The following is a 72,089-nucleotide window of genomic DNA, read 5'->3' on the forward strand; positions in this document are numbered from 1 at the left end:
TTTCCTATGCAAATGAATATCAATCATACGTGTAATGCTTCCGTAAATGCTAATGAATGTCACTTACTCTTAATCATAAAAATTAATGAAATGCATGAGTATAACGATATGATATTCAAATGTGGGTGTTACACTAAGATTACTAGATACCACATTGGACTAGCATTTCAAACATAACCAAGGTACAAACAAAGTACAACAAAAGTATCCATACAATCAACATAAGAAATTAAGACAAATTAAGCTTAGGTGAGTTCCCACTTTTAAAACCAAAACCGAAGTTCTAAAATGTTTAAATAGTTCTTTTAAAACAATTGGAGTTCCCAAGGTAGTGTATTGGCTTAAATACTATATGGCTCAACACAACTTGTCAGCGACATAAGTCTGACCCGATCTAAAGTATGCCCAAGCAAAACCCAAAGTAGTCATGCTTTAATTCAAAATCAAAGTTTATTGAAATAGGAACTCAACTTAAAGCTTAACAAAAATCAAGGCAACAACAATCCAAGTGATTTGCCAACACTTGGCAAATCTCACCCAATGTATACATTACTCAAAAAAATCACCTTAAATGGAATCAACAAGATTAACACCTTTCAAGACTTAAACTAAAATCTGAATATACACTTGAATAGCCTTTAAAACAATTGTAAAACGTTACTACTTTAAATGCCATACAACAACTTGTTATCCAAATATACCAAGATAATCTAACATCCTTTGCATTTACAAACACAGTCAAAAATCACAATTTCCAGCCCCTTACATATTTGATTTAAATCATCCTAAGTAGGCATACAATCACAAGCCAAAAGCATTGGTTAGCCACTAACCAATCACACCCAAAGTAACCTCTTAGCTATTTAAAATAAATTTGAAAATCTTTCCAGCAATGTTTAAGCAACTCAAAACAGCGAATTAAACTCATTAAAATCTTCTTAACTTCTAAATTAAGCATTAACCAAAAATCACAAGCCACCCAACGTATTGTTAACATCTAGCAACCAATTAGCCAACTCAATAAGAATTTCCAGCCTTTTCGTTTAACACAAAACAGAAATTCAAATCAAAACATTAACAATTTGATACACTATTCGATTAATTCAACAAATCCAATCCACCCAAGGTATAGACAATATAAAGAAGTCAATTACAAAGCCAATTAACTATTTCCAGCTTTTAAATCAATCCAAAACAGTAATCAACAAGCCAAATCTCCTAAAGTGTTCAGCCAAACTAATATTTAACAATCTCTACAATATAAAACAAAGAATTAGAGCTACATACCTCTAGGAGTAGATTAAGAACAATCAAATAAGGAAAACCTATAATTTAGAATACCCAAATTAGCCAATAACAAGATATAAGCAAGAACAATGAATAGAAAATCGATAGACAAATAATCCATGGATTAACAGTGGAAGAAAATGATTAAAAATACTTACAATGGACACAAATAGACTAAGGAATCAATAGGAATTTATAATCTGATAGTTCTGGCCGACCTAGGGTTTTTAGAAAAGTTTGGAAACTGATTTAGGTTGAAATAAGGGAGTTTAAATAGAAAAACGTGATCTGCACAGTGCCTACGTCGCGCTCGCTACCACAAGTATCGCGCCCGCGATACATGTCGCGCCTACGACACTCCTCCCGTCGCGCGCGCGAAATGCTATTGTATCCAAAAAATAATTAAATTTTCAAACTGAAATCGAGACCGCTCCAAACCCTGAGGCAACACCCAAGACATTCAAAACACATATTAAAAGATTTGTAACCTTCGAACCGCAATTCCAAGTGATCGAACCACTCAATCGGACCCTCTAAATATACGATAGGCTTAACGAAACTAGTTGGAAAATACAGGTGTTACATAAACCAAAACATATATAATCAAATTCAAATCAACAATTATTGACTCGTATACATCCGGTTATCAAAGAAATCGGATTCTGAACGAGAAATTAAGGTTAGAGACGGAGGTTTAGGATTTCTAGAGCCTCAAAAACAAAGGGGAAATGATTTTCCCCTTTTTCGCACATACAGGGCCTATTTATAGGCGTAGTGGCCGACTTAGTAAGTGTGTGTTCGCACACTTGGACTGTGTGTTTGTACACCCTTCTTTTTCAAGGTGCGCGTTCGCACACTACTCAGATTTTGGTAGATTCAAAACCACAATGCTCAGTTTATAGATTTACCTCTTAGGAAGGCCTCCGTTAAGCTTCATCTTGATCCAACGGTTCAATTGGGAGAGATTTTCATTTTACTAAACAGTGTCAGTGTGCAGGCAACATTTGCGCGATGTCCTGAAAACATCTCAAAAATGAATCGAAACGATCTCAGATTAATCCCAATTTGAACACTCACTAGGACACTTCATATATGATTCATATATAGTATTTTCACCTTAGGAATTATTAGAGTTCAATCCCGTCAATGATCAAATTGTTTAGCAAAACGTAATCACATTACGTTAAATGTCTCACTTGTCATGTGACCTTTTAATTTTAATAAAATTTCTTAACCCATGGTCTATATCGCTTTGATTCTAATTAATTTTCATTACATATAATACGTATCATGTCGAGATTCCGACAATTGACATGTCATACGTCAATAATTGACATCACAAAAGTATGGGGTATTACATCAGGAAATAGAGAAAGAATTTCTACAAGTAAAAAGCCGTCCTAAAAGTGCAACATCCAACATCTCAGAAGACTTTTATTTTAGCAATCCGTAGTAGACTAGAGATTATTGACCATGTATTATCTTAAGTGTTTTAACTCTGATGTTTATTTCAAATGGGGTCATATGTACTTTTGATATATGAAACACGTTTTATAAAGCGGAAAATTTATAGTATTTTTAGGCTTGCTACGGGTTTCAGAACTCCAACTCCCATTCCCTAGCGTTTATCTCGGCTCATGAATTTGGTTCGTGACATCGAAGGTAAATTTTGGGATTCAAAGAGTCGTACAGTTTTACTCTAGAGGATCTGCAGTAGTAGCAGTATTTAGTATCGAGATTGTCATACCAGAGTTGAGTCTAATCATACAATGTTTGAATATTAAGATCTTATATGTATAAATACATGTTGCAAGCTTATATTTTTATTATGTGATCGTAGTTGATCGATATGTTATTAAGGATCGTATGAACTGAATTGCCATGTTAATATATGACGATGTAAGCATGAATCGGGTAAAGGCATGCTAATCGATTTTAAAGGAAACATAATTGCATGACATACACGACATAATGAATACTAGAGAAACGAAATTGAATTGAAAATTCATGCATGATATGACCAACATGATTTGCGAAAAATAAGTAGTGAATTTTACAAACAAGATAAAAAAATATTGCATGTTATGTTTTAAATGTAAAAATTGTTAGATTGTTAAGACTTGTTACGGGTTCCAGGGAAATTAGTCATGTTCCCCAGCGCTGGTCGCGAGTCATTGATTTGGGTCGTGACAATTTTATCTATTAATAAATAATTCCTGTATATACTTGACCTTTGAGGTGTTTCGGTAAATAATTGTTCTATGGTTTAGGCTCTTCTTGAGTTTGATCAATTTTTATTGAATCATTTTATTGATCACTTGATGACTCTTCATCTAATTTTAACAAGTTTAAAATTTGATTCTTTCTTTTTCCATATATCGTAAGAAACCTTAGGTCCAACTTTAGTTGGAACTCAATTTAGAATATAGCAAACTTTTTGAAGTGCATAGCCCCGTAATGTATGATTTCTTATCACGTAAGTGCATAGCCCTGTATAAATTATCACTACTTCGTACTATATCAAATAATGTATGATTTCTTCTTTCTCACGCACCACTTAAATGTGGTATTCCAGATGTGTTAGTTGTGAATTAATACCATGTTCTTTTAAGAACTCACTAAACTCGGTACTCAAGTATTTACATCCTCGATCGAATTGTAAGGTCTTAATACTTTATCTCATTTGATTTACTACTTCGTTCTTAAGCTCTTTGAACTTTTCAATGGCTTTACTTTATTCTTTTTAAGATAAACATAACCATGTCGTGTCAAATCATTGGTAAAGGTAATGAAGTAGTTGAAACCACCTTTTACCATTTTTCTTAAATGGTCCACATACATTTTTGTGTATGATTCCTAAAACCTTTTTAATTCCTTAACTTTTTTCAAAAAACAATCATCTAGTCATTTTTTCTTTAAAGCATGACTCACAAGTTGCAAGAGATAAAAAAATCTAGATTGCTCATGATTCACATCATTTCTAACTTTAGGAGTGTATCTTTCGCAATATGATCTAATCATAAGTGCCAAACTTGTTTTAGATTGGTGTTTTCATAAGTGATTATATTAACTTCTACAACCTTCCTTGTTTTATTATTGTCATAATTCAATTATTAAAGACCATTATTTATTTAACCATAACAAATTAATTTATCACAATAAAATATCTTACAAGCATCTTTTATAAGTATGTCATGACCCGATTTTCACCCCGACAATTGATTTCTAAGTATATCACATTGATTTCTAAAACCTCTATAAATTTTTCGCATATATAATACTAGATCATATCTCACATACGATCTGTTTTCAGAAAAATAACGTTAAAACATTTTTCCATTTAGCGTAAAGACAATTCTGAATATTCATATAAGCGAAATACGTTTTCAGAAATACTGGTTAAATAAATGTGTTATTTTAACCCACACTTCTTTCTGAGAACCGATGTAGTAATATTGAAACCAGGGACTTAACTTATATATCTTTTTTCAAAGATAGCCCTGTTTCAAACTACACAAACCAAATAATATGTTTAATAAAATATCTCAACCATCTTTCATTTCAAAAGCGTTATATCAAACATATTAAGTAATCACACAGCATACCAGATATATAAGGCCAACAAACCTATACACAGTGTTTTTGCAAACCAAAAATATAGGGCTTGGCCTATACATAAAGGGACATAAACTAAATATCAAATGCCAAGTAGGTAGCCACCTAGTATGTGTAAACAGGTTCCTATCAGAGTATATAAACAGAGGAACACTGACATCGCAGCAAAAAATACAAAGTTATATGTACATGTCAAAAGACAAGCTTGCCTGAAACAGAAGAGTGGAAGCTCAACCAGACCCAAAACTAATCACCTGAAAATGATTAACAACAATAAAAATATAAATATTTCTGAGTGAGTAAACAAGTTTACAATTAAATTCCAAAATCGCATATATGTAAAATATCATTATATAAAAATACTACCAGCTTATTGATCCAGATGAAACCCTAATCCTGTCACACTCTAATGTTATCATAATCATTTGAACTACAATGCATATGCTCATATCTTGTTTAATACAGGATGAACTGTATACTTATACGTCACAACCATCTTAACTCTTTACAGGGTTGCTAGGCCGTAGATTAAATTACTGCTGCCTCAGGACTACCCGTTAGGTATAAGCCGCTTTGCAAGCATCAGGATACACAACCTAACCTCAATATGTATATGCTCATGATATTTACCTCTCATTCTAGTTCATTAACACCGGTGATCACACAGTCCTATTGTTTCCCAATAGATAGCTTGTTTCAATGGATCTTCCTTCGCTAAGTTTAATACTTAGTGCCATTTTTGGATTTAAAAACAATTGAATGCTAATATTCAAAAGTAAACATATAAACTCACAACACCGCTATGTCTGATACTTAATCCTGAGGTATGTGTGTCAGACTCCATGTGGTCGTGGTCTGACTGCTGGCTAGCTGTTCGGACTAAACACACAAAGTAAACAGGATAAAAGATCAATATATGTTTCCTATATAATTTTCTAGGTTTAGAAATCGAGTTCCAGGTAAAGCATATAATCATTTAAACACATAACACTTATGGTCTCTTTTCTTCTAAAAACAAATTAATTAATTCTCATTTTAGGCATAGCAATACCTAAATAAAACTATTTATAATATAGACTTAATTGCCAAAACAATTATTAGTCATATGCTAGGTAATTAGCAAAACCGGTTGCTAAATCTTTAAAACCGTTTAAACGTTGACTTTAACTCTTTTAAAGTCTGTTATAAACATTTAACTTTACTTTTAAAATCTCATTTTAAAAGTTTTAGGTTTAGGTTTAAAACTCTTTTCATTTTTCTTTAAAAACATTATCGTTTTTAAAAGTTTTAGTTCGACGAAACTACGTCAAACGGATAGGGAAAAAACCCCACGAAAGAACTTCCACTTCGACTAGTCGGCCTGGTGCACGATCATGTATCTTAGGTGCACGTTCGTGCACTCCTGGCTGGTGCACGTTCGTGCACTATTTGTGCACGTTCATGCACCCCAGATGGTGCACGTTCGTGCACAAAACGTGAACGTTCGTGCACAAAACATGAACGTTCATGCACATAATACTTCAACCTCGTTTTTCCGCTCCTAACACTTAAACACAATCCAATCTATCCAATTTCACATTCGGAACGTAAAAACAATACATATACGTTCAGTTCGATACGGTAACCGTTATAATTCAATATATATTCGAAATATATCAAAATAAACGTTTAATACGGATATAATACCTCGATTACTTGAGTAATCATCGAAGAAACGGAGTTAGAATCGAGAAACGGACGATCGAAATTTGAAACCCCAACTTGTAAGCTTCAGAGAGCTTAAGCAGCTCAATTCCTTTTGAAAAAGGAAAGAAATGAGGCTCTGTGCCCATTTCATTTCATAATATAACATATATATAAGTTTGGCAAACTGCGATTTAGTACTAATTCAATCATGCACTTTAAACCAACTTCTTAATTAGTCGTCCATAACTCAAACGGAAACGACTTTTGAATTTCGTGAAAATTTATCCAAAAATCTAATAAAATATAAAATGAATGAAAATATAATTTGTATTCACATCCGACTTATATTTTATTTTTAATAAATTATTTTCTATTTATTAGGTCCGTATTAACCACGCTTGATAAAATTTCTACTTTTAAATTTTATCAAATTTTCACGAAAACCTTTTAAAATATTTCGTAAATATTGACACAAAAAATATTCGCACGGGACTTATAAATAATTATGTACCCGATTCATAAGTTTATTTTATTCCCGTTAACTATATAAATATCCAAAATTAAATTTTCAAAATTTATATTTGAAATCCTATAGTCACAATATAATTTTAGGGACACTTGTAAATTAAATTTATCTTTAAATTTAATTTACATACTCCGCCTAATAAAAATATTAGACATGTGGTAATATTTTGTTCTTCAAATTCCCAGATTATTACAAAGTAGGAAATCATTTTTCATTCTAGTCATACTAGACATCGATATAATACGCCTATAGGCATTCAGTAAGTACAAAATATGATTTAAAATAAAACATGTCCATTAGTTAGAACTAGTGAGGATCTTATAGCTTTAGGTGCAACACTTGCTTTATTCCAACTTTGAGGGAATCCTCATTCGATTTTAATGTTCTCTTATTTTTCATATCTTTCAAAGATGCATAAATATAAGAACTTGCTCTTCTATCTAGTACCCAATTCATGGATGAGTTATTAAATTTATAGGAATTAAAAGTATATGAGACAGACTTAGCTTCACAAGATTCATAATTGCCTAACGTCACCATTCAACCTACTCATCTACTGAGTTTTCACATGTTTATTTTTATCTTCATCAAGTAGCATAAGATGTACTACCTCCACCCATTAGTATCTCATACTAATCTAGAGGACAAACCAAAATAACTCAAGTAGACGTCTGTACCTAATACGCCTTCACGATCTAGAATATATGATGTCTTATTAATATACCAATTGACAAAGAACTTGTTAAGATCACTTATATAAAAGAATATGTCACCCATATTCTTAAAATTTAAGAATAGAGTTTCTCAAAACGAGATCAAGGACAATATGTAATAAATGAAAACTTATACTTTATTCAAATAAATCATATATATCATTGTCATGGGTGTTAAGGTATACAAGTATACATGAACTGATAAACCTAGGATACGTACTACTAACATAAGTAACGATGCCTTTTAGGCTAAAAAATGTGAGGGCAACGTACCAAAGGTCGTGATATTTATGTTTGAGGAACAAATACGCAACACAGTGGAAGTCTATATGGTACATAATTGTGAAGAGCAAGAAGAAAAAATTCACCCCGAAGACCTTAAAGCGGTGAAGAAGGTACTTGGCAGATTCGGTATGAAGATGAACTCGTAAAAATGCACCTTTTGAGTAGAAGTAGGCAAGTTCTTAGGATACATGGAGTCCCAAAGAGGCATTGAAGCAAACCCGAAAAAGATAAATGTAATTATAGACATGCTCCCACCAAGGAACTAGGAAGGTAAACAAATTCTTAATGGGAGGATCACAGGTCTAGGAGGTTCATCTCATCGTTTACTAAAAGATGCCTCTCATTGTACCGAACATTAAAAATAAAAATATTCAAATAGGGAAAGGACTGCAAACAAGCGTTCAAAGCACCAAAAGGTTTTGTGGTAAAGCCACCACTGATGAGCAGACCACCTGTATTTGTACATATTGATTTACAAAGACACGGTTGCATCAATGCTCATCCAAGGAGAATCCAAACAACAATTATCATTTTACTACACCAGCCAAACCTTTAAGGACACATAAAACAGATATGTAATACCCCAACATAATTAAATTAGCTAATTGGACCACGTGTCTAGTTTGGACTCGCCAGAGTGGCGTTATCAGAAAGTTTTCCGATAAGATTAAGATAAATAAGTTTTAGTAGGACGGTTTTGGAAAAGATTATTGTGGAGAATTTAATATTATATTTTCAATTCTAAAATTAGAATTGGAATTAAAAGAAAAAATGTCAAGAAAAGTCCAAAATAAAATACAGGGACCAAAGTGGTAATTTAGCCACTATGTGTAAATGAAAATTGTAGGTTTTGACAGGAAAATATTAATATCGAGCTTTGTATTATTTATTGGGCATAAATAATACGTATAAGTTATAATGAAAGAAATTATCGATTTAGTTATGGACTAAATCGTACGAAAGAAAAGTTTAAAAGATAAATAATAACAAATAAAAAGAACAAGGACCAAAGTGAGATTTTAACCTTAATATATAAGGTTTTGAAATATGAATCAATGAGCAGAAGAAGGATCAAGAGAAATTTAGAGAAATCGTTCGATATCGTCGTTTCGCCGCCGTTTCGCCGTTCGGAGTCCGATTCAAGTGATTTTCGCGGCAATCTCTTCAGAATCCCATCCTCTATCAATCTCAAGCTCCGTTTTAAGGTAATTCTTTGATATTGTATGTTAAATTTGGGTAATAAAGGGCTGTTTTGAGTTAGGATTTCGTTTGGATTGAATTTGACGTTTTTTATAGTTATTATAGCATTTTAATAAAAACAGAGGAACGGGTTTTGTGTGTAGGGGTGTTTTTAGCAGGTCGGGATGGACGGAAAGCCCCGAAAATTGATTTTCCGGGGGCTGCACTCGGTGTGAGATCGCACACCGAAGTGTGCGGACGCACACTTGAGCAAGTGTGCGGACGCACACTTGAGCAAGTGTGCGGACGCACACTTGAGCAAGTGTGCGAACGCACACTTCTAAGTGTGCGGACGCACACTGAAGTACGCGGACGCACACAGTGGGTCTGCAGGGACCTAATTTGGCTTTTAACCCTAGTTAAACGGGATTTCAATAATTTTGAATATTAGACCCTAAAAACAATTTAAGGACCCCGATAAATCAAAAAATAAAGTTTTAACTCGACGTTTTACGTGAGCAGCGATAATGAAAAACGCTAAGGATATTATACGTTTCTCGAATACGAGAAACAGAGTTCAATATATCGTGAATACGATAAAGGAATATCGAGTTCACGAATAGCATTAAGAATGAAATATAACCCTAGAATTTAAAGTATTATATGTATTAGAGTACGAGGTTCGTGTCTAATTATTAAACGTTAATTATCATGTATCAGACGTGTTAGCGAGCAGAGAGGTCAGTAGACGTGGGATAGCGAGAGCATATCATTTCATCGACCACGTCATTGATTGGTTTGCGGTCACTGTGAGTTGCACTTTACTTTCGTGTATTATATATTAAAGTTATTTTATATAGATATTTATATTGTTTATCGCATCGCATGTTATATCGTTTGATTATACGTTAGATATTTTTATTAAGTTATATACGGAACTAGTATGCGATCCGAAGAAACTAGCTACCTATTGGGTGTCAATAGGCTATGTGATCACCAGTATCGAGCCAGTCTAGTGTGTTTGCATTTGAGAAATGATTTGATATGTATGGCATGATTTGAATGTACATATTACTTGCTGTCCTGTTTATATGTCTTTTTGATAGGCTATGTGTTTTATATTTTACTCTCGGCCCCAGATGTCGATGATATGTTGTGTTTGACTAACTGATGTATATAGTACCGCGAGGCCAGTTCGTACAGGGTACGGTAACTAGAACCCGCGAGGTTAACAGAACAGTTAGTGTAAATATTTGTGTATATATGATATGTATATTTGCTTCTGTTGTGTTGTGATATTTATTTATTATTTGTGAAAAATTAATAGTGATTAAAGGCTTGCTACGGGTTCCGGAGCTACCACTCCCGTTCCCTAGCACCGGTTGCGGCTCAACATTTTGGGTCGTGACAATGTTGGTATCAGAGCAGTTGGTCCAGTTACCACTGCAAACTGTTTTAGTGTTTGTTTGAGAGCAGTTGGTCTAGTTACCACTGCCAGTTATGTCTGAATGTCTGTTAGACGTTGAATACTCTGTCACTCAGTAAACCTAGGAACTATTGCAATAGAGAGTCGGACCTTAGGTGTCTGCATTTGTGTGATATGTGCATTAGTAACATGTGGTACAGCGCGCGAGTCAGGGCTTTTAAGCTATTAAGTGATTAGCATCTGTATATACGAATGATTGAGGCAACTAAGTGTTTGATGATTACACAAGAAGTGTTAAGTGGTTAAGTGATTGTGGTTAACTTATGCGAACAACTAAAGTGACTAAGTATTTGAAACTCGTGTAAGAGATGTTAAATGGTTATCTTCTTGCGAATTGCGTGAGGTTGGATTAAATGCTAAATGTTACAGCATTTTATAAGTTGATATTGTAATTGCATGTGGAAATTGGCTCAGATGGTAGCTTATGTTTGAAATTGTTTCTTTTCAGCATGTCTGGGCAGAACGGCGCCCAGTCACATGCTGCTGAAGAACGGGAGGAAGCGCCTCCTATATTTTAAAATGGATTTCACAACGAAATAGGCGAACTATCTGGGGTCCATCGGAACGGATTCCACGCAGATAATAGGAGATCGCCAGAAATTTATCAGAATGGTTACATGTTTGTGTCAGAAATTGGCAGTTCATCTGGAAATAGGGGTAGAGTACACTCGCCAGAAATAGAGTATAGTGAGGAAGAGGATCCGGAAGAGGACCCGGAGGAAGATCCGGAGGAAGATCCTGAAGAAGATCCGGAGGAAGATCCTGAAGAAGATCCGGAGGAAGATCCTAAAGAAGATCCGGAGGAGGATCCAGAAGAGGATATAGAAGAAGAGGCAGAAGAAGATCCTCAGGAGGAAGAGTATGAAGAAGAGGAACTGTTAAAAGAATCAGACGTTGAACAGTATAGAAGTGAGCATTTCTGGTCTAGGGTGCAGAAATACCGTGACTTGAGAGAAGATGCGGATATATCAAATGGTCAGGCACAGATAGCTCTAGACCAAGTTAGGAGGCAGATGCGTTCTTTCTCTCGAGGGATGCTAACAGTAGGAATGTATTCTGCTGATTTTCTGCGAATGGTTGAGGGAGTCCCTGATCTGAACTAGGGTAATAGAACTATCAACCGTAGGTATGTCAGAGGCTTAGGACCTGAGTTTAGTGAGTTATATGAACACGTAGGTGAACATTTTGGAACGCTCACTACGATGGCCCGTAGGATCGAAACTGAGCGTGAGTGGGAGGGCGATCCTGTACGACCCTTCTATTTTAGACGTGAGTATCATCCGGATTACGTCAGTACATCCTCCAGAGTTAGGACTAACCCCTACTTTGTGCAAAGAGGCGGAAGTAACTCCGGTAGAACAGTTAGGGGTCGACACACCGGCATAGTCATTAGGGAACCTAGCGTTCCGCATCAGGCACCTCCAGGTATTAGCGATTTATATGCTTTGAGTATTGTGTTTATGTGTTTGCATTACTTTGTATATATGTTTGCTGCATTGCATAATAGAACATTGGTACTAGGATACGCCTATAGGATAATACCTCAGAAAATGAGAACCTATAGGAAGCGATGTTAATAAACACGCGACCAATAAAAGAATATATAAACATAATTTATAAAAGTTGTAATATAATAAACACCACATAATATACATTTGTAGCGAACGTAATTCCTATATTACGTTCTAGAAGCTGTAAAGAAGAAGATAGATAACTGAAAAGGGGAATCGATGTGGAACATCGATACCTGCGTTTGTATATGACACGATACAGTGTGTCGAAGAAGTGAATGTGATGATTACAACAGTAAAGAATTTTGAATTGAATTGAGTTATTGGAGATATGGAGAAAGAAGTGATGTGACAGTAGAATAGTCAGGAAAATGGCAGAAGGTGACATCAATACAAAAAAATTTATAATGTACCTAATAACAATAAAGAAAGCCGTTAATAGTCGCAGAGCGTATAATCTAGAGTAAACTTACGATTTTATGAAAATTTTGAAAGTTTTTAAGATTTTTCAAAGTAAAATTGTGCTCAGTCATTGCATATGACATCGCATAATCACGATAGGAATGCATAAAAGAATGATTTTCAAAGCATAGACCATGCATCATATTTTTGCAATGATGAAGAAAATGCGATTTCGAGCAACTCTTTGGTGATGAGAGGCGTCATCACTCTGAGCTACAATTGCACTAACGATTTCAAACGATTTATGAAAAGTGATTTAAAGGAGCTGGCCAGCAAAAGAACATTTTGAAATCTTTTGTTTGATAAGTGAACTCAGATGTGAAACTCTGCGACGGATAATAAAAGATTCTTAATAAATAAGAATAAGACATATAAAATAAACCCCAATAATAGAATAAAGCCATGTTAATGATTAATTGCAACGAAGCTAGTGAAGCTAAAGGAGAATGTGAATAAGGAGTTGTCGCCGGAGAGCATACGCAGATAAGATGCGATGCACTGACAATATTTAAGGATACAGTATTTATCCTTATGATAGAACAAAGGATGAAATGACAGAGAGTCATGCTAGACGAAAGAAACGTAACGAATACATAAGGATGATGAATGTAATAATTATTCTTATGTTGAGATAAGCGATGTAGTGATCGAGGGTCATATCGGAGGAGAGAAATTAAAAGTATAAGGAACCATGAAGACAATAATGTGAATAATGAATATCAAGTGATATTTAAAGGATATATAACTTTATCAATATCAGTATTTGAAGATACAGAAATAGAAAGAAAAAGGATACGGTCGATAAAGAAGATAATCCGGTAAGATGTGAAGGTTCGAAGTTTGATAGATCAAGAAACGAATGATGTTGTATGACTGATATTAAGTAAGGTTACTAATATCAGCATTAAGAATTATAAGTAGCATTAACAGAAAGGAGAAAAGTTAAGTTGTCGGATTCTAGCATAAAGAGAAAGTTCACACGTATAGACGTGTGTATTAGTAAATGTGAAAAGGATGTAAAACATGGAAGAAAGAGTAATGGGAAAACTCATACACCCTCGAGATTTAATAAGATGATTGGAGAAATAGAAAGTTCTAGAAATACGTAGAAGGAATATCAGAATGGAACAGCAATAATAAAGCTATTATAAACGAAGGAAAGACATAATGAATACAATAGGTAAAGGATAAGATGATATTTCATTGCTATTGAACAGATAGGAGTGAACTGCATCTAAGAAGCCACGATATCATAAGTACAAGAGATGATATTAATACAGAGAAAACAAGTTAATTAAGAGGCGATTAGAACCATGTTGTAAGTGCTAAGGAAGCATAAGGAACATAGGACGGAAAAATTTAAAACTATTCCCTAAATTAGGAGTTATAAAGTTAAGTACAATTTAAATGTAAAAAAAAAATAGTCGGAAAACACTTCAAGAAGAAGATAAGGGATAAAATAAGGATAAGTTAAGAAACGATCATGACCAGTACTAAGACAATACCTTGAGAAGCAAGAATAAGGTTGTGGAATTACTCGAAAGTAAGAAGTAGAAGTGTAAGATGAAGAAGAAAAATTGTTTATACAGTAAGAAGGAACCACGATAAAGAGAGTGATGGAAACCTATAGAATTGTCAGATTTAGGATAATTTAAGTACAAAAGTAGACAAGATATTAGAGATCTAATCAGTCGAAGATTAAAGTGATGTAAAGGAAGAACAACGTTGACTGAAAAGTCAATAAAAGATTCGAGACGAATCTCAAAGGAGCAACTAGAGAAAAGTGGAAAGGATAAAAATATGGGTGATACTAGTAAACTAGGGCAACTGTATAAGCCATACGATCAAAGGTAATGTGAAATGAAACGTTTAAGATAATGATAAAAAATGAAGGATCAGGACTAACAGAGCAACGTGAAGTTCACGATAGCTTAAATGAGTAAAGGAAAGAGAAATTGTAGATAATAAAGAATGTATCAGGCTTAGCTATGTTAAGAGAAAGTGAAGGTGATAGACGAGGTACAAGTTGAAAAAGATTGGTTAATAAGGAACGAAGTGTTAGGTAATGGTAGAGAGAAGGAAGAGACGACAATAACCAGTTAAGGAAGAAAAGTGACGACGACATATGATAGTAAAGGCTGTGACCGTATATTATGATTATAAGAGAAACTATTCATAGAAGTATGAACAAAGTAAGTACGTTATTAAGGATGTAGCCGACACGTTGTGATTATTCACGTATATAGAAGATGAGTAGCAACCCGATAGCTACTAAGAATGAAATAATAGATTGAGAGAACAATAGACAATGAATAATAACGATCAGGTAGTAATGACGCAAGGACTACGACATCAAGGATACATCCAAGGCTGTTCTATTTCGAGAAAGACAACAGAGGAGACGAAAGTACCAGTAAGAGGATTCTCAACGACATAACAGTAGGCAGCTATTATGAGTTGGATAGACAATCGGTTAGCGACAAGTATGGAAAGCTACGAATTAAGTAAGAGAAAAAGCTGCGACCAAAACGTACTAATGGATGTCAAGGAAATTATAAGGACAATTTTAAGATCCCAACGAGATTTATGAAAATTTGAGGACGAATTTTTATAAGGGAGGAAGAATGTAATACCCCAAATTAATTAAATTAGCTAATTGGACCACGTGTCCAGTTTGGACTCGCCAGAGTGGCGTTATCAGAAAGTTTTCCGAAAAGATTAAGATAAATAAGTTTTAGTAGGACGGTTTTGGAAAAGATTATTACGGAAAATTTAATATTATATTTTCAATTCTAAAATTAGAATTGGAATTAAAAGGAAAAATGTCAAGAAAAGTCCAAAATAAAGTACAGGGACAAAAATGGTAATTTAGCCACTATGTGTCGAAAATGGAAATTATAGGTTTTGACGGGAAAATATTAATATCGAGATTCGTATTATTTATTGGGTATAAATACTACGTATAAGTTATAATGAAAGAAATTTTCGATTTAGTTATGGACTAAATCGTACGAAAGAAAAGTTTAAAAGATAAATAATAACAAATAAAAAGAACAAGGACCAAAGTGAGATTTTAACCTTAATATATAAGGTTTTGAAATATGAATCAGAGAGCAGAAGAAGGATCGAGAGTAATTTAGAGAAATCGATCGATATCGTCATTTCGCCGCCGTTTCGCCGTTCGGAGTCCGATTCAAGTGATTTGCGCGGCAATCTCTTCAGAATCCCGTCCTCTATCAATCTCAAGCTCCGTTTTAAGGTAATTATTTGATATTGGATGTTAAATTTGGGTAATAAAGGGCTGCTTTGAGTTAGGATTTCGTTTGGATTGAATTTGACGTTTTTTTAGTTATTATAGCGTTTTAATGAAAACAGAGGAACGGGTTTTGTGTTTGGAGGTGTTTTTAGCAGGTCGGGATGGACGGAAAGCCCCGAAAATTGATTTTCCGGGGGCTGCACTCGGTGTGCGATCGCACACCGAAGTGTGCGAACGCACACTTAAGCAAGTGTGTGAACGCACACTTGTGGTGTGCGAACGAACACTTCTAAGTGTGCGGACGCACACTGAAGTGCGCGAACGCACACAGTTGGTCCACAGGGATCTAATTGAGCTTTTAGCCCTAGTTGAACGGGATTTCAATAATTTTGAATATTAGACCCTAAAAACGATTAAGGACCCCGATAATTCGAAAAATAAAATTTTAGCTCGACGTTTTACGCGAGCAGCGATAATGAAAAACGCTAAGGACATTATACGTTTCTCGAATACGAAAAACAGAGTTCAATATATCTTGAATACGATAAAGGAATATCGAGTTCACGAATAGCATTAAGAATGAAATATAACCCTAGAATTTAAAGTATTATATGTATTAGAGTACGAGGTTCCCGTCTAATTATTAAACGTTAATTATCATGTATCAGACGTGTTAGCGAGCAGAGAGGTCAGTAGACGTGGGATAACGAGAGCATATCATTTCATCGACCACGTCATTGATTGGTTTGCGGTCACTGTGATTTGCACTTTACTTTCGTGTATTATATATATGTTTCTCGAATACGAAAAACAGAGTTCAATATATCGTGAATACGATAAAGGAATATCGAGTTCACGAATAGCATTAAGAATGAAATATAACCCTAGAATTTAAAGTATTATATGTATTAGAGTACGAGGTTCGCGTCTAATTGTTAAACGTTAATTATCATGTATCAGACGTGTTAGCGAGCAGAGAGGTCAGTAGACGTGGGATAGCGAGAGCATATCATTTTATCGACCACGTCATTGATTGGTTTGCGGTCACTGTGAGTTGCACTTTACTTTCGTGTATTATATATTAAAGTTATTTTATATAGATATTTATACTGTTTATCGCATCGCATGTTATATCGTTTGATTATATGTTATATATTTTTATTAAGTTATATACGGAACTAGTATGCGATCCGAAAAAACTAGCTACCTATTGGGTGTAAATAGGCTGTGTGATCACCAGTATCAAGTCAGTCTAGTGTGTTTGCATTTGAGAAATGATTTGATATGTATGGCATGATTTGAATATGAATTTTGAAGTTGGATAATGAATTCGATACGAGTGAGCACTCGGATACGGTGTAGTCTGGAGTCCCCGTATCTATTGAGTCGGACTCACATTTTGGGATTAAGAGATAGGTCGCGATCGACGGGTAGAGTGTGAGCACTCCCGGATTGGACTATCTGGACTAGTATGATTTGATTATTTGAAAGTTATGTCGCATGCTAGGATATTAGTTTCGTACGGATCAAATACCTTCTTATATGTTTTATTTTTATATTATTGTTTTCTTGAAATGCGATGCTATGTTTTTATAATAATACCGTCAGTAAATGTCAACTCACTCAGTATTTTCCCAAATACTGACCCCTCACCTTTGATGTCTTTCAGGTGCTTAGTTTGTGGACTTAGCTAAAAGCCAATTTTGAAGTCCAGAAGTCAGCTGTGTATGTATAGTTTCTGAATTCTATGAATGCTGCAGTAGTGGTCCCGCGTTGACAGAGTCGTAGCCTAGACAGCAGTACATTTTGAATGTACATATTACTTGCTGTCCTGTTTATATGTCTTTTTGATATGCTATGTGTTTTATATTTTACTCTCGGCCCCAGATGCCGATGATATGTTGTGTTTCACTAACTGATGTATATAGTACCGCGAGGCCAGTTCGTACAGGGTACGGTAACTAGAGCCCGCGAGATTAACAGAACAGTTAGTGTAAATATTTGTGTATATATGATATGTATATTTGCTTCTGTTGTGTTGTGATATTTATTTATTATTTGCAAAAAATTAATAGTGATTAAAGGCTTGCTACGGGTTCCGGAGCTACCACTCCCGTTCCCTAGCGCCGGTTGCGGCTCAACATTTTAGGTCGTGACAATATATCTGATGATAGAAAACATGGCGATGGCGCCGGTGTCAACATCTAAATAGTTGAAACTATATTTCCAAATATTTTCAGTGGTGGTCTAGTAATTAACCCAATTCAGATAGGCGCTGCAAAGACGAGAACTATATGCCATGAAAGCACATGTCCTGTTTGATTTCGCGGAAGAATTCACTAGTTATACGACAAAAGAAGGGCGTCCAAAAACTCAGTGGGAACTCTTCACATACGCGTCAAATGATAAATTCCACAAGTGACTGAAGGTCGGATAGAGCCCGAGATTCTGCTGTCAAGGGGGCGGATCTCTGAGTTGGGACATATAAATGCAGAAGGTAGATAAACTGTGATTTTTTGAACACCAAGTCCACTCTAATATTTAAGTGAATAAGGATAAAATGTAATACTAATAGAGAGTAATTATTTTATGTAAGAGAGAGGGTACTTTAATTTTTTAAGGCCTAATATTTCAAAAAAACACCCGACCTTTTAGCCATTTTCAATACCCTGACGTTAAAAACTGGTTAATTTTATTCTATTATTTATTTTCTCGTTTCAATTATACCCTAATTTTATAATTTTTTATAATTTTTTTATAGGATAATGTCATAAAAATTCACCAACTTTACATGTTTTCTCAATTTAATCACGTTCTTTAAAACTTCTCAAAAATATACACCAACTTTCATTTTTTTTCCAAATTCATACACGGTGCTGACGTGTCACTCATTCATTGGTGCAATTTGCTGAGGTATAAGTTATTTTTTACCAATAAATGAGTGACATGTCAACACCATGTATGAATTTGGGAAAAATGAAAGTTGGTGTATGTTTATGAGAAGTTTGAAAGAACATGATTAAATTGAGAAAACGTGTAAAGTTAGTGAATTTTTATGACATGAACCCTTTTTTTTATTTAAATGATGAAATCATTTAATTAACTAAGTTTAAAGCAAAAATTAAATTTATTTTTATTCAAAAAAGTACAAATAAGTCGTTTATTTTTAAAAACTAACTAAAACCATAATCAATTTAAAACTAATTCAATTTTTTTTATTAATTTAACTAAATTTAAATAACTTTTCAACATATATAATTAATATATGCTAGATATGGAGTATGTTTTTTAATTTTTTCAAACGAGAAAAACATCAATTTAATTTTTTAGGGTACAATTGAAACACAAAAATATAAAATAAGGTAAAATTGACCAATTTTCAACGTCAGGGTAAGATTGAAAAGGGGCTAAAAGGTTGGAGTTTTTTAAGGCATTAGGTCTTCTTTTTAGGGTTAATTACATATAAAATCACCACCTTTACATGAAATTGCAAAAATAACACGACCTTTAAAACGTGATAATTTAGGGCACCACCTTTCATTTCTTTTCAAAAACAACATGAACACATTTTTAGTGTCGTTTTTGCTGACGTGGCATGACATGTGGCACTCCTATTGGGTGTTCAAGTCAGCAAAATTTTATCTAAAAACGTGCCCATATTGTTTTTGAAAAGAAATGAAAGGTGATATCCTGAATTGACACGTTTTAAAGATCGTGTTATTTTTAAAAATTCGTATAAAGATGGTGATTTTATATGTAATTAACCCTTTTTTTTTACAAACAAAGTGTTTTAGCCTTTGTTTTTTTTATCAGTGTGGACTTTTGTGAATATTACGATGGGAAAGTAATTTTCCAGAAATGTTCTATTTTATTAAAGTATTAATAATATCTTATTTTGTGTTTTAGTTTTAAATATCTTTGACATTTTTTTGATATATGTGTGGTGAAAAGAAACCTATTGCATATGTATCATCCGTATCCAAATAAATATGTTAAATAGTTTAATTTTAGAATTGATTATTTAATATCCATTTGGTTATTTGACCTCTCTATAATAATAATAATAATAATAATAATAATAATAATAATTATTATTATTATTATTATAAATGCCCACTTGGGTATTTGACCTATCTATTATACGAGGAATATTTAACTATTTGACTATCAATTAACAAACAAAATTAAATTCTTAAACATGAACTGAGCTTTCAATACTGTCATCAACCACTGAAAGTTATACAACTTTTAATCTCATACTATATATGCTCAAAGATATATTTGTTAAATACAAAACTCACAATTATATATATGAGCATGACGATGCAAGCAACACACTTTAATTAGTATTATCTATGTGCAAATTCTTTTTCGCCCCTTATCTTTTAGGGCATCTAATCACATCAAAATATGTTTTTTTAATTAAAATTTGGGTATTTCATGTTTAAAAACAATTGAACATATTTATGAGTGTTTTTCAAAAAAGAAATGTGCGTCAAACTTATTTACACGAATACAACTGAAATATTTCAATTTCTAAAAATAGTACATGCAATATATGTATTTATAAAATTAATATTTTAAAAATTATATATTAATCCAAAATATTAAAAAAAAAAGCACAGTCAAATATAGTCGAACTAAAAAAAGTAGAAATAATCTTTGATCAGAAGTGAGTGCTACTATTTCCAAATCGCATGTCAATTGATAAAATATTTTTTTGACTTAAATAAGGTCACAAGTTCAAACTATACTCATATATATAGCCGTTTAAAATTTAGGGTAGTAGAACTTTACAGTCCACAAAAAAATTAGTATGGATAAAATAGAGTTTAAGGTATCATCTTATAATTTGTATCTATCCAAAACATCTCATGTATCATGTATTAAAAAAATGTACATGCTCCGTACCTTCTATAGTCTATATCCAAAGCAGTATAAAATTTCACATAAAATAATTATATGGATATCTCGTGAATATTTTGTAGATATCATGATAAAGTTTTATTGGTATATTGTTGATAGTTAATATTTTAAGGAACTAAAATTTATATACATATTTTAAAAATATGTATATACATACCGAATTAAAATTTATATACATTACCGAATTCTATCTTATAGATTCGGCCACCAGTTTCGTCTGTCTTAACCCTTTGGACAAGAGTCCGGTATCATCTAAGAGTGGATCTCCTGCGACTCGACTCCATAGTATTTAAAGTAGGATTCGATATCCATCATTAGCCCCCCGCAAGTGAGCTGAAGTCTTGGTATTTATACATTGGTAAATTTTAGCTCTAATTGAGCCGAGTTGATTCGTGTTCTGGCGCTTCGTTTTGCTTATTTAGCAAAATTCCTATCTTTTCATCTTTCTACCATGTGTCGTTCGATGACTCTTCATTATTTTTTGATTTTAAGACAAGTGTCTGTTCATGTCTTCTCTAACTCATACTTAAACCATTCAGTTGTGTATTATTCCCATTTTTTGCTATCTTCAATATTGCATTACTCTGAACATCGATTTGCCTTATTCTTTATTCTTCACGCTTGAATTCTCAGGTAATCCTTATAATTAATATAAGGGTTTTTAATTGTGTTTGATTTATTGTCTGAGTAGCTCTTTTGTATCTTTTCCTTCTGAGTTTTATCGTATTTCCATTTTTTGGGTAGTTTGTTCTTGGTGTTCTTCATTTTCTTGGTAATTTTCCTTCTTTAGTCCTCTTCCTTTTTCAGTCTTTTGTAATAAATATTCCTAGTTTATCATTATAAAATGGCGGCTATGAGGGCGAAGATGGAGTTTTCCTCAATGGCTATTACCGATTCCTGTCTTAGTGAAGATGAAGTTTGAGATATTTACTTCAAATATAATTTCCCGCTTGAATATAGAGTCAAGCTACCTGGTTACGGGAGACCTGCTTTAGGATCTCTTGATTCGCCTTATAGAGCGACTATCTTCGAAGAACAGATTGTTGCTGGTCTTCGGTTTCCCTTAAACCCTTTTTTTGATAGAGTTGTGTAGGGATTTAAGAATCGCCATATGAGAGCTTCATCCTGGGACTATTAGAGTCCTTCTTGCATTTGTCGAAGCGTGTAGGCTTCGGGGTCAATCCCCTTCACTTAACGTCTTTTATTATTTTGTAGAGTTAAGAAAATGTGATAGTTGTTTCGTTTTTGCTATCGGCCGAAAGGGTCGTTCCTCCATTTATTTTCCATATTTAGACAACGGTTGGCGAAAACGTTTTTTCATAGTTACTCACAATTTCGCCTTTCTCCATTTTCCGGATGGTTTTTTCGTTTATCGCCTTTCGAATTATCCATCTCCTTTGAATTTATCTGAGTCGATCCTTGCCTTTGATTTGTCGTTCCATAGTATATTCCAGCGTCCTATTTTAGAGGTTTTGATGAATAGTCATGTTCGATGTCGATGGCTTCCTTTGGAAGATCCTTCGCGGGGTTTGGCAGATCTTCACTATGAGTATATTGGAGGTATTTATTTCTGACTTTGTTTTCTTTTTCCGTTTCCTTATAGGATGTCTTCTTCTTCTGACGATATGCTTTCCGATTTCAAAACAGATTTGGACGTTCCGATGGACGAGCCAATAATAGATGCTGATGCTCCAATTCCGGAGGCTGAAGCTCTAGTCGCCTTAGTTCCTGCTACGGCGATCCTGTTAGCGGCGACGGGATTGTCATGATCCATTTTCATGAATCGCGACTGGCGCTAGGGTATGGGTAATGCAGTATCAAAACCCGTAGCTAGCCTTATAGATAACATACAATTATAATACACCTGCAAGAAAACTAATGCTCGGGGCAGCCGAGACTTCAGCCTGGTTCTAGCAGTTCATAATATTCAACATAATATAAAAATGCTCGGCCAAATCCGAGTCTCCAACATGGCATTAATCCCGAAATAATAATAATAATATAACATGCCAAAGCAAATATATCGAGTCGGACCAATCTGACAAACAACTAGAATAATAATAAAGACTTCTAGTTCACTACTGCGGTCTAAGAATAGAACAGTTTGACAACTTTATTAAAATAGACGGAACCTCCGAGGAAAGTAAAGAAACGGAGATCAACTGACTTGCTCAAAATCATAACCCTGGAAAAATTGGGAAAATAACGGCGTCGCATATACTGAGATGAGTTCATAACACTATTTACATTTATTAAGTGGAAAACTTTTAAAACCGTTTAAAATATTTTATATAAACATTACGAGTAATAGTTGGAACCTTAATCCATAATATTCTAAAATTTACTTAATCCAATAGGCCTGGTATCGAGAGCTGAGCTACACTGAGTTACTACCGACCGCACTTAATCCATTTCCAGATTCCCGAGAGCTGAGCTACACCGAGTTACTCTACCTGGTTCCGAGAACTATGCTCACACCGAGTTACCCTAATTCACAATATACCTTTCCTAGCTTATTACTGGTGCGCACGCAGTCCTAATGAACCCATTAGGTAGCATGTTCCAACTAAGAGCCATAATGGAAAAACAGTTCGAAATGTAGGTGTACGGTATATATATATATATATATATATATATATATATATAAAATAAAATAATAATTTACTTAATAAAGCGATAAATAGTAAGTACAAACGCATAGCTTGCTAATCCACGTGAAAATTCCTGGCAAGCAACCTAACTAGGTTCGCCTCAAAAGTACGAACGGTCGACGAGTCTAAATAAATATAAATAATTATTAAAACGGACCCTAATTCTAGAGAGTACTAGACACCACATATGACTAGCACAAACAACAAGTTAAGGTAAGCTAATCAGAGTAACACAATACTCAACAAATTTTAAAGTCAACAACAAGTCAAGCCTATTGAGTTCCCGTTTTAAAATTTGTTTCGAAAAATATTATTTAAATAAGCATTAAATAATAAAGCCAATCAATTTCCAAATATTGGGTTATCCGAGTTACCGATAACTACCAAGCTAACCTCACATGTTGGGTCACCCAAGTCAAGCCCGACCAAAATATTTATCAAATTTAAACCAAAGTTTATAATTCCAAAAATAACTTTGATAAAATAAATATATTTATATCCAATTATAAAGCAATAGTTTATAATTATAAAACAACTTGATAAAATAATAATCAAAATCAAAACGGAACTCAATAACTTAAAATTTAAGTAACCCAAGTTACACCCAAATACTTAACTAATATAAGTTCAAAAAACGTTTTAAAATTAGAAGGTAACTTTAGCCAAATTGGCACACTAAACCAATATTTTTAAAAACGATAATTACCCAAATAATTATCTTAATAAAAGGTTATAAAACAATCGACAATTTATAATACTCAAAACAATTTATTATTCTCAAAATAATAAATAGTCGTCAAATAAAATCAATTTGATATTTGAAGGTTTGGTTTTTAAATCGATAACAACCATAACCATAATCTTTATGAAAAACATGATTTAAACCAACCAATACCATACACAGACAATACCCAATATTCATAACCATGGCATTATGAGATTTCAAGAAGGTGAAGAACATGAACAGTCATAAGATTGTTCATGCAACCAAAAGCTTAAAATAATATCAAATCACAACATTTAATGAACTCAATTCAATTCCATCAATGATTCTCAACCCATCATTGAACCACTCAACTCAAGCAACCCAAAGTAACATGAAATCATAACAAAGCTAATGTGAACTAGGAACAAACAAAACATACAAAGATGGCAGCCACAATATGTTGATTCGAAACGGCGAATCCGAGTTTCCACAAGAACTGAACATGGAACTCAACCATACTTGGCAACAATTTAGTAAAACATCAGATTATACAAAGCAACAATGTCAGCAAACAAAGGAAACGGCAGCCACAAAGTTACACAAGTTCAGCACAGATGAAAAGGTAGGTTCGACATATCGCTCATAATAGATGGTTTCCAGAGGTAGAATGATTCGAATAAGACGCGATAACCAAGCCTAAACACATCACGAAACAACCCACAAGTGAATAAGAAATCGGCAGCCACAACACATTCACAGTGAAGAACCGTACGGCGTAGGAATAGAAAGATTAAACGTACCGATAGAGAATACAACACTTATGGATTGATGGGAGCGATATGAACTGAAGTAACGCAAGGAAAGCCTCAGACCAAAGCTAGAACAAGGAATGTAAGTTATTACGCCGTGTTGTGATATCGAACTGAAATATGTAGAAACCAACATGAAATATTTACCGGATTCGAGAACGATTGGGAAAGATTTAGGTTATGATCTTATAGTGTTTTTGAGTGTATGACGGCTAAGGTTTGAGAAAAGAAACGGAGGAACAAAATAAAAGAAAGATGCGTCACTGAACAGGTCTGCTTATAGACCTGTTAGTGTGTAAGCTGAACCAAGTGTGCGGGCGCACATATCACCATTGATGTGTGCGGGCGCACACTACTTGTGTGAAGGCGCACGCCTGATGTGAGCGGTTGCACACATCAGAACACGGTCAAACCGAACCCAAAAACGGCCCAAACCGAGAGAAAACGAGCCCGAAACCAAACGGGATATTACAGGGATAGTCGTCGTAGCAGAAGTTGATGTCGCAGTTGGCGATGGCGAGCCCGCGGATGACGAGGCTACTATCCCTATTCCCTCCTTAGCTCCGGCGATGCCAACGGAAGTGGTGGAGGTAGTAAATCTTGATAAAGCAATAGTTTTGGATTCAAAGGAAGTTTCTCCGAGCTCCGATCCTGCTACTCTGCCATCTCGGAAGAGACGTCGAGTTGACGAGGGGTCCCCCTCGGGGGAAAACCCTTGCAGTAGTTCATCCCCTGCTCCAAAATTGGTGGAGTGGGTCGAGGGCCACGACCCAGCGAGTTTACTAAACCCCTGAGTTCTGACCGAGTATATTAGGAGCTTGGCGAAATCCTGAGGACATTACCTGGTTCGCCTCCAAGCTTGGACATGAGCTGTCGGATATTTCTTGTTTTCTTGGCTTCTCGGTGAGTTACGTCGATCTTGGTTTATTTATCCGATTTTCTTCGTTAATTTATTTATCTTGTTTTTTTCTTTGACGGGACCTTCCGGCCGTATTGGCATTGAACGTTCGCCGGCAATGCACCGAGCAGGAAGCTGAACGTCTTGCGGCTCTCTTGGCGACGTCTGAGTCTGAAAAGGCGAAGCTAAAAGCTTCATTAGAGGAGAATGATTTTCTCCTTTTGAGGTTGAAGGCGCAGGACGCCATTAACGATCGCCAGGTCAAGGTTATCGAGAAGAAAACCGTTGATTTGACTCGGGAGATTGAGGAGCTAATAACGGTTAATACCTATATTGGGGAAGAGAGGAATAAATTGAGGGCCGAAGTAGAGAAACTTCATATTCGTCTTCTTGACACGAAGGCCTTTTATTCCGCCTTGATAAGGGAGTATCGTCTCGCCATAGGGGAAAAACTCTTGGAGCAGAACCCGAATATAGATTTATCTGCTGTGGATGGGTTAGATCCTCAGGCCATCGCTCAGGGATTGCTGGATAAGATGGTGAAAGATCGCTCGCTAGGAAATAGACTTTTATTTTAGCCTTTAGTTGTATTTCCTTAGTGCTTATTTGTAGTTCGTACTATTTTGAATATATGATTCCTTTTTCCCTTTAATGTTGATTTCTTTTCAAAGGTGTATTTTATTTTTGTTTTTCCGTTTGAATCTAGTTTCACTTAATCGCCTCTGCTTCGTTTTGTTTATCTGTAGTTGACGATGCTTTTGTTTTTCCAAGAGTTAATCTAAACTCTTAGTATTTTAATGTTTTCCTTCCCCCTTTTTTCTGAGTTAATTTAAACTCTGCTTGTTTTTGGCATTTTGCTTTATTTTAGAGTTAATCTAAACTTTGTTTATTTTTGCCTTATTTTAGAGTTAATTTAAACTTTGCTTTTGGCGTTTCGCCTTGTTTTAGAGTTAATCTAAACTCCGATTTTCGGCGTTTCTCCTTGCTTGAGTTAATCTAAACTCTATTTTTTTATCGTTTTGTCTTTTGTTTCCAATTCCGTTTTTGCATTTGATGAATCATATGTTACTTGAAAACTGAAGTTTTACTAATATAAATGGCTTCGCTCACAAAATTTTAAAGATTGTTATAACACCATCGGGTATGAAACAAAGTCTTTACTAGCGATGGGTTATCCAGTTCCTACTACTGTCCTTTCTTCTTCTGCTTGCTCTCTTGAAGATCTATGACGGACACGTCGTAGCACTTTTGGCGATATTCTGATCTCCTCATAATGTCACTACGCCCTTTTCTGTCGGCATTTTCATGGTTAGTGCTCTTATGCTGGTGACTGCAGTTGAATCATGGAGGAAGGGTCTTCCGAGAATTGCATTGTATGTCAGTTCCATATCTACTATATTGAACAGGGACATGACCTTTTAATTGATTCCTCTTTCTGGCCGATTATGACCTCCAGAGTCACAGCGCCTAGTGGATTGATAAAAGGCCCTCCGAGTCCGGATAATGGAATCGGGACTCGGCGTAATTTTTCCGCGGTCCCTCCTAGCATTTTGTATGCAGCATTTGTCATGAGGTTCATAGTGCTTCCCTCATCTATAAGGATTCGCTCCATGTTCTAGTTTTCAATGATGGTTGTTACCACTAGAGCGTCATTATGGGGTGCTTTCACGTGTTCATAATCCTCGACATCAAAAACCACTGGTGGCATGTGTGTCTCTCTGATGTTCATCACTTCTCTCATTTGCTTTCTCCGAATGGTTGAACTGCTATGTCCTCCTCCGTTAATCATGTGTATTGTTCCTAGGATCTTGGATGGCCTTTCTTCTTCCTTTTCTTTTCCCTTATCGTCCCAGCTCCTCTTTTGTCCCTTGTCACTGCTTTTTGTTTTGTGGGCTATGAACTTTCTTAGCTCGCCTGCGTCTATCATTCTTTCTATCTCAACTTCTAAATCTCTGCACTCGTCTGTTTCGTGCCCGTGTTCATCATGAAATTTGCAGAATTTTTTAGTGTCTCTAATCTCAGCTTTCATCTTGGGTGGCCATACCACATTTTTTACATTCTCCTTATTCTACATGAGGACATTGGATCTGCTGGTATTCAGCGGTGTGAATTGCATTCGTCATCTCGGGGATCATACCTTGGCTCGTATCATCCCTGGGGGCGAAGCGCTTGCTTTCTTCAGGCCTTGACCGCTTATCCTCCGATCTTGATTTTGACTTCTCCTTTGATTTCTCTTTAGATTCCTTTCCTTTCGCCTCTTTTCCTCGAATAGCTCTACGACTTTCATCCAGCTCGAAGTATTTTTTGGCTATGCCCATCAGGTTCGAGAAAGTGGTTGGCTTGTTGACCAGCAGTTTATCCACCAATTTCCCAAATCGCGTTCCTTCTTTTAGCGCTTGTGTTTCCATATCGACATTCAAATTGTCTATCTTCATAGCCTGTTTGTTGAATCGTTCGATGTAACTCATTAGCGTTTCTCCTTCTTCTTGAATGCACGACCTCAGGATGCTAGTGGTAGTTTTAGTTGGTATATTGGTAAGGTATCTACTCAGGAATTCTATCGACAGAGAGGCGAAGCTCTTAATCGAACCTGACTTGAGTTTATTATACCATCTCTGAGCAGTTCTTGTGAGGGTGGTCGGGAATACTCGACACAAGATTGCGTCTGAGACGCTTAAGAGACCCATGGTTGCGGTAAATCTGGACGTATGGTCCCTCGGGTCTCCTTCTCCATTAAAAATTGGCAAGGTGGGTAAATTCATGTTGTATGGATCGTTTCTTCCATGACTTCAGCTGACAGAGGTGAACCCTTCAGCCTCATGTCGTCTATATCCAGCTCCTCGGATTTCAGCTTTTTAGTGTTTTGGCGATCTTTTCCTCCAAATCTTCCTCAACGACATATGTGGCTTTGCTTTTTTGGGGCGATTTCGAGGACTCACCTTCGTCTTTCTGGTTCATCTTCTTTGATTGTTCTTTTCCAGTATCTTTATCTTGTCTCTTTCTTTTTGGTGGTACGTCCTCTTTTTCTTTATCCCTTCGTTCCTCTTGCTTAGAGTTAAGTCCACTTCGGGCATCGTCTTGGTTCTCTCCATTTCTAGCTGCATTCCTTAGATTATCCTCTTCAGAGTCGTCTTTTCTGTGTTCCTGATTTTTCGGGTTTTCTTCTCCTTCATTTCTCCTCTTGTTCCTTCCTTCGTTCTTTTGCTCGTTTCTTCCTTCGTTCCTTCCTTTGGTTGGTTGGCTCTTGATGGTTTAGGTTTGTGTTTTCTGTTCTGTGTCTTCGTCGGGCAGAAGATGGGATAAACTTCTCCCTCATAATTTTCATGGTTTTTTTCATGGTTGTCGTTTGTTTGTTTGGCTTCGTTAGCCAATCTATCCAGATTTATTTGGACGGCTTCAAATACTTTCTTCAGGATTTTGTTATATATCTCCGGCGTTGCCATGCCTGGCGTTTGTTCATCGTTGGCTCCTAGGTTGAGGAATTCAATAGGGTTGCTTCGCCTTATTGGGTTGGTTTGATATTGGGGAGTGGAGAAGGATGTTCCTCCGGTGTTACTCCCTCCACCAGTGCTACATGTACCGTCTCCGGTGATGGTGATCACCTTCGGTGTTTGTTGGTGGGTCTTAGGATCCATCGATTGCTTGTCTTTGAGGTTTGTTCCGTCAAAAGTCATCTTCTTCAATGGAATTTGTTTGAGTTCAGAAAAGCTCCTTCGAGTTCGAAGTTGCTAAGCTTTTCCCACAGACGGCGCCAATTGATGGAGTCTGCCTTCTGATCAGATGACGTAACCTGCAAAACAGGATAGAAGCTAACCGGATGGTGGTTGTCCGATTAACTCTCCGAAGCCAAAGTCAGTATTGAGCTTTGAGCAGCGTTTTGAGTATATGAATGTAGTTGTGTGTTTAGGCATACCTCAAGCTCTTTATATAGTAGATGATCGTATACCTTGTAAGAGTTGCAATAGGAAGGTGAATCCTATTTAGTAGGGTTTGACCCTGATTAGGAGTATAATTCCTTATTCAGACATGACTCCTTTTTAGGAACGTCTTCCTAAATAGTCTCGTCATCCTAAGTTAGAGGTTAGCTTCCTAAGTTGGAGTTTGTATTCAAATAGGAAAGTTATTCGAGAATCTTTGCAGATCTAGTGATCTATCCAAATCTCAGGGTCGACGCGCTTTGTCTGAGTCCTCAGGGATTCGGCTTTATCCTTGTGGATGAGATTATATTCCAATCGAGGCGGATCTTATAGATTCGGCTACCGGTTTCGTCTGTGTTAACCCTTTGAGCGGGAGCCCGGTATTGTCTGAGAATGGATCTCCTGCGATTCGGCTCCATAGTATTTAAGGTAGGATTCGGTATCCATTACTTATATAAGAAGAAACGGTGATTAAGCTAATATATGGAAAAAAGTATTTTTAAAAACAAATCACCCTTGTAAATTGGAATTTAGTTGGAATATTTTTGCAAAAATCAACAAAAAACGGGTGTCACGCGTAATTTTTTCTAATTTTTTTAAATCAAATTAAGCTTTTCTAACTCCATGTATATTAGTAGACTGCTTTAACCTTTCTCTCTTCATTTTTAATTAAAGTTTATTAATAGACAAGTTACATGTTTGACTCTCTTTTTTTATGATTCAAATTTTCTAAAAGCCACAAGAAGTGGCTAAAAAATTAAAAATCAGAATTTTCGCACAAGAAACACCTAAAAAAGCACATTAGAGGCTACGACTTTAAAAATTGGCTAGAAAGTCTACAAATCACAAAATAAAAATAATCTGGATTTCTAAAAGAACCGTTACTGAATAAGAAAAACTCCTATTAAAACTTTTAAAAATAAACGCCGGCTTTGAAAAGCAACTAAAAATCACCTCCTGCTTTGAAGATTGTTTGTTTTGAAAAATTCTTTTATCGTGACATTTACAAATTTTCCAAACAATCACAAACCAAAGAATCTGCCACATCATTGAGCAAGATCCTCTTGGAACAATTTCCTACCAATGCAAATAAAAATCAATAAAAAAATTAGGAAAAACCAACTCACATCTAATTTTTGAAGCACAGTACACTATACAATCCAAGAAAAGCCGCAAGGAATGAACAAATGATCATGAATATTTGACTTTTAATTACTACATTGTAATAATCAACAATAGATCAATGACAAATTCTAAAGAATCTATGGATCAGAAAATTAATGCCGCATCCAAGGAGTAGCGCCGTCAGAGGACCTTATTTTAACATGAGGGTGATGAAAAAAGACCAGAAATAAAATTTATGTGCTACTAAGAAAAATTGATTTTAATGATGGAAATTTGTGATGGAAAAAATATATCACGGATTTATAATGGACTAATGAAAAATTTGTAAACAATTTTGAATGTGACGGAAGTTTTCCTCACAAAATTTTGTGACAGAAAATATCGTCACAAATTTGTCAATAAATTTTTAGAAGGACAAATCCGTTATGGAAAAATTTGCCACACATTTGTAACGAATTTGTCTGTCATAAAATATTTCTGACGGTAAATCCATCACAAATGTTTTTATAAATATTAAATTTTAATTTTACTAATTATATTTAAAAATAATTAATAAAAAATTTAAAACTAATTATTTACATAATAACTATTTGAAAAAAAAAGTTGTTAAAAATATTTATTTTTAAAAAATAAGTATTCAACAAATATTTTTATAAAAATAATTAATCTTAAAAAACCATTAATTTAAAAAAATAAAAAAATATTGTAAAAGTTATAATTTATAAAAATAAAAAACAATAAAAAATTTAAAAACTCTGAGGTAATATCCATCACAAAAAAAAAAATTAAATAGAATTCGTCACCAAAAAAATTAAAAACTGCCACAAATCATTATTGGCAGACTTGTGACGGAAATATCCATCACAAGTTTGTCACAAAATGTTTTTGACGAAAATTTCTATCACAAATAGCAGCTTGTGACCGATTTTTCTATCACTAATCATCAGTTTTTTTAGTAGTGATGGGATAAAAATATCAAATTATAAAAACTGTTTTTTTTAAGGCAAAAGTGATTCTATAAAATTAAATCAGAAGCAATTACAATTATGAGAAATTCAGAGAACTGACAAACTCACTCCTGATGACCTAAAATGGAACTGGAGTATTGCGCTATCCGCCGCCTGATTCACAGATCACCTCACAAAAACAATACGGATATTATCGAATTGTTTCACTAACTCTAAACAATCTTCAAGACGCATTTTGGGCTCCATAGCCCTCGACTTCCTAATCTCCAAAATCACATCTAAGCATCAGACTCCACAATAATTTTATCTCTACCTATAGGAAAAGAAAGAAGAAAATTTGAAATGGGCTTGAACATTGACATTCGAGAGCAAATGTTTTGTGAAGACCCCTACCTATAATGCATTGATAGAAGCCGCTTTGAGAGCTAAAGAAATAGTACTTGAAAGGGGTGAGTTGGAGTCTAAAAGGAAGAAGCTAACCAGGACTTTTAATGCTCCTTTAAGACATGTCAATTCCTTTTCTTTTAGAGGGCTGAGTTCAAGTACTAGTGGTTATAGAGGAAAGCAAAGAGGTCAGTCGAGTAGGCCAACCTCTACGTCATCTAGCAGAGCTGGATATAAATCTACTGGATTCGATAATAGACAACGACCAACAAGGTCAGTTAGTATAGGATATACTCCTACATGTGCTAACTGTGGTAGAGTACATTCAGGGGAGTGTTGGAGACGAAATCCTATTATGTGTTATAATTGTCATTAGCTTGGCCATTTTGTTAGAGATTGTCCACTCAGGAATGGTTTTCTTGAGGAGTCTCAAGTTATGGGTTAAAGTAGTGTGGGTGAAAATATAAACCAAGTGGGTGTAGGCTGGGGAAGAGGAAGATATAGTAGGGGAGCAAGAACATCTTCAGTTGTACAATCTAAATATACAGGCTAACCTCAGACCCAAGCGAGAGTTTTTGCATTAACAAGACAAGATGCACCTACTGCACCTGATGTGATTACATGTACATTTTTTATCTGTAACTGTTATGCACATGTGCTAATTTATCCTAGATCTACATGTTCATTCATATCACGTGGGTTTGTATTACGTGTGCATGGCATGCTAGAACCATTGGGATATGATATATATGTTTCTATGCCATATGATAAAATCTTATCTGATGGATGTGGATGGTATTACTTTACAAACTTATTTGGTTATTATTCACTTGATAGAGTTTGATGTTCTATTAAGTATGGATCTGTTATTGTTGATTGTCAAACTAAAGGAGTAGTTATAGAAATTCAAGGAAATATGAAAATGATGATTGTTGGGGAAAGAAAAACGGTGCCTAATTGTATAATCTCAGCTATTATTGGTTTCATTTAAGTAAAGATGGGTGTTAAGCATATTTGGCTAATGTAATAGGTGTGATTAATGTAAGTCTGATGGTGCCAGAAATTCTAATAGTGGGAGACTTTTTAGATGTGTTCCTTGATGGCTCCACTAGAATTGAAAGAGCTCAAGAAATAGTTAGAAGGACTACTTGATAAGGAGTTTATCAGGCCTAGTATTTCACCCTATGGGACTCCAGTATTATTTGTGGAGAAAAAGGATGGTAGTCAGCCATTGTGTATTGATTATAGGTAATTAAATAGAATCACCATATAGAATAAGTATCCACTTTTAAGAATCGATGATATACTCGATCAATTTAGAGGTGTCATTGTGTTTTATAAAATTGACTTGTGATCAGAATATTAGCAACTCCGCGTTGATTAAAAGTCCATTCATAAAAATGCTTTTCAAAATACCTATGATCAATATGAGTTTATTGTGATGCCATTAATACCCCAGCTGCTTTTTATGTATTAATGAACAAAAACTTTCTGCAATATTTTGATCAGTTTATGATTGTGTTTATTGATATTTTGATCTATTCTCGAATCCATGACCAACATTTGAGAATTGTCTTACAAGTTTTAAAAGACAAAAAAAATTATGTTAAGTTCAGTAGATATAAATTTTGGTTGGTAGAAATAGCCTTTTGAGGCATATTGTTTCAAAATATGGTGTACAACCAGATCCATCAAAGATTAGAGCTATTCCTGAATGGGAGTTGCCAACAAATGTTACAGAAGTTTGAAGTTTTCTAGGTTTGGCAGGATATTATAGAAGATTTGTAAAAGATTTTTTTATCATTGCAGAACCGTTGACAAATTTATTGAAAAACAATGTGACTTTTAAATGTATAGACATGTGTGCGCAGAGCTTTGAGGAATTAAAGAAAAGGCTTATTTTAGTAACAAAAATTTTCTTACCATCTAAAAATGGAAGCTATGTGGTTTACACTGATGCATCGAAGCAAGACTTTTGATGTGTATTTGCAAAATAGAAAGGTTATTGATTATGCTTCTAGACAACTGCAACCTCACAAAATGAATTATCCAATGCATGATCTAGAACTAGGTGGAATTATACATGAATTGATGACATGGAGACATTACTTTTATAGTGAGACATTTCAAGTTTTCACATATCACAAAAGCTTGAAATTTATTTCGACATAGAAAGAGTTGAATTTAAGGCAAAGAAGATGGATCGAGATACTGAAAGATTATGAAAGTACTATTGATTACCATCTTGGAAAAGAAAATGTTGTTGTTGATGCTTTGAGTCAAAAGGTTGTGGATCATATGGAATGTATTCTTTTTTATGATATTGGGTACATAGTTGCACTTCGGAAAATGAACACTTGGTTGGACACACATGATGATTTTTTTAGCCACCTTGCAAATGAAGCTTCTATTGAAGATAAAATTTAAAAAACTCAGTTTGAAGATCCTTATTAACAGAAGATGAGAAGAAAGGTTCACCAAGGAAAACATTATCAATTTATTTGGAGAGATGATGGTGTTTTATTGAATGGCAATCGTGTATGTATGAAAAATATAAAGAGCTTAAGGAGGGATATATTAAAATAACCTCATAATGCACCTTATAATATGCATCCTGGAAATACTAAAATGTAAAAAAATTTGAAACCTTTTTATTGGTGGTCAACATTGAAGAAAGATGTGTCATATTTTGTGGTTAAATACTTAACATGTCAACAAGTGAAAGAAGAAAATCAGGCACCTGTAGATAAACGTCATTTTTTAGCTATACTAGAGTGGAAATGGGAGAAAATCATTGTGAATTTTTTTATTGGGTTTCCATGTACATTTAGAAAAGATGATTCTATTTAGGTGAATGTCGATCAACTTACCCAATCTGCTCATTTTTTACATGTTCCACAAACTGATTCCCTTGATAAAATAGCTACACTGTATGTTTTTGAGATTGTTAGATTGTGTGGTGTTCCTATTTCAAATATATCTTATAGAGATCCACGGTTTAGCTCACACTTTTGGCGTAGTTTACAAAATGTCATAGGTACTAAGTAGCATTTCAGTATAGCATTTTATCCGCAGACAGATGGGCAATCAGAGAGAACCATTCAGACTTTGGAAGATATGATGAGTGCTTGTGCACTTGATTTCAAATGGAATTGGGATGATCATTTACCCTTCATGGAATTTGCATACAATAATTGTTTTTATTCTAGTATCAGTATGGCTCCATATGAAGCACTATATGGAAGAAAATGTCAAAATACAGTGTGTTGTGATATTGAAGGAATGCGACAGCTTGAAGGTCCTGAAATAGTTAGTCTGTGAGAAAGTATTCTTAAAAGTATCTCCATGGAAATGAATTTTGAAAATTGGCAAACATGGAAAGTTTAGTCCGAAATATACTGGCCTATATGAAATCATTGAGAAAATTGGACCACTGTTTATCGACTAGCATTGTCAGGAGAGTTATCATAGATTCATGACATGTTTCATATTTCCATGTTACAAATATATAGATCTTATCCTAGTCATGTGGTACAAGAACTAGAAAATGTCTTTTATACCGACTAGATAACCTTACCCGCATATGGATAAGATTATTGTGCATCGGACCAAAAGACCGGGTTCGTGGACCTCCCCGAGACTCGTACGCTTGTCTTATCAGTTGTTGGCTTTATTTAATGGACATATTCATTTTATCTCATCTCAACATTCGATTAGCAGTCCACGGGATATAATACTAGAAATAAGCAAGTCTAAAAGCGTATAAACAGATGGACTCGCATATGACTCGATTTGGACCGGTTATTCAAAGCAAGTAGCAGGTACTCTTAAGCATACATCTAAACCTAGCGATTTCCAACAAATAACAGAAGTCTGCCTGGTCTGGATTGATTACATGCACAAAGCCTAAACTGAAAGTCTAAGTTTGATTAATTTTATTAAGTGATCTTGAATGTCCTATAAAACCTTTTACTACTTTTTCGTGGTAGTCCTAAGATGTCGAAGTGACCGGTTGGAATTGATTTGTTATCAAATTTGACGTGGTTGGTCCTTTAGCCAGTTAATATTGGATTTGGCATGCTTTTTTAGAAAACGGTAAACATTGTAAACGTGCCCATGGGTAGTTGGTATGTATATAAGGTAAGGAATACTTTTAAACCTCGTTCACTTTTGAGTACCTGGCACTTGCACGAGTTTGACCGTTGGTGTGGTCAGAACTAGTCCTCTATCAGAATATAGAAGTTGTTCGTCTAGCCAGTACGGTAATATTGGTTTGTACCAAGGCTGATTCTGAGTTTGGTTCGTTCCCGAACTCGTCGTAGATGTGGATGGGTTTGCCGGTTGTGGGCTCATGGGCCTGGTTATTACGTTATGTTACTTCAGTGGATTTCAGGGTCCGGATTATCGGGTCTGACCCGTTACAATGCATAAAATTAAAGTACATGAAATTCCCTACGTCTTGATTCAAACCGGGCCTAATTATGAGACCAAAACGAGGAATTGGAAGTTTTGGATTGAAGTCTGGAAACCTGGGAAATAGGTTCTAGGGAGGGGGAAGAACAGGCGGTGCCGCCGCCTTCACTACCGGCAGCGGCACCATATACTGCCTCCACCGGCAGTATAAGCTGGCGGTGTTAGAAGTTTGTCGTGGCAGCGGGGGCGCTGACGTTTGGGAAAAGAGGGACACCAGTTTGTTTTTCATCAGTTGCACTCGTTTCATCTCTAATTTTTGTGCAAAGACAGCCAAAAACGCATAAGAATACAATGAATGCAAATATGGCAATTAAAAAGTGTTTACAGTTGATTTTGGACACTAAAATACCAATTTACAGCATATTTAAGCAATTATTTTTCATGGCAAATAAGCTCAAAACAACATAAACATGCACTCTAGGTGTTCTAATCTGCTGGGTTTCTGGATTAAAGTATACAAAACACAATAATTCATCCATTAACATGCTTTTTCATCAAATTAGGGCAATTTGATAAAAATATTAAATTTGACTAATATGGCAATTTTATTGCAAAATTAACAAATAGTCTAAGCATGCACCCTAATTCATACAAATTCAGCAAGTATTATGATTATGGCATACAAATTGATATAAGATATACAGAGGGTCCTCAGAATTATCAGTCTGAGTCCTTGGCTCGTTTGCTGACCAAGTAGATGCGGAATCAAACTCGAATCTGTCTAGGGTTATATTCTTGGAGATTTAAAGCGTGTTTAGAGTTTTATGGGACTAGAATTGAATGTGATTTGTGTGTGTGTTGTAAAATTTGGCCAGGCTAGGTTTTTTAGGGTGGTCGAATCTAGGTCTAGGGTTTTTGTGTTTCTGGTTTGACCTCTAGCTAAGTTGTCTTAAGGCTATTTATATAATGGTCAATTAGGGTTTAGGGTTTGCTTAAGTCTAATTACTATTTTGTCTAGTTAGAGTTTAGGTTAAGATTGAAGAAGTGTTAAGTTGTAAGTTATATTTATTATATTTATTATTAAAATTAATGTTTGATGATTGAAATTCATACTAAATCTTGGTGATTAAGCAAAATGCTGCTAAAAGTGAGTTTTGGTGCCCGAAAGTATTAAAATCGACTTTTGGGACTCTATGGGTTTGGATATGGTCAACTTTAGTCCGTAAAACTTACAAATTTGCCTATAAATTTCTAAGATATTGAAATTAGTCCAATTTTTGGACTTAGACTACAATCTCTTCGAATATTTATAGGCTATTTGCGGCTAGTTATGTTTTAATCCTACAAGTTTGCAGCTATGCACAGATTACGCCTACTTAGATTTTAGCAAGCAAATCGATAGCTCGTCACTCGGACAAATTTCTCTAGAAATCATCATTGGACGCTTCAGTCCCTTATCACTTTTTTCCTATCTCAAAAATAGGTGTCTACAGTTTGTCCCCTCTTTAACGAGAATTGACTAAGTAAGTCGATTCTTATTAAATAAATAACTCGCTGTTAGACAAGCGACAAGGATACTGCTCACCATCGGAGGCACTCGCTTGCCTAGTGGTTTGGTAATGTCCTAGCTTGTGCATTACCTGTCGTGGTACATGACTCTGACTTCATGCCCCCTGGTTCTAGTCTACTCCTCAACTAGCCGAGAGTAGGTCTTCTCAGTTCTCCTGAAGGTCATTCACTGCATTTAAACTACCCGTTGTGTGCCCCGTGGAAGGGAGCTGTAAACTCCCAGCCGTCCTAAGAGTGGTCCAATGGCTTGCACCTCTGGTAATTATCATGTCTGGTACTTCTTAGATTTGCAGAAGGGACAACACCCCCCCCCCCCCCCCTTTGACCATCCCAACAGCCACCTTATTGCATAGGTGTCTGGTATTATCCTGTTTGGAGCCTCTCGGATTTGTAGAGGGAACAACATCCCCTTGGCCATCTCAAGGGCCACCCTATTGCATAGGTGCCTGGTTTCCGTAGTTATCCAACAACTAGCGGAGATGTCTTAAGTTTATTTGAACTGTTGTAGATAGTGTTTGGGCTGTCTTCTTGATACTAAATTCTCCTATGTCCGGAGTCTAGCACGTAAGGTTATATCACCGCTATTGCATTTTGCATATATCTGATGGTGTGTCCTCTGGGGTTTCTGTATCTATGGACTTATTCTATCATTGGCCGATTGTAATAACCTAAATTTTTGAGGTGTTACGTGTAGTGCCACGAGGCATAACCTTAAAGATTAAGAACGAGAATATCGGATTAGGGTTGGATAATAAGGACTTAGACCGAAGCGGGTCTATTGGAATTATCGTAGAATAATAATTTAAATGGAAATTATTATGCGATAAATTGGATTTAATCGAGACAAAAATGGAGGAATAAAATAAAATAAGTTGGAAAGTCAGAGCGAATAATATTCACGCCAAGGTCCGTGAAATATTATTAATAAACGATCGTCAAAATTTCGTAAGTATACGAAATCGTTTTAGAAGATAGTTTGACGATTATTTAAGAATAAGGATTAAAGTGCAAATTAGTCACTTTAAGGACTAAAGTGGACTTTTAACCACAAACTTCCGGAGGAAGTTGTGTTCTACTCTATTTTCTCAAGATAAGAAAATAATATCGATTAAGTGGTTATCGATGGTCATTAAAGTGAAATATTGGACGAAAAAGTGCAAGTTAGCTCAAAATGGAAATTTGAGCGTTTTTGGCCAAAATTGCCAAAATAAATTATTGGAAAGTAAAATAATAAGGTATATGACTAATGTTATTTATTTGAGAAATAAATAATACGGAATTTATCGAGAATCAAATGATTAAAAGATTAGTGGACTAAATTGGACGAAAGATAAGTTCAAAAGTTAAGTTTGAGGAGGTGGCAACTTCAAGGACTAAAAGAGACACTTTTTCACTTAATATCATCACCTACACAATGAATATTCATTCATTTAAAAACTTATTTGCAGCAAATGGAAAAAAATTCGTAACTCTCTTCACCATATCCTCCCAAATCTTCAAAATACCATATCTCCTTCTTTTCAAGTCCGAATTGAGCGATTCTTGCGGCCACGGAACGAGAAAATGATTTTCTACTGATCTATGGCTTCAATTTGAGGTAAGAAAATCAAAATATGGTCAAGGTTTAAGCTGTGAATTTCGGGATTTTTAGGTTTAATGAAGTTAGTGTTTAATTGATGTTGTTAGGTGTTTATAAGTTTGAATTGATGAAATTAAATGAGAATTGAGTAGAGTTTTGTGATGATTAGTGATGTTTGATGATTGAATTGTGTATAAGATTAGTTGTTGATTGAATTGTTGAATGAATTGATGGTGAGTTTGAGGATTGTGTTTGTGTGTTGTTGACCTTAAGCCCTGGGTAGGCTCTGTCCAGCCCCTCCCATGCCCCGGATTGGCTTTCGTTTAGTTAGTTTTAATAGACGTTACTACGGAAACTAGTTGGACGTTTTGTAGAATTTGTTCTTGCAGAACAGCCATCTTGTGTGAACCATATCTCGAGTTTTATAACTCCAAATCGAATTCCGTTGATACGAAAACTTTAGGATGTTAAATATAATTGTCTAAGTTTGAGTTTCTGTTGAATCGGACTCTACGGTATTCATTTTAGGCAGAACATTTTGGGGTGTAATCTGCCCTGTTATTTCGGGACAGCTCAAGGTCTTAACTTATGAGCGTGTTTTCGACACCTTCGGGTGCGTTTCATGGTCCGAGACCTAAACGAAAGTTGTAGGCGACGTTCTAAACTTTAAGAATGTCAATTTTGTTTAGGGGTCAGACTATTTTAAGTAAGCGGTATCGATATACGAAATTGGCTAGAAACATAATTTTGGATAAGTTAAAAATAGCTAGAATTTTATTAATTCTTGCTATTATTACATTTGCATAGATCGGACGAGCGACTATCGACGAGGCTTGAGAAAAAAAACGGATCGAGATATCGTCATGCTTATTTGAAGAGTTTGTATAGCAAGTGGTGAGTACACTTTAAATTACTCGCTAATATTCGTAAAGCTGCGTATTTTAATACGAAAGCTATATGAATATTTTTATGTTTAAATGTATGTTCTTAAAATGCATATATATGTATGTTTTGAAAATGATGTTTTATTGTATTGTGCTATTTTGATAATAATACAAGTAAATGAAAAGAGTATATATGTTTAAACACCGGGGATGGGTAAAGTAATAAAAGGTGAACCGAACCGAATATAAATAAAAAGAATATAGTACATTCCTATATGTACTATTATGCAAATACTTATAAAGAAACTTAGTACGTTCCTATACGTACTATTAATCATAACAAATACCCTATTGTGCGTGTGTTATAAATGTATGCGCTTAGATTGTATTGTGCATGTCATGGTCCATAAAGGATCAAGAAAACCCAACAGAAATCATCAAATTGATAAATACATGAGATAAGAAAAGTGTATTGTGACATATTCAATAATAAGAACTGAGATACATGGTGGAAGTCGGTAGAATTATCCCGGGACCTGTATCTCATCCATTCTCGATAATAGTCCTCGGGACTCATACGAAATAAAAAGTAAGTACAATATATCGAGAATCAATATGAAACAAGATCGAGACACAATATGAACAAACACTCCTATTAAATGTCAATAGAAATTATATGAATCGACAGTTAAGTTCAAAAGACCTGCATGGTGCAGAGTCCGAATGCAGACACGAAGGTAACTCGGTTGAACTATCTCGGGACCCGTGTCTGAGTAACTCGGTTGAATTATCTCGGGACTCCTATCGATCGTTTGGGATTGAGAAATGGTACAAGTAACTCGGTTGAATTATCTCGGGACTGTACCATATGGTTATGGGTAACTCGGTTGAACTATCTCGGGACCCAACCATAAGGATCAAGTCACAAGAGACTTGCCAATGATTTAGTTCGACTTAGAATCATGATGATATAAACTTAGATTTAAGATTCGATCGAAAACTAATGCAACAAAACGAGAAAGAAAAATATCAATATCATATTAAGAAATCAAGGACGACAAATACTTATAAACTATAAGTTTACGAAATAAACAAAGAATTATGAAGAAAAGTAAAGAAGATACGCAATATGATGTCAAAAGATTATTTTTGATATATATAATGAATTTTCAATGGATTTTAACCCTTGCGTGTAATTTGGTGAACTCACTCAGTTTTATACTGACCCCGTTGCTCCTCCCATTTTTCAGGGATAGTATGATATGATTTGAAGAGTCAAGCTTCCGAAATTTTAATTCTCGGAAGTCATTTGTACAAGAAGAAAAGAAGGTTTTCATTCTAGCAGTCCGCAGTAGTCTAGATATTTTAACTAGAATTTTGTATAACGCGTTTTAACTCTGATATTATTTGTAAATGGTGTCACATGTATTTTAATATATGAAATATGTTTTGATTTGCGAAAAAATTTACACAGGTTTTTAGGCTTGCTACGGGATTTGGAGCTACCACTCCCATTTCCTAGCGCCGGTCGCGGCTCATAAATTTGGTTCGTGACAAAGGTGGTATCAGAGCAATGGTTTAGTGTTCCTAGGCCATTGTTCTTTTGTGATTGGAGTATAGGAAAGAGTCAGTTACTTCCTAGGAACTACTGCGGATTATAGGGATTTCCAGTCATGTCTTTTGAACGTTATCATCTTTTTCATCGATTTTTCAAACGTTTTATAAAGACATCCCCTCCTATATGTGCTATTAGGAGTCGAGTTAGGAGTGTGCATCAGCACAAATTTTGTTTTGTGTTTACTCGAGTAAGCAATACGCTTTCGAGTATCTATAGTCTGCGAAGAGTTATATACTCTAAAGACTCATAGGATATAAGAATATCGTTATGGATTATGATTGAATTAATTGATTGGATAGTATATTATTGAATAAGATATGAATTTTTTTGTAGTGCATTCACTCAGGAGAGTGATATGCTCACAGGTATGTAATCCTGTAATATTTTATGCGATAAGTGAAATGTATGATTGTGAATGATTATTATAGATAGGATTTGTGCCTTATGATTAAACGCTACTTAAGCTTTACTAAGTTTATGGTGAGCGGAATGCTCGCAAGACTTAAGACACGTGACGTAACCAAAGAAAATCTAGGGGACACCGATTTTCTTTGGATTCAGTTAACATAGATTACTATAGCCACGATAGTAATACGCATAAAACATATACGATACGAGTATATGCTTGATGTTTTGTTAAGTCTACAATGAGTGGAACACTCATAAGACCTATAACACGAGACGTAACCATAGAAGGCCTAAAGGAAGGAGATATCCCTAAGGATCCAACTTATGCGGATGACGGTTATTTGTGATGACTAGTATGTGCTATGTTTTAAGGAATTCATCATGATTCCTTTATATATCCGCCATACTATGAACAAAGAACTACTCACGCGCGTGCTGTTTCACAGCAAGTGCGTGTAGCCCGAGAAGAGACTATAAGTAGTGAAGGTGAATACAACCCAGTCCATTCGGCAAGTAGAGACCGCGGACGAGGCAGAGGTCAAGAGAAACCTAAAATTTGTCAATTGGGAATGTACATGCACCAAGAGTGTCGCAACAACCCAACATCAATGTTAATCTGTTGGTAGCAAAGGTGATAATAAGACGGTGATACAAGGACAATATCAATATGAAGAAGAAGAAAAAAAAAACAAGATAGAGATTTAATATTGGCATACATGAAGTGGTATCCAAAAGAGATTGATAGATCGAGCGATGCACTAGATATTCTAGATAGAGCGGAGCAAATTGCTCGTAGACTTCAAGCAAACGAAAGGAAAACGGTAAAATTGATAGGAATATCGATGAAAGGTCCCAAAGATTGGTTTCGATAAGTAATTGGACCGATAAAGGGTCAAACAGTATGGATGGAGTTAGTGACCCGATTTAGGTAATTCTTTTTACTGTTTGCTTTGATTAAGGACAAGCAAGAAAAGCAAATATCGTTAACTCGAGGAGACAAACCAGTCCAAAGATAGGTTATCGAGTTTGATAGATTAAGTGGATTCGCTCACGACTTAATGATAGATTAAGTGTGAGTCTATACAAGAATCGTGGAAGGATTAAGACCACAATCTATGGAAAGACTGACACAGACTGATAGAGAGAAGTTATTCAGCTTGTCAACAGTGTTAGACAATTAAAAAAAATGCACTAGTCCATTCTGAAGAAGGTCCAATAAGAAGTAAATATATGAAGTATGATTATCACATGTTTGGATAAATGAGTAAGATGTTAATGATAAGCATAACCCAAGAGTTAATGCAATAGTTAATAGTAACCTAAAGGACGAATTCCCCTTATTGCGAATAGTAAGGATACAGTGAGAAGGGAAGCAAAGTCTAAAGAAGATTTATGCAAATAAGTTATGAGATGCCAAAGAGGATTCTAGCAAGATAGTGATCAATATGATGATGATATCGTGAAGATTATAAAGGATGTTAGTAAGTGCCATAAGAATTGGCAAACTTCTCTGCATGAGTAAGAAGATAGACAAGAGTAAATGGAAGAGAGTTGGTTAACAGACTCGAGAGTCAATAATCAAGATAAGTAATAGGCGTGGAAGTAGAGACATTGCCAAAGGCAGCACATGACAAGAAGAGTTGAATGAATTGAGAAACTCATCGAGAATGAGTAAACGAAGTGTATCACATAGACCAAAAGATATGATGAAAGTTAATACGAAGAATATAATAGGAGATGATCGAGAAGAATGACAAAAATGAAAAGACCAAAAGGCTATGCAGCTAGCACTATTAGCTCGTCGTCGGAACAAGGAAGTTCCAACTTTGCAAGTTCCATACACTCGCAATGACAGATGTATATTGCCAGTAAGGAGAACAAAGTCAAAACACGAGGGATGCAACATCCCATGTGATAGGATACCACGGGTGACACGAACCAACCATCTCCTTAAAGACGGAGTTTATCGCGACGACTTCTGGTTAGACACAACCAGATAAACGATGTAATCGAAACGAACATCATGGAGCCGAACACTAGAAGCTCGAAAGTGATCAGACCTTTTTGAGCTAGCCTAGTGTAAACACGAACGTTTAGGACGTATTATTCGAATGACGTCCAAACCAGACAAATAGAGTTACATCTTTTCAGGTGTAAAGGATGTATATAATATACGAACGACAAAAAGATAATTAATAGATAGTGCAGAGTCTTGTGTCAAGAGAAACTTACGTAAACGCCGTTTTATGAAAAGAAAAGTATTTGATCGAAACGAAATATTTTGAAAAGACATAATTGTGCCCGGACACGAATCATAAACACATCGCATTGACACGAATAGAATTGCATCACTACATCCATATTGCATTCATTAATAGGACATGCATCATATACATTGTGTATGTATGGAAATGAAAAAGAGGAGTGTCATTGCAACTCTTGTGATGAGAGAAGTCATCACACCGGTGCACAATTATGACATGATTTGAGAAATGAAAAGTATTGTGGTTTTAAACAGATGAGTTTTCAAACGTAAGTAAGCTCAGACAGGGACTCTGTATATAGAGGCATAGGACAAGACTGATCATCTTGTTAGGCCTATATAAGAATGTACGTATGTAGAACGGCGAATAGTATAACGCGATATAAAATGTATCGAAATTTGAATTGTAAATCTTTAAAGCAGACTCGTATGTTGAATACGAAGACGTCGACGCTACTTTACACGTTTGTAAAGCAATAGCGACCGCGCTTAAAGTAAGAGCGAGAGTATCTTGAGAATGGGGGAATCGAACATAGAAGTTAGTTACGTCAAGGGATATGAACCCTACGAACAAACATATGTTGTTCAAAAAGGTCGAATAAAGAAAATTGATTCATAATAATTATGAATCAAGTAGTAATAAGATGGTTATGATGGTTAGCATAAGAAGTTACTCGATAAGTATATCGAGACACTTTCACCTAAAAACAGTATTAGATGAATGATTGTATAAACCTAACTGTAAAGTCAACAGTTGGTAAATAATTAGTCAGAGTATCGCAGCGGAAGTGTGGAAGGAAGCGAATGATAAGGTTCGATTAAGGATTGGTTAAGTTATACTAGAAGAATATGAAAATTCAAGGACGAATTTTTATAAGGGGGGAAGATTGTAATAACCTAAATTTTTGAGGTGTTACGTGTAGTGCCACGAGGCATAACCTTAAAGATTAAGAACGAGAATATCGGATTAGGGTTGGATAATAAGGACTTAGACCGAAGCGGGTCTATTGGAATTATCGTAGAATAATAATTTAAATGGAAAATTATTATGCGATAAATTGGATTTAATCGAGACAAAAATGGAGGAATAAAATAAAAGAAGTTGGAAAGTCAGAGCGAATAATATTCACGCCAAGGTCCATGAAATATTATTAATAAACGATCGTCAAAATTTCGTAAGTATACGAAATCGTTTTAGAAGATAGTTTGACGATTATTTAAGAATAAGGATTAAAGTGCAAATTAGCCACTTTAAGGACTAAAGTGGACTTTTAACCACAAACTTCCGGAGGAAGTTGTGTTTTACTCTATTTTCTCAAGATAAGAAAATAATATCGATTAAGTGGTTATCGATGGTCATTAAAGTGAAATATTGGACGAAAAAGTGCAAGTTATCTCAAAATGGAAATTTGAGCGTTTTTGGCCAAAATTGCCAAAATAAATTATTGGAAAGTAAAATAATAAGGTATATGACTAATGTTATTTATTTGAGAAATAAATAATACGGAATTTATCGAGAATCAAATGATTAAAAGATTAGTGGACTAAATTGGACGAAAGATAAGTTCAAAAGTTAAGTTTGAGGAGGTGGCAACTTCAAGGACTAAAAGAGACACTTTTCCACTTAATATCATCACCTACACAATGAATATTCATTCATTTAAAAATTTATTTGCAGCAAATGGAAAAAAATTCGTAACTCTCTTCACCATATCCTCCCAAATCTTCAAAATACCATATCTCCTTCATTTCAAGTCCGAATTGAGCGATTCTTGCGGCCACGGAACGAGAAAATGATTTTCTACTGATCTATGGCTTCAATTTGAGGTAAGAAAATCAAAATATGGTCAAGGTTTAAGCTGTGAATTTCGGGATTTTTAGATTTAATGAAGTTAGTGTTTAATTGATGTTGTTAGGTGTTTATAAGTTTGAATTGATGAAATTAAATGAGAATTGAGTAGAGTTTTGTGATGATTAGTGATGTTTGATGATTGAATTGTGTATAAGATTAGTTGTTGATTGAATTGTTGAATGAATTGATGGTGAGTTTGAGGATTGTGTTTGTGTGTTGTTGACCTTAAGCCCTGGGTAGGCTCTGTCCAGCCCCTCCCATGCCCCGGATTGGCTTTCGTTTAGTTAGTTTTAATAGACGTTACTACGGAAACTAGTTGGACGTTTTGTAGAATCTGTTCTTGCAGAACAGCCATCTTGTGTGAACCATATCTCGAGTTTTATAACTCCAAATCGAATTCCGTTTGTTGATACGAAAACTTTAGGATGTTAAATATAATTGTCTAAGTTTGAGTTTCTGTTGAATCGGACTCTACGGTATTCATTTTAGGCAGAACATTTTGGGGTGTAATCTGCCCTGTTATTTCGGGACAGCTCAAGGTCTTAACTTATGAGCATGTTTTCGACACCTTCGGGTGCGTTTCATGGTCCGAGACCTAAACGAAAGTTGTAGGCGATGTTCTAAACTTTAAGAATGTCAATTTTGTTTAGGGGTCAGACTATTTTAAGTAAGCGGTTTCGATAGACGAAATTGGCTAGAAACATAATTTTGGATAAGTTAAAAATAGCTAGAATTTTATTAATTCTTGCTATTATTATATTTGCATAGATCGGACGAGCGACTATCGACGAGGCTTGAGAAAAAAAAAACGGATCGAGATATCGTCATGCTTATTTGAAGAGTTTGGATAGCAAGTGGTGAGTACACTTTAAATTACTCGCTAATATTCGTAAAGCTGCGTATTTTAATACGAAAGCTATATGAATATTTTTATGTTTAAATGTATGTTCTTAAAATGCATATATATGTATGTTTTGAAAATGATGTTTTATTGTATTGTGCTATTTTGATAATAATACAAGTAAATGAAAAGAGTATATATGTTTAAACACCGGGGATGGGTAAAGTAATAAAAGGTGAACCGAACCAAATATAAATAAAAAGAATATAGTACATTCCTATATGTACTATTATGCAAATACTTATAAAGAAACTTAGTACGTTCTTATACGTACTATTAATCATAACAAATACCCTATTGTGCGTGTGTTATAAATGTATGCGCTTAGATTGTATTGTGCATGTCATGGTCCATAAAGGATCAAGAAAACCCAACAGAAATCATCAAATTGATAAATACATGAGATAAGAAAAGTGTATTGTGACATATTCAATAATAAGAACTGAGATACATGGTGGAAGTCGGTAGAATTATCCCGGGACCTGTATCTCATCCATTCTCGATAATAGTCCTCGGGACTCATACGAAATAAAAAGTAAGTACAATATATCGAGAATCAATATGAAACAAGATCGAGACACAATATGAACAAACACTCCTATTAAATGTCAATAGAAATTATATGAATCGACAGTTAAGTTCAAAAGACCTGCATGGTGCAGAGTCCGAATGCAGACACGAAGGTAACTCGGTTGAACTATCTCGGGACCCGTGTCTGAGTAACTCGGTTGAATTATCTCGGGACTCCTATCGATCGTTTGGGATTGAGAAATGGTACAAGTAACTCGGTTGAATTATCTCGGGACTGTACCATATGGTTATGGGTAACTCGGTTGAACTATCTCGGGACCCAACCATAAGGATCAAGTCACAAGAGACTTGCCAATGATTTAGTTCGACTTAGAATCATGATGATATAAACTTAGATTTAAGATTCGATCGAAAACTAATGCAACAAAACGAGAAAGAAAAATATCAATATCATATTAAGAAATCAAGGACGACAAATACTTATAAACTATAAGTTTACGAAATAAACAAAGAATTATGAAGAAAAGTAAAGAAGATACGCAATATGATGTCAAAAGATTATTTTTGATATATATAATGAATTTTCAATGGATTTTAACCCTTTATGTGATATTGCGTGTAATTTGGTGAACTCACTCAGTTTTATAATGACCCCGTTGCTCCTCCCATTTTCCAGGGATAGTATGATATGATTTGAAGAGTCAAGCTTCCGAAATTTTAATTCTCGGAAGTCATCTGTACAAGAAGAAAAGAAGGTTTTCATTCTAGCAGTCCGCAGTAGTCTAGATATTTTAACTAGAATTTTGTATAACGCGTTTTAACTCTGATATTATTTGTAAATGGTGTCACATGTATTTTAATATATGAAATATGTTTTGATTTGTGAAAAAATTTACACAGGTTTTTAGGCTTGCTACGGGATTTGGAGCTACCACTCCCATTTCATAGCGCCGGTCGCGGCTCATAAATTTGGGTCGTGACACCGATTTAATCCCATCTCTTTGACAACTTTTTCATGTCTGATTCTCTGGGATATTCGTGATTTTCCCTCTAGGACGTTCGTATTCTTGACTTCCATCCTCTAGGGTATTTGTATTTCTAATTCCGGTCCTCTAGGGTGTCTGTATCTCTGGCTTCTACTGTCTAGGTTGTCTGTATTTCTAATTTTGGTCCTTTAAGGTGTTTGTATCTCTGGCTTCCACCGTTTGAGGTGTCTGTATCTCTAGCTTCCACCGTTTGGGGTGTTTGTATTTTTGATTTCCACTGTTTAGGGTGTCGGTGTTTTTGATTTCCACCATCTGAGTGTCTGTATTTCTGATTTCCACTGTCTAGGGTGTTTGTATTTCATATTTCCACCATCTGGGTTGTCTATATTTCTGATTCTATCTGCTGGAGAATTATGTGCTTTTGTATTCTGTCTTATATTGTTTAGGGTAATGTTATGATATGACTTTCTACAATTCTGTCAGATTTTTTTGGGAATGCGTAATCCGTGTCCTCGGGGGTAGTTCTCTGGTATAACTCTCTGGGAGTATCATTCTTTGTCTTTTAGCGGCCTTATCTATACTATATATAAAAGTACCGAAGGGGGGGGACAGACACATTTATGTTACTGTCCTTTTCACTTATACAATTTAATTATTATTAAAAACTATTAAGATAGTTATTAAAATTAGATTACTAACTAAAATAAACTACTATGTTTAGATAATTGTCTAGAGTACTAATTGATATAGATTACTTTAACTATTTAATGATTCCTATTTTAATTATTTTTTAATCGTATAGAATTCTAAACAAGATAAACTATTTCAATGAACTACTATTTTAATTTATACTTTATATTTTTAAAATTCTTTGTAATTATAAAATTTGAGTACCGGTCAAATTTTTTAAACCATTAAAACACTCATTTAAAATATTAATAAAATGAAGTATTCCAAATTAACTATTATTTTAAATTTTATTTGATAATTTGACGAGTCACACTACGAGCCACGTGTGAAACACGTAAAGCGACACTAGTACCTTTTAAGAGAGCATTCCCCTCATTTTTCATTTTTATTTCTCTCTTTACTTTCCATTCCCTGAACCTACAAATTTGTTTTCTTCTGTTTTTGGACTATGGCGCCACCATAGAGTTTTAGGGAGCAGTGTAGGGATCGTAACCGGCAGGCTGTCTAGCATGCTGCAATACTGGGAGAGGGCGAGGAGGTCCCACTCTTGCTAAGCTTGGAGCAGCATTTATGCGCCAAAGCTCAATCTGAGGTGCGTTTTACTGTGTTTTAGCTCGTAGATATACATTTATCATATGCATGTTTGAAATATGTCCAAAATATTGTCAAAACTTGTCCAACAGTGGCGTCGGACCCCAAAAAATTTGTCCGGAGAAGAGGAAAAAAGTGGCGCCGCCGCCATTATACTCTGGCGGTGCCGCCAGAATAGACTGTCGGCGACGCCAGTGAGACTGGCACAATGGTGATGACGCCACTGCTCTTCTGGCACGCGTCCTCTGGCTATTTTCTGACTTTTCGATCTTTTTCTAATGATTTTGACTCCTATTTTGGTTCTTTTGTGTTTTAAGAATAGGGATTAGTTCCGCACTTCTGGGAACTTTGTCGACACGCGCATCCGGTATGATTCTTTGCCCCCTGTTGTTCGTTCCCGGGTAGATGCCGCAGGCTTTGGCCGTTTTGCTAGCGTTTGTTTACCGTGTTTAGGGTATGTGACAGCACTTCTCTATGTGCGCTGATGTAGCGGTGGATGGACACCACCCATACTTTTCACTTGCCGGTTGGGAGTTGACCGTGACTCTTTTGGACTTTTTGCTGATTGCGGGGATGGCGTTTGGGGGCCTGCCCATGCCTTTTGAGAGTGGTTTGGCGTTCTATGATCAGAGAGACGCGTATATCATGAAGATGCTGGGTTTTGTGCCGGAGATGAAGGGTCGTAGTGTCCGCCACATTGAGCTGTACGAGCGTTACCAGGATAGCATTCCTAGGAATAGTGACGAGGTTGATCTAATCGCCCGTGCTTTCATCGGCTATCTACAAGGGTCCACATTGTTATGTAGCTCAGGTACGACTCTATCTCTTTATATGATGACGACTTTGGAGGACTTAGATCATGTCGCGTCTTATGACTGGGGGTCCGCTGCCTTAGCCTATCTGTATATTAGCCTGGACCGAGTGGTTCATGGGGGATCCTGTCTTTCTGGGTTATGGCCCCTTGTACATGTGAGTTATTTTACTGGCCTTTATTTTCATTGCATTTTATTTGCTCCATCTTATATGTTTTTTCTGTTTCGGATCTAGGCCATACAGATGGGCATCTTGACTGGTTTTGGCACCCTTCCGAGGTTAGGGTTCCCGTTGCTGAGATTTTGGTATTTTTCTCGTACTTTGACGCAGAGTCAGGGAGTTGAGTGTAGAGGTCGGTTGAGTGAGCTGGCGTGAATACATGTGAGTACTTAACTCTATTTTTGAATTATCTTGTATCTGGACTGTGCAGGTGGATACGACTTGGAAAACTCCACCTCGAGCTCGTTGGCCTCGGTGGGTACAAGGAGATGTAGATAGGTAGGACATGTGTTATCTGATGCATGGCCCGAGTTTTTGGTCTTGGTTTTTAGGGGAGCACATGCTCCACTGGTGGGCTGGCCCACGTGCATGTATGGTCCCTGTTGGACCTCCTCTATCGATGTAATAGTGACGTTGTATCACTCGCACTTTGATCGGATCTGAGGGATTATCCAGCTATAGATCTGGTATCTGCCCCTCAGTTGAGCTATCTGGACGACTTTGCAAGACATTTTCTCTGCCTCTGGATGGGGTGCCTATCATTGCGGGTGTACAGGCTTAGCGGGCGGTTGCAAGGCCACATGTATGTGTTAATTTTCTAGCTTCTCTTTTCTGGTGTTTTATATCTGCTTGAGTTTTCTTTCTGGTGTTCTCTCAGAGAAGAGCTAGACGCGGGACTCGTGCACTCTGTGCTAGGGTAGACGTTCCTGGGTCTCCTAGTCGAGTCCCTACTGTTGGACGAGCTAGCACTGTATACATGGTCTCTGGTTCTTTGAGGCAGATGTCATGGAGGTCTGCTCACTATAATAATGTGCTTCCCATACAGGATTTTATTCCTCTGTGCTACATGACAAATTCTTTCACACCCGCTTGATGTACTCACGTGAGTGTCTTTCTGTGCTTTTTTTAAGGATCTATTTCCCCCTTGGACTGAGCGTCCTCTTCTGGTGTTCAGGTACCAGTGTTTGAGGTCGTTCTGCTGGCTGATGCTGCCTACTATTGGCGTGATCGATTATGTGCTGTCTCTATAAAAATGAGGGTAAAATTATAATGTAATATGTTCTATCCTATATGTATGCATGTAGGTAACTTTATAACTCTGATTACTCTATGGTTTCTTTTGTAGTTTTTCATTGATGATCTAGAGGAGCGATTGCGTCTGGCTGAGATGGGCCCTGCCGATAGTGACATTCCTCCTGGATTCCCTAGGGGTGGAGGCGGTTTTCGTGTCGCCGGTCATGGGTACAGAGCCCGTGGTAGTCGAGGACCTAGCGTCCGCGGAGGTCGTGGGGACTGCGCCTCGTCTTCTAGTGGTGCACAAGCCGAGCGCTATGCTAGTGATACGCCCGCTAGGAGCTGCTACGGAGACTCAGAGACCTTAGAGCAGGATTCAGACTCTGATTATTATTATTATTATTATTATTATTATTATTATTTGTATATTATTACATTTTGAATGTTTGCTTTGATGATGACAATATATGTTAGAACACCATTTTGTATGTCTGGTATTTTGAGTATCTTATCGTTGTTTTTATTTTTTGTTGTACTCAGTCTAGTTTTTCTAGTGCTTGTAGCTAGGAGCTTGTGATTTCTGATATTTTGAGTTGTGGGAGACTTCTGTCTCTTAATTTCTAGTTTCTGGCTAGTTGATACCTAATGCTCCCCTTATTAGAGACCTAATGCCCCCGGCTTCTGGTCAGCCTGGGCCTGATACACCCTAGTTTCTAGCTGTAGGATTTTGAAGCTGAGGCCTAATGCCGGTTCTAGTTCTGTAGCGAGGCTGGCGCCTATCTTGATCCCGGAGTAAGGTTGGCGCTGGTTTTGACTCTGGTGTTTTGAGTTGTGGGAGACTTCCATCCCTTAACTCCTGGCTGATGGAGACCTAATGCACCCTAGTTTCTGGTCGGTGGGCACCTGATTCCCCCTGCTTTCTGACTAGTGGAAACTTGATGCCCCACGCTTCTAGCTGTTAGAGACCTGATGTGCCCTACTTTCTGGTTGTTGGAGACCTGATGTCCCCTGCTTTCTGGTTGTTGGAAGATCTAATGTCCCCTATTTCTAATTATTCAGGATTTGATATCTCTAATTTCTTGTTGGTAAAGATCTGATATCTCCGGCTTCTGGTTGGTGAAGATCTGATATCAACGCCTTCTAGTTGTTGGAGATTTGATATCTTCAACTTTTGGTTGGTGAAGATCTGATATCTCCGACTTCTGGTTGTTGGATATTTGATATCTCTGGCTTTTTGGTTGCGTAGTGAGGTTGGCGCCCGTTCTGATCCTGGTATTGAAGGGAGGCTCAGAACCTGGTATTTCTGGAGGGAAATTCCCTGAATGGTGGTTTGATGGTGGCCCCTATTGTCCGGATTTTTTCTCTGTAAAATGGAGGCATAACGCCTATTTTGGGTCTTTATGGAGAACGTGGTCTTAGCGCCTGTTGATTGTGGCGTTGAGTTTTGACGGTAGACCTGGCGCCTGTTGTTTCTAGTGTTTCTGGAGCTCATGGCCTTAGTGCTTGTTGATTCTGGCGTTAAGTTTTGAAAGTAGAGGCCTGGCATTAGTTGTTTCTGGTGTTTCTAGAGCTCGCAGTCTTTGCCTATTGATTCTACATTGAGTTTTGGAGGCAGAGGCCTGGCGCATGTTGTTTCTAGTGTTTCTGGAGCTCAATTTTGCAAAAATTGGCCCTATATTTCACTTTCCTGGTGGAGTGAGCTCTTATACTTGCATTTGTGCTCTGTGTTGCCCCCTCATCAGAGCGTTCAGTTTTTTGGTCTGGTAAACTGGATGATTTAATGGATAGTCTGGTCTTTTACTCAGTTTTCTTCGTGCGGTGCTGTTTATCCTTGTGGATCTGTGCTTATTTCTATGACAGTTTATGCGCATTTCAACTTTTACTTGCCCCAACTGGAAATGCATGAAGAAATTTTGAATTTTGGATTTTTGAAATTTTTTTGAAATTTTTTGTTAGATCGTCTCAAAGATTTATGCTATGAATATTCATATTCCTTTGTCTGCCCTTTTTAGGAACATGTGCTAGTCAATGATTACGATATGCATATATTATAAAAGATCTGTTTAACCGGTTCATTTAATAATTAAAACAATTGAGATATTTCCTATTTCAAGTGGTTGTACCCCTGTTATCAATTAGTCCTTGCGAATTTTCGTAATTGACTAATTTTCCTCTCTCTCGCCTTTTGTTTGTAAGCTGTCCTTTTTGGATTTTCAGCTCATCGAATGTATCTCTAACTTCTTCCTGAGTCGTCCTTTGCGGATTTTTGCCTCATCGAGATCTCTTTTTTTAGACATGAAACAGCTTGATCTTGTCAATGTTGATCCACTCTAGGAATTTGTTGCCCTCCAGATCTGATATTCTAACTGCGCCTTTTCCTAGCACTTTCTGGACCAAGTATGGGCCTTCCCAATTTGGTTTGAACTTGCCCCTGGGATCAGTTGTCAAGGAGCGTGTATGCTTTAAAACGAGATCTCCAGCCTTGATCTCTTTTGTTCTAACCTTTTTGTTAAAGCCTTTAATCATCCTTTTCTAGTACATCTGGTTGTGGAAGAGAGACTTAAGTCTCTTTTCCCCAAGTAAGAAAATTTGGGCAGCCCTTTCTTCCGACCATTGGGCTTCTGGAATTTTGGATTGTTTGAGAACTCTCAGTGATTTGAATTCTACTTGAATATAATGGACAGGACGGACTTGCACCCGTAGACTAGAGAGAAGGGCGACAATCTGGTTGTCGTTCGATTAGTGGTTCGATAGCCCCATAATGCATATGGCAATTTGTGCGACTAGTCTTTATACGTCTCGATCAACTTTGATAGCATCAGTTTGATTTTTTATTTGCCACTTCGAATGCTCTGTTAGCCTGTGGTTTATAGGGTGACGATTTGTGATGCTCAATCCCGTACTCTTTTAAGAGTTCACTAGTGTGTTTCTGGATTTGAACTTTGTTGTCGATTACTACGTGATGTGGAACCTCATACCTACAAATCAGGAATTCTTCAATGAATTGCGCCATCTGTTTGGATCTAATGTCGGTATAGGATTTGGCTTCGACCCATTTGGTGAAGTAATATATGGCCACGACTATATATGTATGCCCGTTCGATGCTGTTGGCCTGATCTCGCCAATGATATCCATTCCACATGCTGAGAACAGCCATGGAGCCGATATACTAGTCAGTTCGCTCTGTGGAACATGTTGGATATTCCCGTACATCTAGCATTCTATGCAGCGTCTCACCATTTTGATGCAATCTTATTCTATGGTTGCCCAGTAGTACCCTTGGCGGATGATCTTCTTCGCTAAGACATAACTGATCATGTGAGGTACGCAAACCCCGGAATGAACTTCTTCCATGATATCTGTTGTTTCTGCCTGGGCAACGCATCAAAGCAACACCCCTTCGGTGGATCTTCTATATAATACTCCTGCATGAGAGAGGAAACTTTTGGAAAAGACTCTAAGACTGTATTTGTCTTTACGGTCTGCGTCTTCTGGGTACTCTCTCTTCTATGAATCTTTGCACATTATAGAACCATGGTTTTTCTTCCGGTCCGAATTGTACGTTTATTTCTTGTTAAGTTATTTGGCATGGGCCCTTGGACCTTACCATGACTAACAGTTTCATCCTTTTTTTCTTGGGATTGTCCTAGACGGACACTAGTGTTGCTAGAGTGTCTTCCTATTGATTTTCTTCCCTCAGGAGGTGAGAGAAAGTGCAGTTCTCGAATTTGGATAGAAGGCCAATTAACTGGTCATAGTAAGGCTTCATTTTTTCCTCTCTAACTTCTCATTCTCCTTTGGCTTGATATGGTACCATCATGGAATCTCTACAGATATGTACATTTTTTGCGTAGCCTCTAGTCCGAAGATGCAGGCCTCGTACTCAGCCATGTTATTAGTCACTTCAAAATCGAGTTTCTTTGCTAGTGGTATGTGTTCCCCTTCAGTTGTGATTAGGAGGACGCCTACTCCTGCTCCTTTCTGGTTGACTGCTCCATCAAAATACATCGTCCATCCTTGGACTGAGATGGCTGCTAGCCCTTCATCAATTTAAAATCCCATGGCTCGTCGTTTTCCATCGGTTGTTATGCTGAGAATTCAACCATAACTCTGCACTTGATCACCTTTTTGCTGATGTACTGAATGTCAAATTGAGTCAATAAGATAATCCATTTCGCTAGTTTCCCGGCTAGACTAGGTGCTTCATAAAGATGTTTGAGGAGATCGATTTTTGACGTCACTTGGACTTGATAAGGCTGGTAGTAATGTCGTAACTTCTTAGTGGTCCATATGACTGCTAGAAACATTTTCTCTACCGGTGAGTACTTTTTTCGTACTTTTCTTACTGAGGTAGTAAACGACGTGTTCAACATTAAACTCATTTTCTTGTGCCATCATTGCTCCTATGGAATTCGTCTCCGTGGCTATATAGAGGATCAACGATTTCCGTTCGTAGATGGTCTCAGGACAGGTGGATTGACCAGGTATTCTCTTATTTTATTAAACGTTATTTGGCATTGTGTGTTCCAGACATTGGTTGGTCTTTCTTAAGCAATTTGAAAATTGGGTCACAAATCATCGTCAATTTTGCGATGAACCGGCTGATGTACTGTAATCTCCCGATGAACTTGTCACGACCCGAATTCCACCCTAATCCAAGTCACGACCGGCGCTAGGGAATGGGAATGGTTGTTCCGAAACCCATAGCAAGCCTAGAACCTCTAGAAATTTTTCACAAATAATATTAAAAGATCACACCTCGTGTGCGATCCGCTTTCAGAAAACGCCGTTAAAACTTTTTCCGTTTAACGCAAACACATTTCTGAAATTATACATATAAGCGAAATCTGGTTTTCAGAAGTACTGGTTGGATAACCTCGTTATCTCAACCCTCGCTTCCTTCTGAAAACCTGGCGTATAAGCATTGGAAAACCAGGGACTTATCTTTCGCTTGCCTTAACACATAGGCAGCCCCGTTCCCAACCACACGCCACTTGTTAATATGTTTAATAAAATAATGCGGACACCTCTGCGTCTCGCAACGGTGGTATTAAACATATTAAAATACACAGCGGACCGGTTACACATAGCCGGCGTATTTAAAACATACTGTTTTTGACCCTCACAAAAACCCATGAGGCCGACTCGGTAACTAGACACAATATGTCACTAAGCAGCCACCCTAAAGGTACACACGTGCACTAGATTCTATCAGAGTATCTACAAACAGAGGACTAGTGGCACGGCTGCTGACATATTACACTTATACTATTGCAGCATACTAAGAGTACAAAATTCTATGTATATTACCAAAGAAGAGCTTTCCTGAAGAAGGGATGTAGAAGCTCGACTGACCTCAAAGCTCATTGCCTGAAAATTAGGAAACAACAACGGGATCAGAAATATAAATATTTCTGAGTGAGTAGACAGTTTACAGATAAATACCAAAATCGCATTATATATATAAAACAGTTATATATAAAATATGACCAATTACGTCGATCCATATGAAACCCTAGTTCACAAATGTCCTAACAGACACACTCATCTTACGAGCTTATGGACAACAGAATAAAGACCGTGAACTGAATCACTGTCGTCCAATTCTGTATCTCTGGTACCTAGACCGTAATCAGAAACTGCCTTCGTGGCTTATTCCGCAACCGTAACTGTATTACTACCGTCTCAGGGTTTACCCGTAAAGTCAGGGCATCTACTTTCCTAATGACTTACACGACATGCATACCTCTATACCTCGACAGAAGTACATCTAAAAATCGGTGTTGGTGATCACGCAACCCTATTGCCGCCCAATAGGTAGCTCGTTCCAATGGACCTCTCTTGGCTAGTTTATACTATTGCGATTATGGATTTAAAACATTTGAATACTGATATTCAAAAGTAACACGTAAACTCACAGTACTGCTAAGTTACTACTTACCACCGTCGTATGTGTGATAGACTCCCTGGAGTCCTGGTCTGACTGCTGGACAGCTAGTCGGATCAAACATACAAAATACACAAGACAGCACATCAATATCTATTTCTGGTATAAACATCTAGGTCCTGAAACCTAGGTCCAGACAAATCATACAAACATATAACACTTAACACTTATTTTCTTGTTCTTTTAAAAATTATTTAAATTGTTTTCATCTCAAGAAAACATTTAGACTTCACTCTAGAAGTCCTTTTAGGTATAACAATACCCAATTAAATCATTTAATAGTATCGACTTGATTGTCAAAACAATTCACAGTCGTATACTAATTATTTAGCAACATTGTTTGCTAATTTTTTTAAACCGGTTAAACATCGACTTTAACTCTTTTAAAGTCCTTTTTAAATATTTAAATTTACTTTTAAAATATCATTTTAAAAGTATTTAGATTTAACTTTAAATCTCTTTTCATTTTAATTTAAAAACAAATATCGTTTTTAAACACTTTTAGTTCGACGAAATCACGTCAAACGAATAGAGCAAAAAGCCCCAAAAGAATCTGCCCCTTTGGCGTCAGCCTGGTGCACATCTGTGCACCTTGGGTGCACGTTCGTGCACCCCTGGCTAGTGCGCGATCGTGCACCATTGTGCACGGTCGTGCACCCTAGATGGTGCACGTTCGTGCACCTCCAGATTGGTGCACGTTCGTGCACCATATGTGCACGTCCGTGCACCAACGTGCACAGCCCCGGGGAAACTCGATTCCCGGGGCATTCCGACGTGTTACAACCTCATTTTTCCGCTCCTAACACGTATACACAATCCAATATATCCAAATTCACATTCGAAACGTAAAAATAATAGGTATACGTTCGATTCGATACGGTAACCGTTTATAAACGAATATATATTCGAAATATATCGAAATATATCAAAATAAACGTTTAATACGGGATTAATACCTCGATTACTTGAGTAATCGTCGAAGAAACGGAGTTAGAATCGAGAAACGGACGGATCGAAATCGAAACCTAAGTTTCGTCGCACTGTTGAGAGCTGCGCCTCCATTTCCTTCTCTTAAATGAGAAAAATAGGTTTTTGTACCTAATTCTCATCATAAATGTTGTATATATGAAAATGGTTAAAGTGCAGTTTAGTACTAGTTCAATCATGCACTTTAAACCAATCTTTTAACTAGTCGTCCGTAGCTCAAACGAAAACGACTTTCGAATTTCGTGAAAATTTACCTAAAAATCTAATAAAATATAAAAAGAATAAAAATTATATTTTTATTCTCATCCGACTTATATTTTATTTTTAATAAATTATTTTCGATTTATTAGGCCAATATTGTCCGCGCTTGATAAAATTTCTACTCCCAAATTTTATCAAATTTTCACGACAACCTTTTTAAATTATTCCGAGAATATTGACACCAAAAATATTCGCACGGAACTTATGAATTATTATGCACCCAATTCATAAGTTTATATTATCCCTGTTAATTATATAAATATCCAAATTTAAATTTCTAAAAATTTAAATTTGAAATCCTATTGCCACAATATACTTTTAGGGACGCTTATAAATTAAATTTATCTTTAAATTTAATATACCTACTCCCGTCTAATAAAATATTAGACACGTGGCAATATTTTATCCTTTAAAATTTCGGGTTATTACAGAACCCTCTCTCTTTCGTCTCGGTCTTGGGCACTGGAATTTCGCGGATGGCCTTCACTTTGTCAGGGTCGATCTTGATTTCGTGCTTTTCAACTATGTGCCTAAGCAGTTTCCCTACGGTCAACCCGAAAATGCATTTCTTGGGATTGAGCCTTAAGTTATTGCATATGGCTCTTGCTATAAATTTGTCGATGACTTCCCAGTGGCTCTCCTCCGTGTCTGATTTTAGCATCATGTCGTCAACGTAGACTTCGACCTCCTTGTGGATCATGTCGTGGAAAATGGTAATGGCCTGTAATACCCCATAAATTTTTATTTATTTTATCATTGGGTTTCCGGTTTTTATCGGGTCCTTTTTATTTTTGTGATTTGGTCGTGGTTCGCTTAGACCCCAAAATTTAGTTCTTCTTGTATGGGCCTTAATTGGCGTGACCCATGCATTATATCTTTATGGTTAATTTTGCTTTCTTTTTACATGGGCCTTGATTAGCATGGCCCATGCATTGTTTTTCTTTACAATGTTTCTTTTGGAACCTTATCAATTTGCTGCAAGTGTTTAAACGTTTGTTTTCATTCTTCATATATATAACATATTAACAAACCCTAATCCCTTTTCTCACAATCATTAAAACCTAGCCGACCTATCCAGATAAAACTCTTTGAAACATCACACTATCCATTCCTCTCATTGCTTGAAGTTTGGTAAGTTTATCACGTCCCTTTTCTTTGTTTCGTTCAATATCGTCACGTTCCGTTTCTTAGCTCGTTCTCATTGTTCATAGCATCAAATTGGGATCTGTCTCGTCTCAGTTGTGCTAGACACAGTCCTCTTCGATTCTAGACTTTGAAATCGTTAAACGGTACGTAAATCTTTCCGTTTTAAGCGCCGTTCGGTTCGTCATTTTATTAAATATGGACTGTGACTTCTTATGTTATTGTTGTCGATCCCTTAGCCATGGTTTCCGATATTGTTCAAGTGTATTGGAGATCATAATCTCAAGTGTTAGTATTGGATTACTGTTCTTTTTGTTTTGTTTGTTTAGGTTATGATTATTTCCATTGTTCACGTTGTTGGGCTCATTTTCTTCGTTTAGAACCAATGTGCAGAAATTGTTTATTTTCATAGATATTTAATCATTCTCTTTTGTTGATTTGATATTAATGGAGATTTTCGTAAAAAAATGAAGGTTGAATATTGTTTATGCTTACTGTCAATTTGATGTGGACTGAGCTATTCACGTTGGTTTTGGTTCATTATTGATATGGTTGTTCATGCCTTCTCCTTTGGCCAAACCTCATGCTTGATTGTAATACCCCAAAATAACTAATTAGCTAATTGGACCACGTGTCCAATTTTGATTCGTCAGAGTGGCAATATTAGAAGAATTTTTGAAAAAAATAAAGTAAATAAGTTTCAAGTAGGTCGGTTTTGGGAAATTAGTTATGCGGAAATCAAAGTTATATTTTTATTCTAAAGTTAGAATTGGAATTAAAAGGAAAAATGTTAAGAAAATTTCAAAATAAAGTACAGGGACCAAAGTGGTAATTTAGCCACTTTGTGTCGAAAATGGAAATTTGTAGATTTGACGGGAAAATGTTAATATTAAGTTTTGTATTATTTATCGGATATAAATAATACGTATAAGTCGTAATAAAAGAGTTTAACGATTTAGCTATGGACTAAATCGTAAGAAAGAAAAGTTTTAAAGATAAGTGATAAGAAACAAAAAGAACAAGGACACAAATGAGATTTTAGCCAAATCATATATAATTAAGGAAATATGAAATGAAGATCAGAGAAGGATCGAGAGAAGACAGAAGCTATCGCCGATTTCCGTCGTTTCGCCGCCGTTTCTCCGTACGACGTCCGATTCACGTGATTTTCGCGGCAATCTCTTCGGAATTCAATCCTCTACTGATCTTGAGCTTCATTTTGAGGTAAAGTTTCGGATTTTTGGTGCTAAAAGCAAGTTATAGGCTGTTTTAGTTTAGGAATTGGAATTATCGATTTAAACTCGACTTTAGTGTTTTTGGAGAAACAAAGTTACGGGTTTTATCGGAAACGAAGTGGTTGATGTGTATGGCAAGAGATAGCACAACGGGAAGCCCGGAAACGACGTTTCCGGGGCTGTGCGTGAACTGCACTCGGTGTGCGATCGCACACCGAAGTGTGCGAACGCACACTTGCAGTGTGCGTACGCACACTTGAACAAGTGTGCGAACGCACACTTGTGGTGTGCGAACGCACACTCCCAAGTGTGCGGACGCACACTGAAGTGTGCGAGCGCACACAGCGGGTCCGCAGGGACCTAATTGAGTTTTTAGCCCTAACTGAATGAGATTTTAATATTTTTGGAATATTAGACCCTAAAAACGATTAAGGACCCCGATAAATTGTAAAATAAAGTTCTAGCTCGACGTTTTACGTGAGCTATGATAATGAAAAATGTCAAGGATATTATACGTTTCTCGAATACGAGAAACAGAGTTCGAGATATCGCAACTATGATAAAAGAAGAATGCGATCATAAATAAAGTTAAAAATAAAACTAAATCCTACAACTTAAAAGTGTTATACGTATTAAAGTATGAAGTGCACGTCTAATCATAAACAATTTACCAGACGTGTCAGCGAATAGTGGAGTCAGTAGAAGCGGACTAGCGAGGGCATACCATCAGATCGATCATATCATTTCTTGGTTTGCGGTCACTGTGAGTTGCACTTTTACTTTCATGTATTATATATATTGAAATTATTTTATGAAATTATATACATTGTTTTCACGCATCGCATTATATATATTTGGTTGGATGTTATATGTTTATTTAATTTCTATATGCGAGAACTAGTATGCGATCCGAAGAAACTAGCTACCTATTGGGTGTCAATAGGCTGTGTGATCACCAGTATCGAGTCAGTCTAGTATGTTTGCATTGAGAAATGACTTGACACAGCTGGGAGCTGTTGATGAATATGATATTTACGATTGGGTATATGATTTAGATACGCAGAGTGAACTCGGCTACGGTGTAGCCTGGAAGTCCCCGTATCTAGTGGCTGGGCCACCAGCGAGTTGGACTCGCAATTGATATTTACGATTGGGTTGAATGATATATGATTATTCGAGAGATGTGTCGCATGCTAGGATATTAGTTTCGTATGGATCAAATACATGTTTATATGTTTTATATTAATATTTTCTTGAGATGCGATGCTATGTTTTTATATTAATACTGTTAGTAAATGTCAACTCACTCAGTAATTCCCCAAATACTGACCCCTCACCTTTGATGTCTTTCAGGTGCTTAGCTTGTGGACTTAGCTAGAGGCCAATTTTGGAATGCAGAAGTCATTTGTATATGTTAGTTTATGACTTCTGTTAATGCTGCAGTAGTGGTCCTGTGTCAACAGAATAGTAACCTAGTCAGCAGTTTATTTTGATTGTATATATCAACTGCTGTCTTTGTTTATATGTTTTTGATAGGCTACGTACGTTGTATATAATCTACGGCCCCAGATGCCGGTGAAATATTTGAGATACTAACTGATGTATATAGTACCGCGAGGCCAGTTCGTACAGGGTACAATAACTAGAGCCCGCGAGGTTTTGAAACAGTTAGTGTATATATTTAGTTACATGTTAAATATGTATATTTGCTTCCGTTGTTTGTTATTATTTGTTTATTATGTGCGAAAAATTAATTGTGGTTTAAGGCTTGCTACGGGTTCCGGAGCTACCACTCCCGTTCCCTAGCGCCGGTTGCGGCTCAATATTTTGGGTCGTGACAATGTTGGTATCAGAGCAGTTTGGTCCAGTTACCACTGCAAGTTGTTTTAATGTTTGTTTGAGAGCAGTTTGGTCCAGTTACCACTGCTAGAGTTGTCTGATTGCTTGTTGACTGGGAGTATTTGTCAGTAAGTATACCTAGGAACTACTGCAGCAAGAGTCAGACCGTGGTTGTCTGTAATTGTGTTATGTGTGCATTAGTAGTACATGGCATTACGTGCGCGAACCAGGATTATTAAGTTAGTAAGTGAATAGTATCTGTTCATATGGTCGACTAAATAATTGTTTCTTATGTTAAGATATAGAAGGTGGTTACATGTTTGCAAATTATGAATAATTGAGAGGGTTAAGTATTTGCTACTCGCGCTGAAATTGTTAAGTGATTATCTGCTTGCGAATTATGTGCAGTTGGATTAAATGCTAAATGTTTACAGCATTATATAAGCTGATTTTGGAATTGCGTGTGAAATGGGCTCAGATGGTCGCTTACGCTCGAAATTGTTTCTTTTCAGCATGTCTGGGCAAAACGGAGCTCAGTCGCATGCTGCGGAAGAACGGGAGGAAGCGCCTCCTATATTTCAAAACGGGTTTCATAATGAAGTGGGCGAACCATCTGGGGTCCATCAGAATGGATTCCACGCAAATCATGGAGCATCGCCAGAGATATGTCAAAATGGCTATATGTCTGTATCGGAAATAGGTAGTTCTTCTAGAAACCGAGTTAGAATGCATTCACCGGAGATAGAGTACAGTGAAGGAGAGGAAGAGGAACCGGAGGAAGATCCGAAAGAAGATCCTGAAGAAGACCCTGAGGAGGATCCTGAGGAGGATCCTGAGGAGGATCCAGAAGAAGAATTAGAGGAAGAAGCAGAAGAGGAAAATCCTCAGGAAGAAGAGTATGAAGAAGAGGAGTTAGATGAGTTAGATGTTGAGGAATACAGAGGTGACTATTTCTGGTCAAGTGTGCGGAGGTACCGCAATTTGAGGGAAGACGCGGACATAGCTAACGGTCAGGCGCAGATAGCCCTGAATCAGGTTAGGAGGCAGATGCGTTCCTTTTCTAGAGGGATGTTAACTGTAGGAGCGTACTCTACTGATTTTCTGCGAATGGCAGAGGGAGTCCCTAATCTGAACGAAAGCAATAGAACCATTAATCGCAGATATGTCAGAGGTTTAGGACCTCAGTTTGATGAGCTGTATGAGCATGTGGACGAACATTTCAGCACGCTTACTACAATGGCCCGTAGGATTGAAACAGAGCATGAGTGGTCGGGTGATCCAATACGACCTTATTACTTTAGACGTGAGTACCACCCGGATTACGTCAGTACGTCCTCCAGAACTACAACCAACCCTTATTTTGTACAAAGAGGTGGACGAAACTCAGGTAGAACAGTTAGGGGCCGACATACTGGCGTAGTTATTAGGGAACCTAACATTCCACACCAGGCACCTCCAGGTATTAGTGATTTACGTGCTTTAAGTAATTGTGTTTATGTGTTTGCATTATTGTGCTTATATAATTGCTGCATTGCATAGTAGAATATCAGTAATAGGTATTGCCTTTAGGATAATACCTCAGAAAGTGAGAACCTATAGGAAGTCGATGTGAAATATTGGTATCTACGTCTGTATATGACGTAGTTTAGAGTGTTGCAGAAGTGGATGTGGTGATTATATCAGTAGAAAATTTTGAATTAAATTGAGTTGTCGGAGATATGGATAGAGAAGAAATGTAACAGAAGAACAGTCTGTTAATGACAGCAATACAAAAATTTGACAGCAATATAAAAATTTGAATTATACCCAATAAGTATAAAGAAAGCCGTTAATAATCGCAGAGCTTATAATCTAGAGTAAGGCTTACGATTTTATGAAAATTTTGAAAGTTTTTATGATTTTTCAAAGTACAGTTGTGCTCAGACATCGCATATAACATTGCATAATCACGATAGGAATGCATAAGAAACTGATTTTCAAAATGTAGATCATGCATCATATCTTTACAATGATAAAGAAAATGCGATTTTGAGCAACTCCTTGGTGATGAGAGATGTCATCACTCTGAGCAACAATTGTACTAATGATTTTAAATGATTTATGAAAAGTGGTTTAGAAAGAGCTGCGCAGCCAAAAGAAGTTTTAAAATCGTATTATTCAGTAAGTAAACTCGGATATAAAGCCCTGCGACAAAGAATAAAAGATTCTTATTAAATAAGAATAAAATTGTGAAAGAAACTCCAATAAAAGAATAAAGCCATGTTAACAATTATTGCAGTTAGCCTAAGGGAGATAAGGAGTGACCATCGGGAAGCATACGCAGATAAGCTGCGATGCACTGGCAATGTTTAAGGATACAGAATTTATCCTTATAACAGAATAAAGGATGAAATGACAAAGGAGATGATGTTGTAAGACATGGAAGCTTAAAACTTGATAGATCGAAAGAGATGATGATGCTATATGACTGATATTAAGTAAAGTTACTAATATCAGTACTAAGAATTATAAGTTGCGTTAACAGAAAGGAGAAAGGTACACGTATAGACATACGTATCAGTAAATGTAAGAATGGTGGATGATATGAAGAAAAGTGTAAGGGTAAAATTCAAATACCCTCAAAAATTTAGTAAGATGACTAGAGAAGTGAAAGTTCTAGAAATACGTCATAAGGATTGTCAGAATAGAGTAGCAGCAATAGAACTGCTATAAACGAAGGAAAGACGTAACAAATATAACAAGTAAAAGACAAGACAAGAGTCGATACTAGTACAAAGAGATAAAGTTATTCAAAGACAATTAGAATCAAGATATAAGTGCTAAGGAAGCAAAAAGCGTATAGGATGACAGTGAATTGAAATTGTTCCCTGACTTTGGGAATTACAAAGTAAGTACAATATAAAAGTTAAGGAACGATTACAATCAGTATTAAGATTGTATTGTAAAAAGTGAAAATAAAGAATTGACAGTATGAAGCAGAAGTGTAAAATAGAAAGAAAGCTGATTATACAATAAGAAAGAATGACGATTAAGAAAATAAATAAGTTATTAAGGATCTAATGAATCTGTTAAGGATGAAAGTTAAAGATGAAGTTAGTTAAAGGTTAAAGATAAGAAAGAAGATAAGCGAAAGCTGATTAACGAGAAAAGTTCTCGAAATAGTTAAATGCTAAAGAAGCATGTAGAATTTTATGAGGTCATCTTGAATAAGGAACTGTGACGTAAAGGAAAAACATCATTGAATGAAAAGTCAATAAGAGATTCAAGGTAAACCTTCAAAGAGCAATTAGGTGAAAGTGAAGGGGATAAGAATATGAGTAATATTAGTGCATAAGGGAGACTATACAAGCCATACGATCAGAAGTAACGTGAATTACGTGTCTAAGATAATGGTAAAGAACAAAGGATCACGACCAATAGAACGACGTAAAGTTTACGATAGCTTAAAGAAGCAAAAGAATAAGAAGTGGAAGATAATGAAGGGTGTATCAAGTTTAGCTATGTTAAGAGACGGTAACTGTGCTAGACAGGGTACAAGTTGAAAGAGATTAGTTAATCAGGAATGAGATATCAGATAACGGTGGAAAGAAATAAGAAACGACGATAGATCAGAAATGCAAAGGAAGGAGAAATCAAAGGTAGTAAAGGATGTAATAGGCTTAACGATGTTAAAAGACAGTAAATGTGTTAGACGTAAAGTAAATTGAAGAAAATTGATTGATAAAGGGCGAAGTGTCAGACAATGAAAGAAAGGAGTAGGAAATGACAAGAACCAGTAAGAAAGGAAAGTGATAATTACATATGATAATAACGATCATAACTACAAGTTATGATTATAAGAGAAAATATTTATAGGAATATGCCTAAGGTAAGTACATCATTAAGATGAAATTAACACGTCGTGATCATTCACGTATAAAGAAGACTAGAAGCAACCAGTTGCTACTAAGAAGGAAATGATGACAACCAAGTAGCAATGACACAAGGACTGCGATATCAAGAATACATCCAAGGACCATTCTATCTCAGAAGAGATAACAGACGAGACGAAGGTACCAGTAAGAGGATTCTCAACGATGTAACAGCAAACAACTATTAAGAGTTGAATAGACAATCGATTAGCAACAAGTATGAAGTTATAGCTGTGCATGGAAAACTAAGAATTAAGTAAAAGGAAAAGTTGTGATCAAAACGTATTAATGGACGTCAAGGAAACTGTAAGGATAAGTTAAGATCCCAACAAGATTTATGAAAATTCGAGGACGAATTTTTATAAGGGGGGAAGAATGTAATACCCCAAAATAACTAATTAGCTAATTGGACCACGTGTCCAATTTTGATTCGTCAGAGTGGCAATATTAGAAGAATTTTTGAAAAAAATAAAGTAAATAAGTTTCAAGTAGGTCGGTTTTGGGAAATTAGTTATGCGGAAATCAAAGTTATATTTTTATTCTAAAGTTAGAATTGGAATTAAAAGGAAAAATGTTAAGAAAATTTCAAAATAAAGTACAGGGACCAAAGTGGTAATTTAGCCACTTTGTGTCGAAAATGGAAATTTGTAGATTTGACGGGAAAATGTTAATATTAAGTTTTGTATTATTTATCGGATATAAATAATACGTATAAGTCGTAATAAAAGAGTTTAACGATTTAGCTATGGACTAAATCGTAAGAAAGAAAAGTTTTAAAGATAAGTGATAAGAAACAAAAAGAACAAGGACACAAATGAGCTTTTAGCCAAATCATATATAATTAAGGAAATATGAAATGAAGATCAGAGAAGGATCGAGAGAAGACAGAAGCTATCGCCGATTTCCGTCGTTTCGCCGCCGTTTCTCCGTACGACGTCCGATTCACGTGATTTTTGCGGCAATCTCTTCGGAATTCAATCCTCTACTGATCTTGAGCTTCATTTCAAGGTAAAGTTTCGGATTTTTGGTGCTAAAAGCAAGTTATTGGCTGTTTTAGTTTAGGAATTGGAATTATCGATTTAAACTCGACTTTAGTGTTTTTGGAGAAACAAAGTTACGGGTTTTATCGGAAACGAAGTGGTTGATGTGTATGGCAAGAGATAGCACGACGGGAAGCCCGGAAACGACGTTTCCGGGGCTGTGCGTGAACTGCACTCGGTGTGCGATCGCACACCGAAGTGTGCGAACGCACACTTGAACAAGTGTGCGGACGCACACTGAAGTGTGCGAGCGCACACAGCGGGTCCGCAGGGACCTAATTGAGTTTTTAGCCCTAACTGAATGAGATTTTAATATTTTTGGAATATTAGACCCTAAAAACGATTAAGGACCCCGATAAATTGTAAAATAAAGTTCTAGCTCGACGTTTTACGTGAGCTATGATAATGAAAAATGTCAAGGATATTATACGTTTCTCGAATACGAGAAACAGAGTTCGAGATATCGCAACTATGATAAAAGAAGAATGCGATCATAAATAAAGTTAAAAATAAAACTAAATCCTACAACTTAAAAGTGTTATACGTATTAAAGTATGAAGTGCACGTCTAATCATAAACAATTTACCAGACGTGTCAGCGAATAGTGGAGTCAGTAGAAGCGGACTAGCGAGGGCATACCATCAGATCGATCATATCATTTCTTGGTTTACGGTCACTGTGAGTTGCACTTTTACTTTCATGTATTATATATATTGAAATTATTTTATGAAATTATATACATTGTTTTCACGCATCGCATTATATATATTTGGTTGGATGTTATATGTTTATTTAATTTCTATATGCGAGAACTAGTATGCGATCCGAAGAAACTAGCTACCTATTGGGTGTCAATAGGCTGTGTGATCACCAGTATCGAGTCAGTCTAGTATGTTTGCATTGAGAAATGACTTGACACAACTGGGAGCTGTTGATGAATATGATATTTACGATTGGGTATATGATTTAGATACGCAGAGTGAACTCGGCTACGGTGTAGCCTGGAAGTCCCCGTATCTAGTGGCTGGGCCACCAGCGAGTTGGACTCGCAATTGATATTTACGATTAGGTTGAATGATATATGATTATTCGAGAGATGTGTCGCATGCTAGGATATTAGTTTCGTACGGATCAAATACATGTTTATATGTTTTATATTAATATTTTCTTGAGATGCGATGCTATGTTTTTATATTAATACTGTTAGTAAATGTCAACTCACTCAGTATTTCCCCAAATACTGACCCCTCACCTTTGATGTCTTTCAGGTGCTTAGCTTGTGGACTTAGCTAGAGGCCAATTTTGGAATGCAGAAGTCATTTGTATATGTTAGTTTATGACTTCTGTTAATGCTGCAGTAGTGGTCCTGTGTCAACAGAATAGTAACCTAGTCAGCAGTTTATTTTGATTGTATATATCAACTGCTGTCTTTGTTTATATGTTTTTGATAGGCTACGTACGTTGTATATAATCTACGGCCCCAGATGCCGGTGAAATATTTGAGATACTAACTGATGTATATAGTACCGCGAGGCCAGTTCGTACAGGGTACAATAACTAGAGCCCGCGAGGTTTTGAAACAGTTAGTGTATATATTTAGTTACATGTTAAATATGTATATTTGCTTCCGTTGTTTGTTATTATTTGTTTATTATGTGCGAAAAATTAATTGTGGTTTAAGGCTTGCTACGGGTTCCGGAGCTACCACTCCCGTTCCCTAGCGCCGGTTGCGGCTCAATATTTTGGGTCGTGACAATTAAGGCTTATAACTGTTCATCTTCTTGAATTATGGTTGAAGTTTATTCCATGATTAATAATGGCCTTTTTTTTAGTTACTGTTGGCGTGATGAATTGCTTTTCAAAATGTGTTGGATATCTTATTATTGCATGGAATTGTATGGGTATTGGTTTCTTTATTTTCATTGGTTGTTTTATCTATATTAATAAAAGGTTTTGATTTGATTAAATTCCAATTTAAAAACGAACCTTCGATTATCGTTGTGATTTCTGAATTACTAATTGTTCTTATTATTATTTTAATATGAAAATTAAGTTAGTTGCGATTTTAATTTAAATTATTTTTATAATTATAACCGGAGAACGATTTTTATATTATTTTCCTATAATTATATAATTATTCAGGTAATTATTATTATTTTAAAAATATTGGCTAGATGTACCAATTTGGCTAATTTACGTTAGCTTTTAATTATTTTCTTAATTTATTTTTGTTAAATAAATTATCGGTAACTATAGGTTACTTGTGTTTTAAGCTATTGAGTTCTATTTTAATATCGATTAATATTTTATTAGATATTAAATTATAAATTGTGGTTTATAACTCTGGTTTTATGGTTGGATCGAGTTAGACTTGGGTCGCCCGACATGTGGGAATAGCTTGGTAGTTTTAAGAAACTCGGCTACCCCACTATTTGAGGAAATGATTTTATTTATTAATTAAATATTATTTAATTAATATTTTCGGATAATTTTTAAATATGAACTCAATAGGCTTGATTTATTTACGGCATTATAATTTATTCGAGACTGTGTTTCTCTATGACTTATATGCCTTATTATTTGTGCTAGTCCTACGTGGTGTCTAGTATTCTTAGAGTTAGGGGTTGGAGCGATTTTAACGTATGATTTATTTTAGACCCGTCGACTGCTCGTGCTTCGGAGTCTACGCAGGGTTAGCTGTTTGCCAAGATCACGTGGATAAGCAAGCAGTGAGTTTGTAGTGCTATTTATCGCTTTATTAAGTACCGCATCATATTTTAATATTATAAATGTTTGTAAACTGTTTTTACGGATTATGGATCTGGATTGAAACGAGCTACTCGATAGGCTTGTATCGAGACTGTGTGCACCGGTAAGTACTCTGGGAAACGGCAGACTAAAGTCTTGCTTACGCTGGTATAAATATATGACGAGGATTTGTTCCCGTCCACTCTGGGTTTATCGGTATGTGTTGGTAAAAATACGCAAGCGTACGTATGCCAAC

The 72,089-nt window shown here is 36.1% G+C and overlaps 3 protein-coding genes and 1 long non-coding RNA gene across 4 annotated transcripts; 1 reads left to right on the plus strand and 3 right to left on the minus strand.

Annotated features, from left to right (window-relative positions):
• Positions 1–27,611: 27,611 nt before the first annotated feature.
• LOC126671678 (uncharacterized) lies at positions 27,612–28,025 on the minus strand. The gene has a single exon (XM_050365472.1). It carries the CDS (start codon positions 28,023–28,025, stop codon positions 27,612–27,614), a length of 414 nt encoding a protein of 137 aa, XP_050221429.1.
• Positions 28,026–28,059: 34 nt separating this feature from the next.
• On the minus strand, positions 28,060–28,758 carry LOC126671689 (uncharacterized). The gene has a single exon (XM_050365484.1). The coding sequence runs from the start codon at positions 28,756–28,758 to the stop codon at positions 28,060–28,062; it is 699 nt and encodes a 232-aa protein (XP_050221441.1).
• An 85-nt stretch (positions 28,759–28,843) lies between these two features.
• Positions 28,844–29,670, minus strand: LOC126671696 (uncharacterized). The gene is made up of 2 exons (XM_050365492.1): positions 29,401–29,670; positions 28,844–29,239 (listed from the first exon to the last, which is right to left on the minus strand). Exons 1-2 carry the CDS (start codon positions 29,668–29,670, stop codon positions 28,844–28,846), a joined length of 666 nt encoding a protein of 221 aa, XP_050221449.1.
• Positions 29,671–46,806: 17,136 nt separating this feature from the next.
• LOC126685713 (uncharacterized) lies at positions 46,807–49,289 on the plus strand. Its single transcript, XR_007643722.2, has 3 exons — positions 46,807–46,951; positions 47,745–47,833; positions 49,085–49,289. It is a non-coding gene; the product is annotated as an uncharacterized LOC126685713 (long non-coding RNA).
• Positions 49,290–72,089: the final 22,800 nt, after the last annotated feature.

The sequence above is a fragment of the Mercurialis annua genome, linkage group LG1-X (genome assembly GCF_937616625.2).
Source record: "Mercurialis annua linkage group LG1-X, ddMerAnnu1.2, whole genome shotgun sequence".
NCBI classification, from domain to species: domain Eukaryota; kingdom Viridiplantae; phylum Streptophyta; class Magnoliopsida; order Malpighiales; family Euphorbiaceae; genus Mercurialis; species Mercurialis annua.

Coding starts and splice junctions, on each gene's coding strand:
- LOC126671696 (XM_050365492.1), bottom strand. CDS start 29,670: ATGACTTTTGACGGAACAAACCTCAAAGACAAGCAATCGATGGATCCT. Junction 29,240..29,400: donor ATAACAAAATCCTGAAGAAA/GTATTTGAAGCC, acceptor TAAACCATCAAG/AGCCAACCAACCAAAGGAAG.
- LOC126671689 (XM_050365484.1), bottom strand. CDS start 28,758: ATGAATTTACCCACCTTGCCAATTTTTAATGGAGAAGGAGACCCGAGG.
- LOC126671678 (XM_050365472.1), bottom strand. CDS start 28,025: ATGAAAGCTGAGATTAGAGACACTAAAAAATTCTGCAAATTTCATGAT.